The sequence below is a fragment of the Pyrus communis genome, chromosome 1 (genome assembly GCF_041283825.1).
Source record: "Pyrus communis isolate YQ-2024b chromosome 1, ASM4128382v1, whole genome shotgun sequence".
Taxonomy (NCBI): Eukaryota; Viridiplantae; Streptophyta; class Magnoliopsida; order Rosales; family Rosaceae; genus Pyrus; species Pyrus communis.
This window is the reverse complement of record NC_142565.1, coordinates 12,630,146-12,700,322: the sequence shown is the minus strand read 5'-3', so window position 1 is coordinate 12,700,322 and position 70,177 is coordinate 12,630,146. Positions and strand designations below refer to the sequence as shown.

The window sequence follows — 70,177 nt, the reverse complement described above, 5'->3', positions numbered from 1 at the left end:
GATGGAAGCATTACCCCAGGAAAGGGAATTCCTTGACGAGATAGATGAGCGAGCAGGAATTAAATTTCTTTGTTTTGACTTGCTGGTTCTATCACCCATTTTGTTATGGCAGAGTGTTGTTTTGCATGTTTTCTAATTTTGTGTGCATTATTGAATCTATTGCGTGCTGCAGTGTGTGTCATGTTGAAGTCAAAGGGAAGCCATTATCGCCTGCATTTGGTGTTGAAATTCATGAACCATCTGGTGAGATTGTGTTGAAGAACGACGTGCAGACCAAGTTGCACAACCAACCTCCCGAGAATGAGTCTGTTGTGATCTCCACTGTTAATTTGGAGAATATGGGAGACGACATGCTGCCAGTTGTGAATTTGAATGTAGAAGGTATCGAGGGGGAATATGAATGGGAGGAAGAGGAGGGATCTGATGAAGAGTATTTACTCTAATTGTATGTCAAAAGTAGCGGTTTTTTCATTGATTGTTTCTGAACCATAGCTTCTGTCCTCTCGTTGAATTGGACTTCGGCACGTCGGGGGCTAGTTTTCTCGAGTGTATTAGCCCCGGCAAAGTGAGAGTGAATGTCATAAACAGTTGCTGTAGAGTTATATTTGAGGAGCTGAAACAGTGATAATCTCTGCTAAGTGCAAGTTTTAGCTGCTTGTATATTTGAGGTGTTTGAATATTTAAGATCTCTCTCATCATGTTTTTGGTGTACATTTCCTTCTTTGAGAATTGAAAATAGGGTTTTTCTATTTGAACTCTATAACCCGTCTAGAACCTGAAAATAGGGGTGGGTTCAATTCCGTTCGTTTCGATTTTTTGCCGAAACTGGAAACCAAGCCGAAGTCACTCTTCTGTTAGGTTCGGTTTTACTCGAATAGAGCAATACTCGCGGTTAAACTAGGGATGTTTGTTGAACGCCATTCAATTTCACTCGAAAACGTTCAGATTTCAGAATTTTCTAATTAGAAATAGATTTTCCAATCAAACTTGCACCTTCGATGAAACAAATTCGGATCAACATCGAAACACAGAAAACATGATGAAAGGTTTTGAATACACGAAAAACTGAGCTTGTTTGGTATTCAATTCAAATACAGTTTTTATAACTCAAAAACAAGTTCTGAATTCCAAACTCAAATTCTTGCTTGGTTTGGATGTTTTTAAAAACTGAATTTAAGAACGACATAAAAACAACGCTTATATGATAAAAACACAAAAAATATGTTGTTAAAGTCTTCAAGCACAACCTCCAAACACCACTCTACAGACCGACCCTCACCCGATCTTCGCTGCCAGTGTCGATCGAGTCCCGCCTTCTGCGGGGCGTCAATTCGAGTCCACCGCCAGCGTCAATTTGTGTTCTCCGCGAGTGCCGATCTTAGTTATTGCTACGCAGAAAGGTTAGGGGAGTTGCTGGTGTTGGATGGTGCCAACAACCGTGAGGGATGAGGTGGGGAAGTTGAGAACCAAATAAAAATTTTTGATTCTGAAAAACTTGTTTTCAATTCCTTTTAAGTTGTTTTTAAGAATGGCTAAAGGTTTTTAGTTGAATACCAAACAGGCCATAAGCAACCCGTAAATACACCGATTGAGACGTGTTTAACCGGAAATAAAAGTAATGCTGCTGAAAACGTAAACCCTAACGTAAGTATGCTGCTGAGGTTCAGCTGATACAATTGTAAATGAAAAAACATATATTATTTAATTTATTACTATTGCACAGAGCATTATGGACGTTAACGAAGTAATGGTGAAAGTGTTCGAATTGCTCAAACGTTTGCACTAATAAATACTACAATTATTAAACGGACACTGAAGCACAATGAGCAAACAGGACTTCGATCTTTAGGGTGCCTTGGACTTCACTGGTGCTGGAAGCAACTGCATCGCAGAAGCAAAGGAGACTCAGTAAAAAAGCAATAGGAAAAACGCCTTTGGATTCGTTGCATATTCATAACAACAAATGTTCATTGAAGAAAGTATAAAAACCTGATAACATGAGATCAGAGAAGTAGTAAATCCCAAGGCTCCGGTTACACGAGGAGTAACTTTCTTAGGTGCCAACTGAAGCAACCCAACTGCTACCACTGTGTCCAATGCTGCTTTAACCAGGGCCAGCGATCTCTCATTTGACTTTTTGAGTTTAGCACGGTATTGTTCATTCTGCAGTCACAAAGCCACACGAAAAATGTAAAGAACATCGTATTCTGAACCATCGCAACTTATTTTATGGTCATTGCATTTACAAGGTACGCGGTCAACATACTTGATACTTCTCACTGTTCTTCAGATCCTTCTCTAACTTTTTAAGCTGTCCAGAAATCCTTCCTATCTCCCCAATCTGATTTACGAAGCAATTAGAATACATTGTTAATGCCATGTATATTTCGGAAAAAACAATACGTACTAGTAAGGGAAGCATAGTTAGGGAGCAACGAACCTCAACCAAAGTGGTACAAATTGAGGATCCCATCCAACAGAAAAGAGAGATCCGGCCAATCAGATCAGCACGTTCCTTGTTCTATAGCAAACACAATATCTAAACTTTAACCCCACAGATTGCCACAGAACTCAATAGAGAACAATTGTATAGAAAAAGTATGTGATCATACATACCTTATAGATACCTGTTCTACCGAGCCAGACAATTTGATCAAGAAACAGAAATGTTGACAGCAATGCATTTTTGGACTGTAAAGCATCAGTTTAGATTGTCATTAAGAAAAAAAAATTGATGAAGAATCTCGATTCTAGTCGGAAGTAGATTATATGCATACCTTTCCTAGCAGAACAAGCGGAAGAGGAGTTCCTGGAGCGGTTGGACTAATAAGTCCATGCAGATCATTGATAAACTGGAACCAAGCAGACAATTCATAAAACGTTCAAGAAAAGAAAGGCTTGAAATTCAAGTTCTATGACATATTTCGCTTAGAAAACTAGTGTGTACCACAAAAATTTGGTTCAAATTTGCCTTTGGCAAGAATCGAACCTAAGACCTCTCACTTACAAGTAAAGAGGAATACTAGTACTAAGTGGCAAGATTATGAGAGATTTTAATTCTTTAAAAAAAATATCTAGGGGTATTCAATCAGGATTTTAAGTGATTCTTTGAAACTCAACATGTATTCACTCAGGATTTTAAGACAGCTTATTAAAATCCTTAGAAATCCGGGTGTATTAAATTAGGATTTTAAAAAAGTTCATAACATTCATGTGTATTCAATAAGGAATTTATTTTAAAGAATTTTAAAAAGTCGAGGAATTCGAGAGAATTGGCGAGATTCCATAGTGTGAATTTTAAGCATTCACAAATCTCACCTTTCCCCCTGAGATTTTGAGGGAATTGGATCAATTACATGGAAGCTCTACAAATTATAAATCTATGGATTTTTAAGAAGTTTAATTGATTTGTAGAGATTCATGTAAAGTTTTGATTCAATTCCCTCGAAATCTCATGGGGAGATGTGAGATTTGTGGATGCTTAAAATACACTACGAAATCTCTCCAATTCCCTCTAATTCCTCAACCTTTTCAAATTCTTTAAAATCAAATTATAATTGAATACACTTGGAATGTTATAAACTTCTTTAAAATCTTAATTGAATACACCAAGATTTCTAAGGATTTTAATAAACTATCTTAAAATCCTGATTGAATACCCATTGAATTTCAGAGAATCATTTAAAATCCTAATTGAATACCTCTAGATTCATTAAAAGAATTAAAATCCCAATTGAGTACCCCCTCAATTAAACTCCATCAAAATCCATGGATTCATAAATCCATTAAAATCCCTCAAAATCTCAATTGAATACACCTCTAAAGGTCCTCCTAATAAGCATAGAGAGAGGATAAAAAAACTTAAGGAAGGTCTCATGGGAAGCATTATCCCTTTTTCCCTCCGGTTCTTCCAAAAAATTAAAAGGAGCAAATAGCCACAAAGAATGTTTTAAACAATAATAAAGGGCATATGTAACACAAATCCTAACCTTGAAAAGGCGAAAAACTTTTCTTGCCAAGCTAGTCGATTTGTCAACATTTTGGGCAGTTCCAGGTTCTCCATTACTCAAGAATTTTGAACCATACTGTATTGCCCTGCATATCTTGTCTCTGGCCTCAGCCTTGTTCAGATACAGAACTGCAAGAGCAAGTTCCGCTCTAGCTGCATCTAGTGTACTCATCTTTTATGCCAAGACCTAAGGAAAGAAATACGAGTAAATTGTAATATGAAACAAGTTTGGGAAGCAACTGATAGCATGGAAATCAACACAGCAAAATGGTATGTAAAGAATACACATATACAACACATGGATTTTCCCAAAATAATTATTCTAACCATCAGTCAAGAAATTAGTTTCTTTAATTTTCAATTAAGCTTTGACATAAAAAGAAATAAGCCAACTATTCGTTGATATACTTGTGATTTCTAACCCCGAGTTCAATCTGATTACAAAAGTAAGTATTCATCCCCACCATCTGAAAAACTCTAAATTTTGGACAAACTTTTTAAGGTGCACATAATAACTGTAAATAATCATATAGATTCATTACAAAGAGATCAAAAAACCGTATTGACTATACACAGTTTTCAGCTTTTCTGCTTGGCAGTCTATAACAAAAAGCTCTAAATCTTGCAATCTAGTCTATCCACCATGAATCTACAATACACTACGAATTCTCTCCAATTCTAGCCACGCGCGCACAGGCACAAACGCATACAAATACTTTAATTAGCATCTAACAACTATAATTTTGTATTGTTCAACTTCTTAATTACTCAGAAGCAAACAATTGCCGTAACAAAGAAAGCAAAACGATACACTAATCATATACAATATCTATCTTTTTACCTTGTCAATCCAAAATTTAGCAATAATATTCTGTAGTCTACCCAGCTGAACTCTCGCTCCAACACACGCAGAGACACACACATAATTTAACAGCAATCAATTTTCTTTTTCCTTCACTTTCCGCAGCTCGTGAGCAATCAATAACAACATCAAATCAACGAAATGAACAAAATTAAGAAATACCCAATAACCCAAATCAAAATTTGATCATACAAATCAAAACCCACCAGCCAAGTCATCAAAACTAAAAAAAATTCACATAAAAAATAAAAATAAATAAAGATTAAAGCTTGAGATTTAGATCAGAGTGTGTGTACCTAAAGCTACACTCTTTCTGGTTCCTAGAGTGCAGGATGACAATCAAAGTTCTATAATTTGTGTTAATCCATCTATAAATCCAGAAAGTAAGAGGAGAAAGAGAGAGTACCGAAGAGAGTGCCAAGGAAATGACCTCGAAAACAGCAAAAACTGGAAAGGGGTAACCTTTGGGCTGCTGGTTTAGAGACTGTTGGTTTTTTTTTTTTATGTGTTTGATAGGCCGTGATAATTGATAATGGCTTGTGTGGTCCTCTCATTTCCGATATGTACAAACAAAATACTCTGTTCATTTCTTTAATAAAATATTCATATATCTTAAAACACACGTCATCATGCATTGAATTTTGCTTTCGCACCCATTCTCCCCTCTGTATTTTGTTTAGTTTATCTATGTGAATTAGAAAATTATACATATTTTAGACATTGAAGTTTGTTGAATCACGATGTTTAAGTAATAATTCAATCATTAATTTCTATATTATTTAATTTTACAAATTTTATCTACAAATTTAATCTTCCTAACATTATTTATAAAAAATAAAATAAAAAAAACTAACGGGTATTATGAATTCTTCCACCACATAAATAATATTAATATATAAATCACATCACAAGGATGATTTTTGCAATCAAGAAAATAAACAGTCCAGAGATAATACCAAGTTATCAATTGGTTCAGCTGTCAACAATGAGATCAAACTTACAACCCCTAACTATCTTATATTCCAAGTCAATCATTTTGAAAATTCTATGGTGCTACCAAGTATCTTGTATTCTAATATTTTTAATTGTTACATTTTGTATATTTAACTAAAGATTTAACGGTTAAAAATTCAAATATACTAGAAAATATATGCATATTATTGAAAATATATTAAGTGTTTTATTCAAAGCATTTGCATACATCTAAAATGACACACCCCGACCGAAATCAGAGCATGTTGGCCGTCACATAAGGGTGACGTAACCATGTGCACAGTGCGGAAGCTAAGAATAATATTAAAAGTACGAACAAATAAAAACCAAACTACACACAAAGTAGTTAACATACATGTGCAAGCGTAAGTAGGAAAAACAATATTCAGAGCACAGAAAACCTAGTGCAGTCCAGAGGAACAAATACTAACTAAACACACCCAGAGGGGGTCCTACACTAGTGAAAATCTGTCAGATATGCCGTGAATTCCTCGTGAGCCACCAAAAGAGCAATCCAAACTAGAACCTGGAGGGGCGCAAAACAGAAAGTGTGCGTGGGTAAAAACAAAGCTTTTCAAAATCATTTAATTATCAAAAGTTCTAACCCCTTGCCGTAAAACCTCTATAGTTTCCTAGAAAATAGGATATACACATATATAGAAAACATGCTCAGAAATATGCCATGTCGAATGCCTCTACACAAAATGTAAGTAACTCAGGTAATGTCAATCAATGCAATGAAATATGTCAGCCGGAGTCACCTAACATGACCTGTACGGCTGAATTTAGAGCTCAAATCTCCAACTCACTAACTATTCTTGCACACGAGTCGGAACCACCTAAAGTGGTATGTACAACAGGACTGGGTGTAAATAAATACGCTCAAGTGCTACGATCACGTGAAGACTGGGCGAATAATCGCGGGTCACCTACGAGTCGGAACCACCTATAGTGGTCTGTACGACAAGACTGTGCACCTAACTTGGATTCAAGATGAGCATGTGGTGCGGGAGGTGAACATCACGTGAAGGACTGTGCCTTACTCTGGGCGGAAGCACTAACACCGGGGCTGCAGGTTATGAGCTCTCTAAGCATAACACATAACTACTACGTCACAACTATAAATTATAACTTACCTGACACTTACCTGTGTGTCCGCAGCACCAAACATACATATATGCAACTACTAATGCATAAATAAATAGGCAAATGCAACGTATGTCATTTAAAACATATAAACATTCCATATCATTTTCTGGGAAAATCACAAGTATATAGGTAAATACGGAAAACCAAAAGCCTACTCACTAGTATGTAGAAGGGTCATAACCCCCTTGCCTCAAGTGACTGCGCTCGTCCTCGGGATAGGTCTCACCTATATGCGAAACAACTATAAAAACGTTACTTTAAAGCACATAACCAAAACTAGGTAATAACTTCTCATACAATGCTCAAATGGGGTGTATGAATACACCAACGTGATCTACTCAACCTCACGAACATCCCGATATTTTTAAAATAATTTTCTCACCTCCCACGCGCCGGCCAAGGCACGGCCAGACGCGCCGACCACGTGCGGCCATGTGCCAGGCACGCTGATGGCGTCAGTTAACGCCGTCAGGAATATTCCGTTAAAACTAACAGATTCCATTAAAGTTAACCTAACGCCGTTAGGAATATTCCGTCCAAACTGACGGAATATTTCGTCTTCTTCTCCGGCAAACCTCCGGTGTCGTCGCCGTCGCCGGAAAACCGGAAAAACTTCAAACCTTCGGTTCCCACCCGTTTTCAACCAAATTTCATGAAATTGGTACCAAAATGAAGCTTACAACAAATAAAACAAAACCTTACCACTTTCAAGCTCTGAAATTCACGGAATCTCGCAGGAGAAACTTCACAAAATCCTGCCAAACCTGCAACTCACGATCTCGACGTCCAAAACCTTCCAATGAACCACCCCGAGCTTCCTAAGGACCTTACTAAGCTTCCTACAAGTTTCAAATTCCCTAAAAAACAACATTTCACGTGTGCATGAACAGTGACCAAAATCGAGGTTCCATGGTTCAACGTGAAATCGAAGGATTTCCTACCTGAAATGGGTATGGTTGAACTCATATGAACCTCACGAACACAAAGGTATAGTTTTCCACCTCGATCTGCAACGTTTTCGAAGGTTTTTGGTCTTGTCCGTACAATGAAGAAGGGAGAGAGAGAGAAAGACACGGGACAGGGCAGGAAATGAGGATGAAAGTGTGGGTGTGTGTGTGTGGTCCAGATGCAGCCAACCAATACCCCAAAACAACCACACAACGACACATAACCATTAGGGGCAAAACCGTCATTTCACCCCTACGGTAGAAATAATCCGGGACAGGCTATCACATAAAATATTAACTTACATTATTCTGTATTTATAGGTAAAGTACATGAAATTGGGATGGTCCCAAAATATTGATGTGCTTTCATATTCAAAGTTATTAACCACCTACCCATTCAGTTACTGAAAAAGATAAATGAATGCTACTACTTTCACACATGACGATTGAACCTGGTTCTATAGTTTCGGTCCTCCTTCTCATTTCGTTGCTTAATAATTGGAATCATTTAGTCATATAATAGTTATGATCCAGGAAATAGAAGAAGTTTGTTTCTCATTTAAACTCTAAATATGAATTGACAAAATTAATCGAACAATTAAATGTTTTTTTATTTGGTTGGTTTTTTGCAAACTTGATCTTTAAGGAGTGATTTAAAAAGTAAACGATTCCAATCATCAAGCAACACTGCAGAATGAGAATTAGAGTCGAGAAGGCAGAGTGAGATAATTGAAGTGAAAAGATTGCTAATGTTGAAAAAAAGTCTCTCATGTATTATTATTGAACAATGAACTTTTGACTTACTATCTATGTTGTAATTAGTTTTTTGTCTAGTATTCTATTTGTATTTGTCACTATTTAATTGAATTTGAAGTCTTACGCTCGACAGACGTGGTTGGCAATGATGACACATATTTATGATAAATTTTTTTATGCAATTTAATATTGACAAATTGGACCAAAAAAGAGAGGAGCAATATTGAGGAAGAAGAGTCGAACTCGAAATCTTGAATGCAGGAGCTCAATGCTCTTAAGGAGTTGCAAGCTCTTAGCATACATTTATGATAAGTTCAATGTCTAATTGTAATTTGAGATGATTTTATCTAACTTTGGACTTCAATGCTTAATTGTATTAAGCACAAATGAAAGTTATTCGTGCAGAGAGAGAGAGAGAGAGAGAGAGAATACGTATTAGATAAGGGTTTCTGATTGCTTGATTGGTTTTTCAATTTTCTTGGCAATTTTTTTTAATCAAAAAATTTATTTGCTGTGTTGTGTAAACTTTATCTAGTTTTCTTGTTCTGGTGGTGATGGATTGAGATGGAGCATTGGACGTTTGTGGCACTACATGTGAACATTGAATGTTTGGATGCAACCACACTTGGAATTAAACTCCATTACAGCCTTTTGAAGTATTTCCTCCTCTCCATCTTAGTTTCATTTCTTTGGTTCCTCATTTTTATTTTGAGATATTTGCTGATATTTTCTCTAAATTTGTAAAAAGCTATCAATTTTTCCCATGAATTTTAATTTTACCATTTACTTTTATAATTGACTAATTTCTCCCCAAAATTTTAACTTTAGTCGATTACGACCTTAACTTTTATAATTGGCCAATTTTGCTACTAAGATTTAGTTTTATAATTGCAAAAGGTAATTTTATCCCTACTATGGACACCATATTTTTTTTTTCTTCTTCTTCTCTTTCACTAGTTCACTTCGTACACTTTTTATTTGAGTTTTAGGGTTTAGAGGGAAAGTTAAAATTCAGGCGAGAAATTGACCAATTATAAAAGTTAAGAGGGGCAATCGGCTAAAATAAAATTCAGGAGAAATTGGCCAATTATAAAAATTCAGGAACTAGTCGACTAAAATTAAAGTTCAGGATGAAAACTTGTAGTAGCTTCTTACAAGTTCCTCTGTGTGTGTGTGTGTGTGGGGGGGGGGGGGGGGGGGGGTTGGTGGGGAATTGGCCAATACCTCTTTTACTTTTTGCAGTAGTTCTCCACCCCGTATTCTTAACCATAAATCTTTTATGAAAGAGAAAAATTTAGCAATTTCCCTAAGTTTGGTTCTTGTTTCACTTTGTTTTTTGTTTGTTCAGTTTCGTTCTGACTTCTAGGAGGCACCAAACGTGTAGGAATGAAGAGAACAATGACACCAAACTGTCAAATTTAAAATCCCAAAAGTTACGTAAGTTTGAACATAAACATAATAAAGACTAAGAACTTTCTCTTAATAATAGTATAGATTGTTGTATGCCTAATTTACTGAACTATATTTAGGGTTAGAGAGAGGGGGCCGGCGGCAAGATATGTGTTTGTGAAGTGTGTGTTATATCACCCCATTATGCCTTTATTTAATAATAGTTTAGATTGTTGTAGGCCTAATTTAATGAACTATATTTAGGGCTAGAGAGAGGGGCCGGTAGCAAGATATGTGTTTGTGAAGTGTGTGTTATATTACCTTATTATTGTGACATCCCACATCGCCCAGGGGAGTGATCCTTAAATGTATATTCTCATCCTTACCTAGCACGAGGCCTTTTGGGAGCTCACTGGCTTCGGGTTCCGTAGGAACTCCGAAGTTAAGCGTGAAGGGGGCTAGAGCAATCCCATGATGGGTGACCCACTGGGAAGTTGCTCGTGAGTTCCCAAAAATAAAACCGTGAGGGAATGGTAAGCCCAAAGCGGACAATATCGTGCTACGGTGGTGGAGCGGGCCCAGGAAGTGATCCGCCCTGGGCCGGGATGTGACAAATTTGGTATCAGAGCCTAACCCTGGCCGTGGTGTGCTGACGAGGACGTCGGGCCCCTAAAGGGGGTGGATTGTGACATCCCACATCGACCAGGGAAGTGATCCTTATATGTATATTCTCATCCTTACCTAGCACGAGGCCTTTTGGGAGCTCACTGGCTTTGGGTTTCGTAGGAACTCCGAAGTTAAGCGAGAAGGGGGCTAAAGCAATCCCATGATGGGTGACCCACTGGGAAGTTGCTCGTGAGTTCCCAAAAACAAAACCGTGAGGGAATGGTAAGCCCAAAGCGGACAATATCGTGCTACTCCTGGTGGAGCGGACCCAGGAAGTGATCTGCCTCCGGCCGGGATGTGACAATTTGGTATCAGAGCCTAACCCTGGCCGTGGTGTGCCGACGAGGACGTCGGGGCCCTAAGGGGGGTGGATTGTGACATCTCACATCGCCCAGGGGAGTGATCCTTAAATGTATATTCCCATCCTTACCTAGCACGAGGCCTTTTGGGAGCTCACTAGCTTCGGGTTCCGTAGGAACTCCGAAGTTAAGCGAGAAGGGGGCTAGAGCAATCCCATGATGGGTGACCCACTGGGAAGTTGCTCGTGAGTTCCCAAAAACAAAACCGTGAGGGAATGGTAAGCCCAAAGCGGACAATATCGTGCTACGGTGGTGGAGCGGGCCCAGGAAGTGATCCGCCCCGGGCCGGGATGTGATAATTATGCCTTTATTTATAGTAGTAGGAAAGGTTAAATTATTGCCCTAATAGGATTACAACTCTAATATAATAATATCTAACCCTAAGGAATATTCCAAGATATCCCTAGATACATCAACATTTACACAATCACATTCCTAATCTAATAGGACTGCTACATAGATAAGATAATCAAATGATTATTGTTTATTTCTCTTTTAATAACATTGTAGCTAGGCATATTAGATTTGAGATGCATTTCATAAACAATTTATTCTCTCCTCAACTCAATTCGAAACTGTAGAAAATAACATAAACAACTAAACAAGGGAACATCCTCTTGAGACTTTAGAAATCCTTAAATAAATAATTACATAAATAAATAAAATCAGGTTGCTCAAAATTATTTTCCAAAATATAATCAGATGCTGAAGTAGTTGTGATAGCATGATGCAAATAATGATGGGGTTGGCCCGTTGGGGGCACTTTAGTTATCAAATATAACAAACCATGTCTTCCATGATGTCATGTTTGTTTCTCTCATCTTTTATGTGCATGCAAGATGCAACCCCAACTAAAACCTCAGAGACAAATTTTGGAGTTTATGTTTTCCCACTAATAAGCTGATATTTGGCAGAATTCTTAACTACTAGAATTGGAAATTGAGTATAAAGTTCAACTACAAAATTAAGTTAAGGAACAACTTCTTTATAAACTAGCCGATTTTTTCTTTTCAAAAACATTTATCGGGTTGCAATGCAAATTTTCGTTCTCTAGAAAGATGTACAATTGTATTTCTGTAGTATTATAATGTGAGCATCTATTCTAAAACTAAATGGCAACATGAGGAAGATGTTTGTGATTTTTAAATTATTAGAAAATTCATACTCTCAACGCTTAGCATTTGATTTGAAGAATGTCCCTAAAACATGCTTCTTAGTAAAAGTGTGTGAAGACCTGTATTTAAAAACCTACATATTTATTTCAAAGTTATTTTCATATAAAATACAGAATTTTTTATTATTGAGATTCTTTTAGTTGCTTTGTATGCATATAAGTTTATAATGTATCTATGTATGTTGGCCCTTGCTCCTTACTCTTTGCAACAAAATTTATTGTTCGACAAAAAAAAAATTATAATAATCGAATATTAATCCAATTTTGAGTTAGATTGACCTCTCTCTTCCTTCTTCATTGGAATGTAAGAGTTGAAGAAATGTGTTGAATGGCACTCATCACTCACTTGGAAACCTTCTTATTACTATTTTACGATTATTTACATTAATATTACATCTGAATATTGTTTGATATATTATTTGGATGTGAGTGCCAATTCTGAATGTGAATTGGATTCCAATGATGTTTTCTGGATGATTACTTAATTATGTTTGTTATGTAAGGAATGAATTGGATACTTATCAGCTACTCATGTGTAGGAAATGGTTGTTGGTTTATGTGAGAAGGGGAGTTTGGAATTATGGTAGTGACTAGGGTTTTTTGTGTAGTTAAAGCGGCTCAACTCTTGGTCAGATCTCAGGTCAACTTAAAGTGTACATGATCTTTATTCGGTAATTTAGGACTGGTGATGAAGAATTAGGCAAGACAATTAACAAAAGAGAGGTTTCAGAAGGCAGTTAGTTCATATAGTTAGTAGTTGAGTATTCTAGATCACCATTATAGTAGTAAAATGAATGGTATGGGACATGCAGGTTTTGTTGTTTAATTATACAAATTAACGGGAGTGGAGAAGGTGTTTTGTATTGCATTCATGCATATTATTTCGTACGTATATTTAACTACTTCTTTGATAATTGAAATTTGTCAGTTATATGTATATGAAGGTTTTAGTCCTACTAAGCTTTTTAAGCTCACCCTAACTAAATTTTGCAAGCATACAAACTAGGCAACTGAAGAGGGTAGACGTGATGGGATCAAATTAGATAGGAGACTTCAGAATTTTCTTTTATCATTGTAAGAATAGGAATTTTATTATTCCTTGTAGCCTTGTAATAAATTCTTGGTAATTATATAAGAGGAATTTTTTTTTTTTTTTTTTTTCATCTCGTTTTAGTTTCTTTTTAATTTAGCTCACATCTTGAATTTGGATTATCTACCGATCCCAAGTCCGGGGCGTGACAAAATGCTAATTGAAAAGTTGATTTTGGAAAAGCAATATTAGCACTGGTCCAGTCAGTGAAGCACCCAAATACAAATGCAGGTCTAATGAGATTAAATAATTGGGCAATTTAACCAATTATCAGAAGTGTGTTGGCCTGCTGCTTCGGATTCAATTTGGATTAGTGGTGGTGGAAAACTGAAAGTAAACTGTCAGAAATATAGCAGCATTTGCTGAACCGTGAGGATAGTCGACCTTCCAAAACACAACATAAATATACAGATGGACTGATGTAAAATGTAAATGTTGAGGCTAATGTATGTCATAATTAATAAGAAATTTGTACAGCTTGCACCATTTAATTCGATCATTCGATAGGTGGCAAGTAACAACCGTGTCATTTGATCAGAGAAAGAGACGACTTACAACCAATGACATCTGAGAATCGCTCATGGAGCGACGAGGAGGGAAGCTTGTATTGTTATGGCATCCCAGAAATTGCACCAGATAGCAGAGAAGAAAAACTTAATAGAATTACAGAGATTTTATATTTTCATAAACCTTATAAATAATAGAACATACATAACATAGATTACACCGGGCTTGCGCATTCTTGTATATAGACCATGAAACAGCTGCTATTTCAGAAACTTCACAAAGCTTACAAAAAGTACACTTGCATTTCTTCCAAATTATTATTTGTTTCTCCTTCTCAGAACATTGTAGCTAGGTATGTTAGATTTGACATTTTTCTAAAAATTCCCGCCTATCGATGCCTAAGTCTATCCTCATTAATCCTTCGGCGTTTAAAAATTAAGAAATGACGCTTAGACTTACTTAAGCACCCGCCTAACCACTTGGTCTCGACTCACTTAAACAGAAAATAGATAACTTTCATTTTGCATTTTATTTTTCAATAAATTGTAAGAGACTTGTTTAATACTTGGATGAATACTCATTATATTTTGTTTCCCATGTTTTCAATATGTTTTAATATTTTATAATCTATATCTCATTCTATTTGGCAATTTATGTATCTCAGTACAATTATGTATGTGTGTATATATATATATATATATATATTTTTTTTTTTAAGTATAAGTAGACATTTATTTATATGTTATATAATGAAATTAATTAAAATTAACAAAACTACCTAAGCGCTAGACTCCTGTTCGCCACCCAACTAGCACCTAGTGCCTTTTTCAAACCTTAGATTTGCAATGCATTTCATAAACAATTTCTTCGCTCCTCAACTCAGTGTGAAAATGTTGTACAAAATCACATAAAACAAAGGGACATCCTCTTATAGTTTAGAAACCCTAAAATAGATAAAATCAGGTTGCTCAAAATTATTTTCCAAAACAAAATCAGATGCTGAAGTTGGGATGAGGATCCCATCCGGATCCAAATGGCGAGAATCTTAGAGATCCTCATATCCTAACCGTTCATCGTATAGTTGCAATGCAAATTTTCATTCTCCGGGAAAATATACCGGGAAAATATACAAGTGTAATTATGTAGTAATATAATATGAACTATTCTAAAACTAATTGGCAATAGGAGGAAGGTGTTCGTGATTATATAAATTATTAGACATTACTTTTTCTCCGATGCATGGTTCATACTCTCAACGCCTAGCACTTGATTTGAAGCATGTCCCTAAAACATGCTTCTCAGCAAAAGTGTTCATTGGAAAGTAGATTTTGGAAAAGCAATATATTAGCTCTGGACCAATCAATGAGGCACCCAAATTCAAATGCAATTCTAATGAGATTAAATTATTGGGCAATTTGACTAATTATCAGAAGCGTGTTGGTCTGCTTCTTTGGAATCAATTTGGATTGGTGGAGATGGAAAAATGAAAGAAAACTATCAGAAATATAGCAGGATTTGCTAAACTGTGAGGATAGTCGACCTTCCAAAACACAACATAAATATTAGTTATATACAGATGGACTGATGCGAAATGTAAATGTTGAGGTTAATGTATGCCATAATAAGAAACTTGTACAGCTTGCACCATTTATATTGATCAATCGATAGGTGGCGAGAGACAAAATTTTCCCTTTCACGGGTTGTAACAACCATGTCACTTGATCAGAGAAAGAGACATGATTTGCAACCGATGATATCTAAGAATCGCTCGTGAAGCGACGAGAGGGAAGCTTTGATATAAGGGCTAAAATTGTTATGGCATCCCAGAAATTGCACCAGACAGCAGAGGAGCAAACATAATAGAATTACAGAGATTTTATATTTTCATAAACCTTATAAATAACAGAACATACATAACATAGCTTACATCGTTTCATATAGACCATGAAACAGCTACTGCATCAGACATCAAAAGCTTCACAAAGCTTACCGAAAGTACACTTCGCATTTCTTCCTCTATTTTCTTGTGAAGAAACTTCTCAACTTCCCTCTTTCCAGCCGTTCGAGTAGCTTCTTCGCTCCAGGGATGTCCATCTCCGTAAGCTTCTTGAGGTACCCGATTGCTCCATATGAGACCATCAGCTTCTTGCATTTCTTACTCGAACACAGTAATCCAAGGCAACAAACTGCGTATTTTTTGGCTGTGTTTTGGGGACTAGGGTCAAGCAGTTGGACTAGACTCGGCACACTTTTGTCATCCCTTTTCACTTCTCTGCAATTGTGCGAAAAGGTCATCAGACTCGAAACTGCCTGTGCAGCAACCTCTCTTGCACTGTTTGATTTAGCATCGAGCATCTTGAGGAGGAGAGGAATGCACCCTACTTCACCAATCAATTTTTTCATCTCTGTTGAGCTGCAAACCCTGCAAATTGCCGATGCAGCAGCCTGCTGTGCCCCCAGTGAACCGGATTTAAGCACGTGAACTATGCGTGGAAGGAAACCAAGAGAAACCAAGACCTCCATAGAAACCGAACCAACCAAATTCCTCAATGCCCCAACTGCGGATTCTTGTGGCAACGGGCCAGCAAGATAAGCCATCAGGCTCCGAATTCCACCTTCTGATATTACAGACCTTCGGAGATTGTCATTGCTTGCAGTGAGATTCTGTAAGCATTCTGCTGCATATTCTTTTGAACCCAATAAAATTCCGCAATCAAGGAGATTGATCATAACTTTTACAATGCCTTCCTCAGCTAGAGTCTGTCGAACCTCAGGGACAGCTGATATGTTCTTCAAAGTGCTAGCAGAAGCAGCCTGAGAAACAGAATCACCAGTTTGGCAGATCTCAACCAGTGGACGAACCCCTCCATGCCCAACAATTGCACGTGCTGCCTCAGCAGACATTGACAACCTCTGAAGCGAAATTGTAGCCTTCTCTTTCCCTACTGCACTGCCAGACTCAACAAGCCTTATCAGAGGTGGCAAAACACCTTCAGAAACAAGCCAATTTTCGCAGCTTCCAGATTCTGCAAGTGAGCAAATTACAGTCACAGTCTTCTCTCGGATACGAGGAGATGTTGCAGTGAGCAGCTGAACTAAAGCAGCAATGTTACTACGACTCATAACTGACAGCACATTCTTTTCATCATCTTTCATAACCCCTACGAGACTGTCAAGAGCCCTGTGTTTTGCCTCCAAGTGACCAATCTGAAGCCGCGCAAGCAGCTCCCTTATGTTCCCATTGGCAGCAGCCTCCGGCTCACTTGAGGAACCGGCCATTGGTAAAGGCAAAGTAGCCTCACCAAGCACCCCGGTCTTGATCAATAGCCCGCAATCCCGCAAATTCAAATCCAGTTTCCCAGACAATGCATCCAGATTGCTCTGCATCCGAAGTTTTCCTTCGTGTTTCTCCCCCACACAAAACTCTGCCAATTCAATAACCTCCTTCAACGTCTCAGATACCGACTGCAATTGCTCCTTACAAAGAGCATTCTTGGAGAAGCACGGATGGCTAGACAAATCCGACAAACGCGAAGGGATCTGCTCCAACTTCGAAATGATCATCTTCCATCGACCCGGAAACCCCTTAACCTCTCTTGCCTTGTTCAGTGCCAATGGAACAAGCTCCCGAGCATGTAACAACCATTCTTCTGCTGATCGTGTACAGATCGAAACCTCATTGCCGCCTTCTTCCTCCATGATCTCAATCAAATTGGATACGAGAGCTCAAGCAACTGAACCTTGGAAGAAAACACAGGGTTGTTAGAATGCTAACAAATAAGAAGATGCAAAGTAAAGATATGTGCATATAAAACTAAAAGGCAGTGGAGCAGTTGCAATCATAAAAATATAAATTTTGCGATAATATTATTAGATGTAAATAAAAACAAATAGGGCGACATCAGTAGCTTCGAGAATCTTATATGATCACAGCAAGCTTGCTTTGCTGAAAACAATATTCGACCAACCATATGGGAAATTACCTAAAAGATGCCCAAGGACATACTGTTGGCAAGCCATCATTAAATGACCCAAACCAAGATTAAATCCTAAAAAAAATTAATTTTTAATGACCATTAAAAACTTCTAATATTATAAAAGTTTGCTTTTAAATGCTAATAAGCAGAAAGCAGTGCCGTCCAATTAAGAGGGCCTAAAGTTGGTAAGTGAAATCAAATCAGTCTTCTCTTCTAGTAGATGTTATGAGGGAAATATATGTGACTAAAGACGGGTATATTGGTGAGTGAAACTTAAAGCTACAACTTTACTTTTCAACCACGATCAAGATCAATCAAGAGAAAACTTGATCTTGATCCTTTGTTCGAATCTATCTTTCTACCGATTAAATTAGATTAAAGTAGAATATCGCTTTGTAAAAAATTATAACGAGCCTTGATCGATATTCAAGGGTCACGATTTTATGGAAGGAGAATGGGAAAGTAGGGATTCTTGGCTTGGTTACCATTTTTACTCATAAATGAAGCTAGGTGGGGGTAGAGAGAGAGAGAGAGAGAGAGAGAGAGAGAGAGAGGCTTTACTTTGAAGAGAAGGTTCAAGTCTCTATCTATCCCACGTTGTACAAATAGAGTGTGTCTAAAACTTCAGCTAGATGGACGGACCAAACCCCACAAACTACTGTCAAGAAAATTCAAAGAAAAAATCATCAAACAAATACCTCAATTTGAATTGACTTTGATTATAATCCAAAGGCTTCCACCATTGACAGCCACAACTGATGAGACAAATGCCCTCTTCTCCCTCCCTCTCTCTCTCTCTTTCTCGCTATCAGTCCCTTTTGTTACTGCAACACAAAAGGAAAGCAATGATTCCCAGAATTACATGTAATTAGTAAATATGATAAATTCCAGAAAGTGTAAAAGGGATGAAACTTTTCTTCTTTTACATCTGAAGTGGAGAATTTAAAGAACTAACCTTTAAGACTCAGAAAACAGAAGCTTGTCCTCTCTTTTTTCCTCAGAAAGCAACCCACTATAGCTTGCACTTCAAACCTCCCAGTTTCTCTGTGATCAACTTCAGCAGAGCCCAGATCAATTTACCTTCAAACCCCCCCTCTCTCTCTAAAACCCTCCTCCTCTCTCTCTCTCTCTCTAAATTACAAAACCCAACTCAGAAATGCTGCCAAAATCCTCAAAGCAACTGGATTTAATCTCTCTCTTTCTCTCTCTCTGCATCTCAGTCACTCGCATTCAAGTGGCAGTTTCAGAAACAACCCAGAAACAATTTCTGGTTGCAATTAGAGAAACAGGAGGAAACGCTCGAAACCCAATTTTTAAAAACCAGCAGCAGAAGCAGCTAGCTCGATTTCAAACTCGACCCACTTCAAATTTTTGAACTTTTTTTTTGTTTTTTCAACACAACCAGACAACAGGTGAATATTTATACAAACAAAATCAAATCCACATTCAAATCTCCTCTCTCTCTCTCTCTCTCTCTCTCTAAAAGGAAGCAAATAAAATGACAAAATGTCACTCTCTCTCTCTCTCTAATATGGAAGAAAATAAAATTGAAAAAGAAAGTATCTTTTACTGCGCATTCTCTGTCGAGAGAGAAAATGCGTGCTTAAGTTTGGGCAGCTGGCCTTAAATGTCGAGCAAGATTGAAGACTCGACGGCTACGATTGCGAGTGAGGCAGAAAATCCGACCGTTGGGCATTGGTAAATTTTGAATGTTCTCTTTTTATTATTCGAATTGTTTTACGTTTCCGATGTGAATCTTTTCCACGTGTGAGCTGGGGTTTTGTGACATTTCAAAGTGACTTTTTTGTCAGGAAACGGATCCAACGATTATAATTATTATAATTTTTACATAAATTTTCTAATCGTAATTATTGAATCAAAATCTAACCGCTCATGTGATTTGTTCAGCAAGCTCAGGAGGGGATCCATTCCCTTTTTGCCATTCAAAGAGGTCACACGTGTGAGGATGATAGTTGTTTTGGAAATGACATAGTGGGTGGAATTACACATATAGCCCTTGGCTTTGTTACAGATTTGGAACCCATTTGAATGAATTTGAATATGAAATGATTCTTGCAGATTTGTATGACACATTTGCTTATTCTATGTCCCTTAAATTTTTTATTTAATTTTATTTGAAAATTGGAAATGAATATGAAGAAAAAAACATAAAAGGTATTTTCACTTTTGAGTATATCTTCAATGGATGTGGTGGGCGACATAAAAAATAATAATACTTGATTATTCATAAAATGAGTAATAATTTGTATTTAAAATTGTTTATTGTTAATCATAGAACTTCGTGTTTATAATAAAAAATCATTCTTATTATAAATCATTCTATAAAGATTGTTTCAGCAAAAAAATCAATTAAAACTAAGGTAATTTAGTTATGTATAAAAATAGATTAACATAATTGATAAAAATATTACGAACCATCTATGTATTTGTTACAATAGATTGACCAAATGACCTTAGTTATAATTCATGTTTTGCAAATGTAATCTTTACAAAGTGAATCATAATATGAACGGTTCTGATCATAAGCAAAAACTCTGTGATTCGAACACAAAGAATTTTAAGTATGAGTTCTTACTCATTTTTTAGTAGCTAAGTATTGTTGCTTAAAAAGAAAGACTAATAAAAAGGCTATACACTATGTGCAGACACTTATAATGAGCAGAAATAACACAAGTAAGAACATTCCATGGGTTGCAAATGCAGAGAAATATAATAAAACAATAAGGTATAAGACCTTATTATTTCTAGAGGTAAGATATGGCATCACATACGTTCAATTATAGCATATTTAAGAAAACTAAATAATATAATTTGAGATCAAAGACCTACTTACAATAATATTGCAGGGTCATGGCCGCCTTGCTTAAGCTCATTCTTGACGTAAGTTTCTCCTAAATGAGAAACGACCATACTAATCTTTACACTAATAAAAATTAATGTAAGTAACCTAAGTTTTTTCCTTTGTTTGCTCTTTTCAGGAATTAAAGTAGTGACCCATGCGTCGTAATGTGCCTACACTTGTTGACGAGCGCTGGAGAAGAAATATTCCATTAACGGAGCTAGAATATCTATTGTCAGACGGAATTGTTTGTCACAATTAAGCGTGACGGTGGAGTTAAAGTTAAAGGAGTATACCTTCGGTTTGACAGTAGATGCTAATGCCACTAGGAATATTATGTCAAAATTGATGGAATATTCCGTCTTCTTCTTTCTGTCAACAATCGCTGGAGCTGCCGTGCTCCGCCACTTGCCCGAGAGTAAGTTTCACAAGTATTATCCATATACTAATCATGTCATCCACTTAATATAATACATGAATTAAAAATATCATATGTCGGTGCAATCGTTACATTCCTAATTTCCTGTGCACAAATTGACTTTCCAAAAACGTTCAAATTTTGAATATGAATTCTAAAAGTTGTGAAGTTTTTGGGTTTGACCGATATGTAAATTGTCATGTGGAATTTATTAAAGAGATGAATTAAAAGACAAAATTATTTCAACCGAGTAGACAAATACTACATGAATTAGAAGGCAACAAGGGGGCAATGTCAAAATTAAGGACAAGTGACACGACATAAGAAATTGAATCTCTTATCAGAAATTGGAGCAAAGATTTTAAATTGATAATGACATGTAACGCGTAAAGTGCAATCGTAAATCTTATCAAAAATCAGATCAAATATATATATATATATATATATATATATATATATATATATATATATATATATTTAGTTATGGACACATTTGAATATCCTGCTCAAGACTAATCTTACCCGTTTGATAATTATTAAATAATTTCATTATGCATTTAAATGAAGAAAAAACAAATTGTGAATCAAAATTGTGCTTAGGCAATTATTATTCAGCGTGAAATAGCAACTGCCCTAGTCCGCTATCCATTGTCATGGCAAAACAGGTGGACTTACTGTGAGACTAACAGTAAAAAATTGACATCTATTGTTGGACATTTTCATTAAGAATGAACATGCTCGGGCAACAGAAAACAACTTGGTTTTTTACGCAGAACGAGTTATTTCTTCTTTCATGCTCACTGTGGACTAAAAAACAATCAAGAAAATTATGGAAGCGACTTGTGGACTTTTGGGTTAAAAAGACAAAATTACCTTTGAGACACATTGGGATTCCCACGTGCATGCAACAGACAATAACGGCTCAATCAAGGTCAAAAGTGATCAAAATTGTATTTATTCAAAACTCTCTCATCACTTCTCATTAAATCCTCAGCCACAAGGTAACTCCCAATTATTCTTTTCAAATTGGGATTAATTACCAAATTAATTGCAAGATATTATTTGACATAATATCTTGCAATTATATTCAAAATACCACCATAAGTGGCCGGTCCCTATTTCTCCAAATAGGGCCAGCCACACCCCCTATATATAGCCTCATCTTCACACCAAAATGCAAGTTCATTCTCTTCCTAAAATTCTCTAAACACTTTGTCTCTCAAATTCTAATTTTGGCATCGAAGATTCTTTGGCCAAAGCCCCTCTCCATTCATCGTGGACGCGTGAGGCTCTTGGCCTTGATCTTAGGTGCTATTATTTTGCAGGTGCATTTTTTTTCAAATGAGAAGAAGAAGGAAATTTGCATCCATAAATTGATGCTTTCATTGAGAGTCTTGATTCACACACTCGAAGAAGACTCTCGCATTCGAAGATTCTCATTTCTTGTTCATTTGTAGATTTTTCATACGTTCTTATTTCTAAAATCTTTTTATAAAATTCTCTAAATAAACGTAAAATAAAAGTACAATGACTAGAAATTCGGAAACCACGACGAACGGAACTTCCTATGTTCAAGGATTTGGACCAAGTGATGGAGATCGTGACGTAGCCTTACCACGACGATCCATGAAGGTCAACGCGATGGCTAGTAGAGCGACACTATCCCCATGAGGCACCACCGTGGTTGCCACTATGGTAGCAACCACGACGATAGTGACCCTACGCGAGCCCACTACCCACGATGAGCAGGCCACCTCGCAGTAGTAGGCCCAGGCCCGTGCCACAAGGCAGCCCATATTCAACAAGCCCACGGTGCTGCAATGGCAGCTGAGGCCCAAGTAGCTGAGGTCCAAGCAACTAGGCAGCCACAAGCCCAAGCCCACGCCACTGTGCAACAGCAAGCCCATGCATCAAAGGCAACCCAAGACGCTGCCCCAAGCCCTGTTTTCCTCCACTCAGCGCACAACCTAAGTTGTTCAAGCCCAACGCTCGCAGGCTTAAAGTCAGCGCAAACCCAACACGTTTCCGAGCCGAGCCCATGCCTAGCGCTCACGGAGGTGGAGCAACCCATGCACGTGGCCTAGCCTATACCAGCGACCCAATTTGAGATCCGGCCCACTCCCATGGTCTTCCAAGCGATGCAAACCGGTCAAAGATTGGTTCAACCGTCCCGACTTCAAATTTCTAGACCGATGATTGAACCGGGGGTATTTTCACCCCATTTCTCTGCATATTTGACATATCCCAACTCAAATCTCGCGCCCGGAGTCCATTACACTTCCACTATTCAAGGAAACGCATAATGTCCAAGCTCTTCCAACCCAAATGGCGAACAACACTTGTCTCGACAAGTCGTAGAGTTGACAAGCGCCCTAGCGCAGCAGACAACCTTGGTAAATCAGCTCTTATAGCATATTGAGATGCAACATGCCCCAGACGAGGTGTCCCGAAGTAGGACAAGGGCAAACGAAGAACCTCAACATACCGGTAAGCAGTCACTCGACCAGTCATGAATCGAGCGTTCTGGCAGTGTACACTCCCAACTGGGCGCCCGAGATAACGTATATTTTCGTCTTAGCGCACAGAGGAGCGTGCACTCTCAGTTAAGCTCATGGATGAGCAGACACTCACAGTTGGGGTCACATTCCGATAATCAACATAAGCAACTTTCCAGGCGAATTGTTCATTCGCGGCTATGCCCGCAAGGAGCTTCCTCCACCTCACATTAGAGTAGGCAACACGACGAACGGAGGGAAGCAGTCACTCAATCCGGTTTAAGTTCAACCAACAGCCTACAAGAAATTTGCTCACCTACTATGAACATACCACAAACACCGTAGCCACTATATAAACGAGTCGAACAAATGGAAGAGTAGCCTAGACTACTAGGTCAAGACTGGGGACAGCTGAGAGTTCTGCTACCCTAACAAAGGCAAATTCAGGAAAAAGTAGAAAGGCTCTTAACCGAACAATTGCATGATTTCCAACGCAACAAGGTCACTAATGAGGCGCTACGACGGAACATAACCAACATAAGCAGGTCACCCTTCACGGATTAAATCAAGCAGGCAGAGCCTCCACGCAAGTTCAACATAGCAGATTTCACATCTTTCAAAATAGATGAAGACTTTAAAAGACACCTAAAACACTACATAAGTGAAATGATCCTTTATTGGAACAACGATGCTCTCATGTGCTAGATATTCGCCACCATTCTACAAGACGAGGTTCAAGATTGGTTCCACACCTTGCTGCCATAATCCATCCGGAGTTTCGACGAACTTGGTTTTCACCAAAGAATATTCATCCTATCGCTCGATCAAGAAAAAGTCCGACCATTTGTTCAACGTCAAGAAGAACCCAAAGGAGTCGCTTCACGACTATGTGATGAGGTTCAAAGCAGAGAAGGCAAAGATAGTCGGATGCAACGACTTGATAACTAGTGCAACCTTCCAAAAAGGACTCCTAGCAAACCACTCATAGTTCGAAGAATTGATCATGAAAGAAGATCTAACTCTGGCAGACTCTTTCGCTCTGGCAGAGAAGCATGCACTTTGGGATGAGGCTCACCGATGCACATTCAGGGTAAATCCAAGCGATCTTAAATATAAAGTCCCACATTACTCTAAAGGAGATTCAAGGTCTTACCAGATGAGCAGCCGCACTTAACCTTTTACCCTTGCGGTCCACCGATCAACATGAGCCTTTTTTCATCTTATTCGAAAAAGAGCAAGAAAACATTTAAGGACTTGAAAAAGTACCTGACATTACCTCCCCACTATCCAAACCGAAAGAAGGGAATGACCTATTCATATGTTTGATGGTATCTGAAGCAGCAATAAGCTCTACCCTCATACAAGAAGAGCTAGGGGTCCGACTACCCGTATTCTACAGTTCAAAAGCTCTCCTCGATGAGGAAACCAGCTACTAAAAATTCAAAAACTAACTTTGGCGACAGTTGTTGCAACCCAGAAGCTCAAGTTATACCTTTAGACGCAAGCAATCATCCTCATGATGCACTATTCTGCCCAATCCAGACACGCGACGATAAAGGTGCAGACACTAGCGAATACAAAGTTTTCTGACGAACGCAACAACTCAGCCCAAAAGGCGCACCAAGGGTAGAAGAACACTAGAATGACACACTTGGAAGCAAGTTTTGTCATCGTCGCCCCACAAGATTCTACATAGAAGCAACATGTACCGGCAGTTGGGCACCATCTCCTGCTGCGCGTCACACAGCCCCATCCGACTCTTGCTCCATAATTCAACTCTAAAGTGGCCCAATACCGACAGTTGAGCATCTCCTACTACGTGTCACGTGGCCCCAGCTTTATAGCTCCCTACTGTGCCTTCATACCTAGCCTAGGCGGCTCAACAAACAGACCCAACGACACATCAAAGGCAACTAAGCATGCCCTAGCCACACCTGTTTAATCTGATGGAGAGTTCTAGCATTTGCATGTCGACGACGCATCCAACTATAAAGGCTCGGGAGCAAGCGTGGTCCTTGCCACCCCAGACAGTTCGATACTCGAGCAAGCAATCACTCTAAGCTTCAAAGTATCCCAGCTAATCACTAGCCAAACTACTGGGGAGCACATGGCAAAACAACCGAAGATGGCGCAATACTTAGAGAAGGTACGAAAGCAACTTGAGGCGTTTCAGACTTACACCTTTACTCAAGTTTCACGGGCAGACAATGCCCACGCGGACGTGCTAGCCGGCCTAGGCTTCGCCCTCGACCACCAACTAAAACACTCTATTCCGGTGAAGTATCTAGACAATCCAAGCAAAGAGGTAGAGTCAGTAGCCGAGGTGTCACATGTTAGTAAAACTCCAAACTGGCAAGATTTCATTATAGACTACCTGGTCAATGACACACTCCCCATGGAAAGATTGCAGTGTAGAAAGCTTCAAACAAAGGCAGCCTGTTACTACATATGGAACTACACTTTCGTCTGAAGATCCTGCACTACACCACATCATCGTTGCCTAGCGCCTCCCGACAACCAAAAGGTTCTAAGTTCAATCCACAAAGGTGTTTGTGAAAATCACTTTAGAGGCCGATCTTTAGCACATAAGGCTTTTAACGCAGGCTACTACTAGCCTACTATGCATCAAGACGCTAAGTAGTTAGTACAAAAGTGTAACCATTGCCAACACTACAAGCCTATACCAGCACTGCCTGCTAGCGAACTACACCCACAGACGAGTCATTGGCCATTTATACAATGAACAATCGACTTGGTAAAGCCAATGTCGCCCGCTACTAGGGGTAGAGGCATTATGATCGCAGCAACTGACTAATTCACCAAGTGGGTGAAAGCAAAATCCATGACAACCACAACTCAGATGGACATAGAGTGCTTCATATGGAGCAACATCATTTGACGATTTGGCATCCCTTAATACATCATCACATATAACAGCCCGTAATTCGTAGGTAAAGATTTAGCGAAGTTCTTCCAGAAATATGGCATCAAGCAGCACATGTCCACGCTGAGGTATCCCCAAGGTATTGGGCAGGTCGAAGCATCCAACAAGATGATTCTCGACTGTCTTAAGAAATCCCTATTCGACAAAAAGAGAAAATGGCCAGGCGAATTTCCGGGATGTCTATGGGCGTATCGCACAACCAAACGACGAGCAACTGGTGAGACTCATTTCTCTTTGGCATTTGGTTCAGAAACAATCGTTCCTCCTAATGTCATTGTGTCAAGTATCAACACTCTACTGCCAAGCATTAAGCAGAACAGAAAGGAGATGGCTACAAACTTAGATTGGGCAGATGAGAAATGCAAAAAGGTCATCACCCGCATCGCATCCTACCAGCAGCAGCTCCTCTCCAGCTACAACAAAAGAGCCAAGATTTGGCAGTTCCAACCTGGAGATCTAGTCCTAAGAAAAGCATTCATCACTACCTACAGAGAATGATTTGAAAATATAAATCCCATCTGAGAAGGTCCGTACAAGATCAGCAGAGTAGATGGCAAGGGTAACTACACCCTCACCACCGTGAACGACAAAGAGATTGAAAAATAGTAGAACGCCTACAATCTGAGGAAGTACCATGTGTGACCTCCCGCTGCATTAAAGCCCAAAGACTTAAACAGCTCGATAGGCACCACCTTGTAAGCCGAGGATTATCCAGTTATTATGCAGTTCATACCTTACAACTAAGTTTTCGTTCGTTTCACTCGTTTTTCAATGAGGAATTCAGAAGTAATCTACAACTTGGCTCGGCTGCATGCTTACAACAACAGATCAATCATGCACTTCAAAAGAAGATCGCGCCCTTCTTAAGGACTTATCGCAGGAATTGCGCCCCCATAGGACCAACCATGCTCTCCAGTGCGAGATGGTAATCTAATTCCCCAACACCCATATAGGTTTGCTTTCCAATGCGGGAGGATAAACTTACACTTAGAATATCCAGACGTGGATGAGTCAGGCTGCCCTAGTGTAACTAGGTGCACGATGGTTTGTGCCGAGGATTCCTAGAAGTAGCCATAATGGTCTTTTTCAAGTTTTAGCTAACTAAAGGATTTTGGGTCTCTTGGCCTAATTCGTAGGGAACCAGGCCTCAGAGACGGAGGAGGCACATTACGCAGTACACCCTATAGACAGCTGCCCTGGAACCCTAACACTGCTACCAAGTGCACTAAGGTAGCCTAAGGTTTCTAAAAGACTGCTTATGGCTTGCCCTAAAAGCAGTAAACCTCACCAAACTTATACAACATCACATTTTTTGTGAAAAGTTAAACAGTTAGCGTGCATATACGAAGCTCTATCCACTGCCGACATGTTACGCAGTCGATAAGCTTCACTTCTGCCAAGCGCGGAATTATCATTTAGATCTACACTAATTCCTAAAGTGTTGTGATACTTGCTACGCGACCCACGGAATTGGTTACATAAAAACAAGGAGTTCTATCTTCCCACTTGATTCATCCATGTCCTTCCCTTTTCAGTCCTATCTTTTCCATCACAGCCGTCCATTTCCTTCCTTTCTTTTATATTCTTCTCATCTCAGCCACACACGTGGCAGAATCTCAATGCTCCAGAAAATCTGGAGCCTTCTAAAGGGGTTAAATTTACAAAAATGTCCCAAACTTTAAACACTAATAACATCCTCGTTATAACTCCGGTTCACGAACAGTTTGCGCCTATGCGCTCGTAGGGCCGTGCTCTATCCAAAATTAACAAGAAATAATTTAATATGTATAAGTATAAAATACGTCCTCATACAATTACGTTCAACCCACTAAGGCCATTTCCATCTTTTGCACTTATCGATAAATTTTACAACGTAAATTATAATAATTCCCGATAACAAAATTTTAAAATTTCTCATTAAATTTTCATAACCATAAATCAATTTATTTTTTATTATTTCCATATATTCAAATTTTCAAGGTATTACATCGAGCTTCCCCCCCCCCCCCCGGCGCCACAACGCCCTTCTTCGTCCCGAGCCACCCCGGATCGGCTTTGGAAGATTATTTGGAAGTTACAAACCCCAGCCAAAATCCAGAATTTCATGTGGAAAACCCTCCACCATGCTCTGGCCACGATGGATGAATCATTTAAACACTGATCTGCCCCTAACCTGATATGCCAAAACCAGGAAGAGTTAATTGAATACCTACTCTTATTATGCCTATGGGTGGAGCCCATTTGGTTTGGAGGGATACTTAATTTCAAGATTGATTAGAATGGGGTTTCCAGTTGGATGAAGTGGTTCGACTCAATCTTTAATCTGTAGATAGGAGCCAGTGGTGACCAAGCGTCTTTGCTCTCGTATGTAGCCTTCAAGTGTTGGTATATATGGAAGGCTCGGTGCAATCTTTTGTTTAATCAGCAATTAATCAACCCCACACAGGTTTTATGTGCAATTACAAACTCAGCGGGTACATGAGAATCATTCACAACCTGCTCATATCCTTTCAGTGGCTAGACGATCAACCAAGTGGTTCTCCCGACCATGTCGTATACAAAAATCAATGTTGAAGCTAGTTCGTCGGAGCCGACGCGCTCTGGGTTCGCTGTAATTATGTTGTGGGATGCTAAGGATCTTTTGTGGTAGCAATTAGGTACGTTATTCGTGCTCCTTGTGTGGGTGCAGCTGAAGCATTGGCCTTCCTTAAAGGCTATGAGTTTGGTTTATCATTGGGGCTTCGAATGGTTGTCGTGGAGTCTGATTCCCATGAGTCCATTTCCTCTATGTCGGACTAGCTTGGCAAAGGCAGATGGGAAGCTTACACTTCCTTACTGAAAGCTAAAAGGCTAGGGGAAACTTTCCAAGACTGTCGCTAGTCTTGGATACCAAGATCAGCCAACATGACGATCACAGAGATGTGCGATGTTTCTTGGGTCAACAGATCCCCATCTTCATTAGTTCATGTGCTTCAAAATGATGATTTACCTTGTCCTCCTTAAGGTAGTAGAGGCAGTGGAAGGGGCGACACGCTAACTTGGTTACTGTGTCTTCCTTGTAACTCCCCGTACTGCCCGTTGTTTCTTTTTGCTTACTGTTTACTTGCCTCATTGTAGGCTCTCCTTGTACCATTTGACATCTTTGCCTGGGTTTTAATGTACTAGTTTCCCAAAAAAATAAAAAAAAATTGAACTCATGTTATATAAATGTAGGGGTACAACTTGGTCAGGCTGGAAAGTCAACCCAATCCTAACCTAACTTTTACAATTCGGGTTTGGGTTCGTGGTTTCATTCGGGTTCATTTGGGTTAGGGTTTACTTGGGTTGGGTTCGGGTTGCCCAATGTTTTCAAGTTTAATTTTGTAACAACTTAGTTTCCAAGAATTCCTAAAAAAATTAAGCCAAGTAGCATCAAAGCTAGCTAACTTTAATTTCATAAATCCATCTACTATAAAACTTTAGGATTTAGAGACTACAAATATGGGCTGACTAATCAAAGCCTTTTATTCCCTAAAAGCTTAAGTAATTATAAAGGGTAATTTATTAAAAATATATATATATATATATATATTAGAAAGCACGTTGGTTTTTGGACTTTGCTCACTTAGGTGTAGTATGAACATTAATTGATATGGGTTACAATATGGTTAAATTGGGTTTGGTTAGGCGGATTGGGTAGGGTTGGAGATGGACGGGCAAATGATCAACCCAACTCAGCCTAATCAATGAACGGGTTGAAATTGGGTTGGATTCGAGCAGGTTATAACTAAAAAAACCCCACTTGTTTGGGTTTAAAGTCGGGTTGGAAATGGGCGGGTTTGGATTGGCCCAACCCAAGTTGCACCCCTATATAAATGCTTCGCTGCATGGTCTTAGTGAGATCCACCAAAAAGTAGAGGGCTACTAAGATCGCTTTGCCAAATGCTTCGTGTTTGCTTCACACCGTGTCATCTGCTTCACCAAACCCTTCGTGTCTACTTTGCACCGTCGTCTGCAACCACAATTTCTTGAAATCCCATGCAACCACATTTTCTTGCTCGAAACGCTTCTTGGGTGGATCAAGTTTTAGGTCCTCGTTGAACGTGAGCCACAACATCCGTGCATCTAGAAAGAGAGAGGGAGGGAGTAGAGAGAAATAGAGATTGGAACCGAGAGGGAGTTGGACAGGAAAAGATGGAGAAAAATAGGGAAAGGGGAGGAAGAGGGAAAGGGAGAGGAGACAGATGTTTATGGGGAAAAAAAAAAGAATTAATAACAAAATTAATAAATATGAATTAAATAATATAATTAAAGTTTGTTAATTATCTTGTTTCTTATTTGGACATTGTATTGAACGCTTCACTAAATGAGTTCAGCTTAGTCTATTTTAAGTCTATTCAATTTAATTTCTAAAGTTAGTCTAATCTAAAATAATATAATGTAAAAATAAGTTAGTCTAATCTAAAATAATATAATGTAACAATCGCCCCCTAAGCCTACAAGTGACCTACACAAATTTAATGTTACTGTATGTATACTGGTAAAAGAAAGAGAGAAATATGAATCTTGCTGGATTGACTTTTGCACTTGTTGGGCTACTGATTTTACGAAAACTCAGATCCTTTTCCTGAGAATTCTAAGGATTCTGTGATCGTGACTTTTCATCGTACATCATGAGATCAATTTTCGTTAAGTACTATTTATATTTAATTTTCAATTTTAAAATAATTTCTAACCGAATTTGACTAACGAATGAGTAAATTATTTTCAAAAATCCATAAACTAATGATTTTAAGTCATTACGTCGAAGGTGCTAACTGCCCAAGGCTGCGGACACAAAGTAGCCAACCTTTGGGAGCGTCCCTACTCTCGTCGAGTGAACCAAGACGCCCTGGCCATGGGCTTTTGGCGATGCATGGCCTGGACGTGACGCTGTTTCCTATGTCGGCTGTTTGTTTGTTTGTTTTTAAATTCTTGTATTTGTGTCCTTCTCACGTTCTCTTGTCCTTTTCGCGCTCCACTTTTCCTCACCCATTCTGTCACTCACTCACTCTATCATTATCAACCATCAAGCTACGAATACCACTACTACACTTACTCATGACGGGAGCAATTTATATAGAACAAATTTACTGTTGTGAATCTCGATTTATGAAATATTGTTGTGGAAAAAATTATTAGATGAGAACACCACGTGACAGTGAACTCGTTTTATGTAAATCTTTCTTCCTCATGCATAGGTATAACATCGCAATGACGTTTCGTGCTAATAAATTAAAAATGGGTAAATTTTTATCCAAGTGACTGTCATTGACGCCGGATATAAGTTGTACTCATGTGTGTAATCCTTTAAACATATAGTTTCCTAGTATAATATATACCAAAATATTTGACATTGTTGAAGCATTAACACTTTGTTGATACGATGCATGCCATACTGAGAGCATAGTAGAACTTTTCGCAAACAACATTTTCTAATTGGATTCCTTTAAATTTCTACTCTCAACATTCTTTTTCTTTGCTATTTGCACCATCTCAACATCTGAAGAACCGTAGCATTTCAACACCCGTTTTTTAATCATCGTTCTCTAAATTGGAGGAGTCGTGGAGGCCACAAGAGGAGGTCCCAACTCGCTATTGTTTCTGTGATACTTCTCTTTCTAATATCAGAAGAAGTTCCAACTTCGGATCCCCTCTTCCCGTTGACCGAATTAAAAAAGAAAAGAAAAAGGAGGCTTGATTGAAAAACCTATTGCAATACTGTAATTCAAAATTCAATAGGTAAACTCTCAAAGTCAAATAACGCAAAATTTGAGTAAAATGCAGAACATACAAAACCCAAGAGCGGTGGTTTCCGGCATCGACCTTGGTAGCTTCAAAAATGTCGATAACTTGCCTGCCATTTGATACCCCAAACCCTAAAGAAGTATAAATTATACTCATGCAAAACCCAAGAAAATCCAGTGCCAAGTGCCAAAAGAGACGGTTCTGTCTCAGTGTCTCCCCCAGACCTAAAATAAGAGCCTTCTTTCCAAGGAAAAACACAGATAATATATCCTTTTTTAAAAAAGAGGTGCAACGTCCAACATTCACTCCAAAGCCACGCTCACGAAATTGCGACTACCGTCAAACTCACAGAAAAATAACAATTTAGGAATCGAATACAGATGTACCCGATAAACCATGATTGGCTACTAAATAAACTTCGAATTCACCACTTTGAAAACATGTTCAAGTTCAAACTGATCATGTATCTGAATACTAATAAAGAGGGAATAACCAAACTTCGGAATGTCAACTATAAATTAAAGATAACACCAGCTAACCACTACAAGGAGGTTGCATATCTGGCTGGTTCTCAGGAACGAGATCTTTCCCGTGGTGGGGGTGAACGGCTGCAATATCAACAACAAAAATATACTCAGAATGGTGCTAGTATGTGTATACGTTCACATATAAATACAATCTTGACAAATCATGCAAAGGAAATAATCCATGTTAAAAGAGATGGATTGTGACGGTGTCCTCTAGGGATTTAAACACATGGTTAAACATGATTTCATTAATGCATTAGAGCACCCCCACAAGTCTTAAAGGATAATAAGATTAAAGATCATACAATTGAGAACTAAAAGTTGAGATCTTAACAAACCTGTGGTATTCATCATTGACGGGGCTTATAGCTCCCTCATCACTGGGACTTCTTAGTTCAGGTCTAGAACTTGGACGGGATCTATCATTGACTGGGCTTGCAGATCTCTCATAATCGGGACTTCTTCTAGGACCGCGTCTAGAACTTGGACGGGATCTATCATCGACTGGGCTTGCAGCTCTCTCATAATCAGGACTTCTTCTTGATTCAGTTCTAGAACTTACTCGGGCACCATGGCCATAATCAGGGCTTCCCCTATCTCTGCGGTATGGACTTGGAGATCGCCCACGATTATTGCTTCTTCTCTCAGGAGACATATCATGGCCCCTCCTGTCAGGACTGTGCCCATTTCTTTTATCATCATCATCATCACGAGCAGCATATTCCACAGAAATAACCCTGTCCATGAACTTGCTGAATTTCAAAAATAAGTTCACTAAAGTTAGTATAAAGCAAGTTGTAATTGTAGAGGCGTGATAGCCTCATCTAGGCGACAGCCTCACGGTACCTAAAATTATTATAATACTTGATATATATATATATATATATATATGTATATGTATATGTATGTATGTATGTATGTATGTATGTATGTATGTATGTATACACGCACACACATACATACATATAATATTGTACCATTTTTTTGAAGAAATAATATAACATACTTTTGTAAAACAATCAAGCAAGCATGCCAAGCAATCAAATATTTGACTATTATTATGATTTCTAATTCACATCATAAAGTCATAACAAACTAATAGAAACTACGTTAGAAACATAATTAGCATGAATTTTATAAAACCCCGCCCAAAACGTCGTCTTATTGGATTTGGGCTGTCTTTTTTTTTTTATATATAAAAATTCAAATGCCCAGGTCGCCTATGCATTTAGGCTAGTCTATAGCCCACACCCACTGGGCAGAGGCGTTTTCTTCATAGCCCCGCCCCAAAAACCACCCAGGTGAGTCCTAAAACTAGGTTTTTAGAACACTGGTAGAGATGGATTCAGACAAAGTAGTCTTTTGCAAAATAAAGCCATTGAATATTTCACTGTTCGTTTAAGACCTTTTTTCATGACAAACCAAATCAGTGCATTTAATTTTCATTACAAGCATTAGAGGCTTTTTGAAGTAAAAAATTTTACAGAATTTTTCTGTTGCAATGATGGCTTGAAATTGAGGGGCCATTCTCCCTTTGAATTCACTTCCAAACAATTTGTCCAAAGGAAAAAATATCTGAACTTCTAAATCAAGCAAACAGCACTATAGAAGTTGTCAAGGAAAACATAACCTTGTATTTGTTGCCTCCAGAGCTTTGGTAGCATCCTCCTGTGATTCATATTGAATGAAAGCAAAATTCCTTCTAATCCTTATGTTCGTTATTTTCCCGTAGGGATCAAAGTGCCTCTCCAGATCCTTTGTCCTGGTATGGACTGGATCAAAGTTGATAACAAACAAGGTTTTTGCGGGCTTCATGTTAGCAGAAGGTCTTCTTGAATCAGGTCTCCTAATCCCTCTTTCATGCTTCAACACAGAATAGTGTAACTAAATGAGTGAAAAAAGTCAAAGAAAATAATCAAGTAAAGCTTATCACTTATAGTTTATCCATTTTATCACATGTAGTATGAATTTATATAATTGAAAGAAGTGTAAAGAAACATGAAGCAGTTACAACATACATACCATTTGCATGCATGAACTTAGAAAATGAAAGGGAGTAGAAGATATGGCTTTGATTGACACAATCACAATATTAAAAAATATGTAAAGGAACAGGTTAAGTAAGAAGTCACATGTTAGACAGAAAAGTCAAATTCTAGTATTATACTTGTATGTGATAGGGATTGTGGTATGTGCAATGCCAACATTCTCAGAAGTATGCTATGCAACTGACCATAAAATCCTAAATCATTTTTCTGAAACCCAACCACATGTTCAACTTTACCTTGGTCCACTCAATACGAAGTCGCCGTCCCTTCCTACCAAATTCTGTCCTGTCAAGTCTTCGAATTGCATACTCAGCATCTCGTTCGTCGTCCATATAGACGAAAGCAAATCCTATTTAAACCAATATATATATATATGGAAGCAATCTATTAAAACCACCGTGTGAAGTAACCACAGACTGTACAACAAAGTCACCAAAACATACTTTTTAATGCAAGTTTGTTAGGCATACATCTAAAATATAAGGAAATTTTAACGTCTCATACACTAAACAAATTATACGCATACAAAATCTTCTGGTAGGAAGTAACACAAAACCTGCCAGTGGGTGCGATATCATCATGGAATCTATGTTGGAACATGTCGGAAATTGAACATGGAGCAAAAGTCATGATGAATGAAAAAGCAATGGTGTCTGAGGGAAAGTATGATGGCAGGACTAAGGCAGATCAGATTAATTCTTCTGGAAAAATACAATAAGTGATGCTTGGGCACATGCTACAAAAGAAATGTAGATAAGCGGACCCATCCAAGAAGAGCATAGACATTCCAAGTAATCCTGCGCCAAAGAAATTCTTGAGTACAGGGGTTTGCACTGCAATAAAAAAGTAACCTGTTTCTCTGAAAGGGAAAATAGCGAGTACACCCATCCAAATAATATTCTAACGAATAACATATTGCCCTTTTGAGTAACAGCTGAAATCTTTCCTTTGCAAACATGTCCTTTTTAGAATTTACTCCAACCAAACAGCCCAGAGAAAGAGCTCAAGCTTCTCAGTTCTCAGCGTGAAGGAGATGTCATGTGCATGAATGCACTGCAATCTCATCCTAGTTTTTCCATAAAGGCATATCTCTCATACATTTTCAATTTACAGAGAAAGGGAATTTCTGCATATCAAGATTTTGAAAAGAAATGGAAAAAGGGCCAAGGAAGAAAACCAGACTTCATGTTTTATGCATGTATTTGCTGCTATACAAAAAGGGTCAATGAGCCAATCTTAAAATAATCATTTTTCATTTTTGCAGTCATACACACATTTTCCTTTCTAGACATACCAGGAGGCGAATAAAGCCAGAATAGTCTTTCAGACACACAGCAGAAAATCATGAAAGTAGCAGCTGTCACATTTGCACGGTGGTATAAGTCCCCCATTAAATAACTCTGCTGCTGTAGGACTTGCTGATAAACCCCGAAAACACATTTATTTTTTCTCTACCCAAAATCCTTATCATCTCATAGGGATAAATTGAAGGTGCTCAAACCCCAATCTGCACTAACTATAAAGACCATATCCCAGCAGGATGATTCAGTAATGACCCACTTCAGATTTCATCACAATAAACATAACGAAACTTTTGAACATAACCTTGGAACCAAAAGTAGAAATCAGATAATATAGCTCTAAAATCCACAATAGCTTAAAATAACTACAAGGCTTTAAGTTTGGCCACTAAATTCATATGCAAAAAAAAAAAAAAAAAAGTAAACGAAACAACACAGCACAACAACTATGCTACCAACAGTCAACAAAACTAGTAATCTCGATAAAGAACTAAAACAAACCATTACGAAAACACAGCGAAAGTTTAATTATTTAACCAGAGAACTTATTTACCAGACTTAATATCCACCCTCTCAACTTTCCCATATCGCTTGAAAAGCCGCTCAACATCTGACTGCCGCGCGTCAAAATCCAAGTTGCCGCAAAATATTGGCCTCATTTCTTCAAGCTTCAAACTTTCCAACCCTTCCAGATACAACAATTAGACAATTAAGTAAGTAGTTTTGTCACCGGCATTTCTACAAACACTTGGTGAGCTTTCGAACTCCAAACAGCACCAAATGTACCACATGGAAAAACAGAAATAAAATTCCATAGATAAAAAGTGTAAAATTGTGACTTTAGCAACTAATTAAATGATACGAAGCTTAATTACACAGAAAATTGAGTAAAGTTAGTCAGGGAGAGGATAATTTGTAAAACCCTAGCGTGACCGAGCAGAACAAACCTAGATCTGCTGAAGACATTGAAAGGAAAGCATCTGAGCTTGGTTTTCGTACCTTGAAGTCGATGACGATGGAGAGAGCTCAGAGAAACCCTAGGAATAATTGGGAATGGGCTCAGTGGAATCGATTTGTAGCTCCAAGACAATTTTCGGACAGATTTTATCTAAAAGAGGAGAAGTCAGTCGAGCGGCGACGTATCGCAAAAGGTGATTTTCAAAAGAAAGATAAAAAAATAATAAAGAAAACTGTTACACCCACCTCGCATTCCTGTACATTTTCACCCTCGTAAAAGGTCAAAAAAATTTAACTTTCCCACCCACCACCAAGACCAGCTCTAATGGTGGGCTAAAAGTCAAATTACCCCTTAAAATTTCTCCCCAAACCCATTCTAACCTAAGGGAAAATTTTGGGCTAAATGCTAAATGCTAAACCTGTCACATCTCGGCCCGGGCGAGACCACTTCCCGAGCCCGCTCCACCACCGTGGCACGATATTGTCCGCTTTGGGCCCCGACCACGCCCTCACGGTTTTATTTTTGGGAACTCACACGAGAACTTCCCGATGGGTCACCCATCATGGGATTGTTATAGCCCCCTTCTCGCTTAACTTCGGAGTTCCTATGGAACCCAAAGCCAGTGAGCTCTCAAAAGACCTCGTGCTAGGTAGGGATGGGAATATACATTGAAGGATCACTCCCCTGGGCGATGTGGGATGTCACAAAACCAATGTCAAATTCCCCTCAAAATTTAGCCTAGAAATCGAAGTGGACTTTACCCAATATTTATCGGAATTTAAATTTTTTTAGATTAAAATATTCATAAAATTAATTTACGATAGTCTACATATCTATTTTTTTTTTTAATTTAATTTAACAAAAAAAAATAGTCTAAGTTCATTCTTTAATAATCCCGGACTAAAATTTTAGGCTAGAATGGTTGAAGCAAAAAAGCTGTTTCTGGGCTAAAAGCTAAATTTTCCGGGCTAAAAAATTTAGCTTTTAGCCCAACCATTAGAGATGGTCTAAGTTCATTCTTTAATAATCCCGGACTAAAATTTTAAGATAGAATGGTTGAAGCAAAAAAGCTGTTTCTGGGCTAAAAGCTAAATTTTCCGGGCTAAAAAATTTAGCTTTTAGCCCAACCATTAGAGATGGTCTAAGACTCTCTCCAACCTTGGGCTAAATGCCAAAATACCTCATTTATTCCCTGCCCCGCAAAACACCATCCAACTCAAGCAAAAACATTGGGCTAAAAGCCAAATGCTAAAAATGCCCCCTAGATTCCCCCCACACACGTCTGGACTCGCCCAAAAAAGGCCCAATCTTGGCCCGCTCACTTGCCGACGCGCCCGACAACAGGGGGCCCACTATCAAGGCCGTTGTCGGCCACATACCCGAGCCCAACGGCTCTTTTTCGAATCCAATGGCAAGAATTTAAGGACCATTGGTTGATCCAACGGTCTAGATTCAAATTTTATTTTTTTTTAAATGTTATTTTAAAATACATTAAATCCAACGACTGAGATCGAATATAATCAAATGTAATGGTAAAAAAAAAAAAAAAAAAATCTAACGGCCCGTATTTAAATTCAATGGTTAAAATAATTAAAAAAAAAAAACTATTTCACTCAAAATTCACCAAAAAAAATAACTCTATAAATACCTATGTATTTGTTCAAACATCTATAAAATAAAAAAATAAAAAAAATAAAAAAAAAACTCAATTTTCTTCTACAATTCTTTCAATTTATCGTTCTACCATTTATTTCCATTTCCAATTTATCTTTCTAACATCCGAAATGCAAAAGTGAGCTTCTGATGAGGTGATAGACTTTGTCAGCAACGACATCTATCCTCCTTGCAAAGTAGTGGTCATGATTGACAATTACGTTCAAGATGCTATCAAAAAGCTCTCTCCTCATCCGAAACCGCCTCTGAAAATCATGAGCAAGAAATCTCGGATGCTCTATGAAATAATCTTTCATCATTCGGTCATGACACTTTTCTCTATCACGCTGCACAAATGAATGTCCCGTGACAGAACCACAATTGCTAGATTCGGCGTGGTGCTCATATTACATAAGCGAGTTTGCAAGTTCAGCTTCGACGTTGATCATTTCAGCATCCTCAATGTCAAGCCTTGCTTGGTATTGTGTCATATGCATTGCCCTGCTACGCCTTCTTCTATCACCCATTAATGAGATATTGAGAATTTTTAGGAAACAAAAACACTTTGAAAGTTGAAAGATTGGTGAATATAGAGGATGATTGAAGGTTGAAAGATTGTGTGATCAACTGATATTGGACTTATGTTTATATAGAAGATGAAAGTTGAACACCTGTGTGTTATATAGAGGATGAAAGTTGAACGGTTGGTGAAAGTTGAAAGTTTGGTGAAAGTTGAACGATTGGTGAAATTTAAAAGCTTGGTGAAAGTTGAACGATTGGTGAAAATTGAATGTTTGATTTGTGGAAAGATTTAGTGATTTTTCAATATTTATCGGAATTTAAATATTTTTAGATTAAAATGTTCATAAAATTAATTTACGATAGTCTACATAATTTAAAAAAAAAAAGTTAATTTAAGAAAAAAAATTATCCTAAGTTCATTCTTTAATAATACCAGGCTAAAATTTTAAGCCAGAAGAGTTGGAGCAAAAAAGCTGTTTTTGGGCTAAAAGCAAAATTTTCCGAGCTAAAAAATTTGGCTTTTAGCCCAAGGGTTGGAGATGGTCTAATATTCTTAAAAAATCCCAGCATCAACTTAACTATCTTTTTATTTTTTTGAAGGATGAGGATAGGGGAAAAAGAGGGCAACTAGGGTTAGGGTTTTGTCTGTGGGATTTTGAATCTTACAATTCGATCCCAATTACGTTAATTAGTTGGATAACTTGGTTTTTGATACTGAGGAATCGCGTTTTGGGGGCAATTAGAGTAATTTTCAATTGAGCTTATACAAGTAAGTGTCATGATTGGAAATGGAGTCAAAGGGACTGGCGTGCTTCAATTTGGAAATTGAGATATTTGGAAAAGCTAGGGTGCTCTAGTTGTAATTGACCCAATAGGGTCTTCTTCGAATCCTCTTTGTGAAGATTTCAGAGATTCGTAAATCGTGTTCGTTTATCATATATCGTGCAATCAATTTTTGTCAGGTATTGTTTGTATTCAATTTTGTTCGTTTATCATATACCGTGCAATCAATTTTCGTCAGGTACTGTTTGTATTCAATTTTAAATAAAATAATTTTTGACAATACGATTTACAATGAACGAACATAATTTACAGATTTCCAAAATCCTTATAAAAAAATCAGAAGAGAATCCAGATTCTTATTTGACCTAATTGTAGTAACTCTTTATTTTGATCGATTCGGTTTCCCATATACGTGGGTCATTAAGTGGGTTAATTATTGAAAGAAGCCGGAATCCGGATGGATTTCCAAGGAAGGATTGCGGCGGGCAAATAATTGACAATGAGAGGCGGATAAACATCAATTTAAGTATACTGACTTTGAGAAGATTACTTATCGTGTTTAATTTGTTGAGATATGAAAGTAATCATTGTGTCGGTATTTTATTAGAGAGTTTTTTCAATGTTATCGGTACACGGGATTGTACATCATGTATCACTATACAAATTATAAGATATGTGTATTAAAAAGTTAATAACTTAAAAAATAAAATTTCTCACCACTTCTATTAAAACACGTGATATACCACTTGTGTTCTCGTCACAATGAAAAATTTCTCATATTCTTATGGTTGGAAATTTGTTATTTTTCTTACTATTTGCCGTTTCTCAAGATATGTCCAGCAACTATTTTGATAATCATTTGGTTGAGTGTACTAGACTATAGGGTGTTTGCTGGTTTCTTTGGACTCTCTAATGTCTGGCTTTTGTTTAGGGAAAAAAAAAACAAGGAAGAAGAATTAGCCAAATATATCAACAAATGAGAAAATTATTCCATGTTGTGTAGCATTAGATGATATGACTCTTAATGATTTAGATTTATTTGAATTATTATTCGTGTTGAGGTCTTGTAGATTTAGATCATTCAATGCTCGTACCATATAATACTACGTAGCACTGAAAAAAATGGTAGCTTGAAGGATTAGTAGTTGAAGGCATAAGAACTTAATGATAATGATAGAAAGATCAAATTTTTAAATCAAATGTGTAAAGTAAATGATGTGTTATCAATAGAAAATAAACACGGTAATCAATACTTAGACCATCTTCAGCCCTTGGGGATAAGGCTTAAAAATTTAAGTTAGAAAATTTTAAGTCATAACCCAGAAACTGATTTTCTCTTCCAACCCTTTATGGCTTAAAGTTTTAGCTCAAGATTACTAAATAATGATTTTAACCTAATTTTTTCTTTTCGGTAACTTTTTTGAAAATAAAATTTATGTAGAATATCCTAATTTATTTTTATGACCATTTTAATATAAAAATATTTAAATTTTGATAAGTAATTAAAATTCATACAAATACATATGTGTTTATAAAGTTTTAAGTTAAATTTGATTTAAATAATTTTCTTAAATTATTTTAGACGTTAGATTTAATTTTGAACCGTCAAATCTTTTCTTACCATTAGATTTGGTCTCATTTGATCATATCCGTTAGATTATAAGTAAAAAAAAAAAAAATTTTGAAATATGACAATTTGGTGGATCCAAAATAATTTAAGCCAGGTATAAATCCTAGAGGAAATCTAGCCCAAAGATATATTTTATCCCTAGAGCTTATTTTAGCCCAATGATTATAGATGGTTTGGAGGGGTTTTAAAGCTTATATTTTAAGCCTTATCCTATGGGTTGGAGATAGTTTTATGTAATAATCAAATCATCAACATCCACATTATTTGTTTTACAATTTAATTTCTCTAACATTACCCAAAACTTTATTCATTTAATTAAGGGAGTTTTAATGAAACACTCCCTGTATTGTTCACTTTTAACGAAAAACCACATTTGTCACATCCCGGCCCGGGACGGACCACTTCCCCGACCCGCTCCACCACCGTAGCACGATATTGTCCGCTTTGGGCTTACTCGCTTAACTTCGGAGTTCCTACGGAACCTGAAGCCAGTGAGCTCCCAAAAGACCTCGTGCTAGATAGAGATGAAAATATACATTTAATGATCACTCCCCTGGACGATGTGAGATGTCACAATATCAATCCCATGATGGGTGACCCACTGGGAAGTTGCTCGTGAGTTCCCAAAAACAAAACCGTGAGGGAATGGTAAGCCCAAAACGGACAATATAGTGCTACAATGGTGAAGTGGGCCCGGGAAGTGGTCCATCCCAGGCCGAGATGTGACAACATTTTTACTTTTTCTGGCTACCATTCACTATACATTTATTTTGTCATTTTTTTATTAAAACTAAATTTTTTTTATAAACTTTTCGTTAATTTTTCTTTTAATTAACGGAGTTTTAATGAAAAGCTCACGGTACTGTTCATTTTAACGAAAAACTACATTTTTACACTAAAAAGTCAATCCTGATAGTATTCATTTTATCTTTTATTTTATCCTTATTATTAAAACTTAAAATTTTCGAATTCCTTCTATTAATTTTCCTTTTAATTAATTGGTCCGTCTTCAGCAGCTAAATGTTCAAAGAAACTGCGCACAGTTGTCACATCACCATTTTTATTTTTTTGTGCCGATTAAGTCATCCTTACGCAGGCGTGAGTAAAATAGCCAAGCTCTTATCGTTGACACGGAGAATGATGTCCTTTCTTTGTACAAACTAAAAAAGCTAAGTATAGATAATCTTTGAGTTACGGGTTCCATTCAAATGACATATGAATGCTATACATAAATTCCTTAACTCTGCTACTAACTTACAAAACCCTACTATTTAGAAAATTATTCGTACTCCAAAATTATAGTTAAATATTGAAACTTCCAACTTCTCCAAGATCATGGACCTTTAAAAAAAATAATCAGAGCAAAGCGAAACTTTCAAATTTCCAAAGTGAGGCGAAGTCAAATTTGGTAGGTATGACTGGTGGAATTTTTATATGACAACTGATTAAGATCTTATAACCTTCCATAACCAAAAGCATTAAACTATGTCAACTGAGTTTTAGTCTTTGTTTTTATTATTATTTTTCCCCTTATGTACCAAAGAATACACACACACACACATATATATATGCACACACACATACGATTACTTATATTTTAATTGGATGCCAATCATGCCTTCCACGAGTCGATTCAAAAGACAAATTACACTGAATAAATAGCATTATGTTAAAAGATTCATTCCTACCTTGGCTCCTTCCAATTAAACCTAAGAGGAAGACATAAAGCAAAAATTGATGTTGCTTTATATTGACATTTGTACGTCTTTCACAACCAACAAATCAATAAAAGTATAGATGGTATATATGTTTAGCTGCAAAGAATCGTGCCCTTTATCCAAATGGATCCTCATCGTTGGACAAAAATATGGACTAGTTGTAATGCACATTCCATGTCGAATTTCAACTATCCGAATTGTTTATTTTGTAAGCCTCGATTCATAAATCATTCTTGCAAAAATTTAATTTAATTTGAAATCATTTGCTTATTTAATTATCACGACGAAATTTCATTGTTTATTGTAGAACAAAGTGTTTGTCAATTTATTTGAATTCAATTAGATATTTCAAATATTGCTAATATTTTGTAAGGATGATCTATAAGGTCCAACTTAAAAAAATAGACGGTTCAAATCGTTGAAGTTTTATGTGATGTGAATCCCACAACTAATCCCTGTTTTTATAAAAATTTGAGATCCTTTTCTTTAAAGGCCTCCAAAAGAATAAATATATGTTAGTGAAACTGTTAGATATTTGTATTGTCATCCGTTTGACGTGCATGAGCTACTATCATTAGCATCACGTAACGAAAACAAAGATGCATAAAGCAAGGTGCTCATATGAGAATGAGAATCTAGTGCATTGGACACGTAGCTTGACATCTTCCCAACTGTTGAATTACAACTGTGACATTTTTTTTTTATTCTTTCTCATAAATCTATTTGCTAGTGGGGGAAAGAGTGGCACAATTTGGATCACATGAGTTGTACTTTTTTCATGAAATTCATTATTTTTTTGGGCTAAATGTAGCCTAATTTTTTGCTGCCCAATGAAGAAAATTGTTAGCTTAAGTAGTGGATCTAGCCTCATTTTCTAGCTCATTGGGTATCCAATTTTTCACTAGGGCTTCAAATGTAGTAGTCTTATGGAGGATAAACCACCCCCCCCCCCCCCCCCCCCCCCAAAAACAAAACACACACCATTGGGGAAGTTCTAAGTGTATAAAGAGAGGCCAAAATTTCTACACCCAAAACTCTTTGTGGCCTCTCTCCTACCTCATTGCTCGACATCTGTTTCCAAATTTAACCCCATCTAACTCTATTAACTCTTAATAATATTAAATACAAGATAATGTTATGGTGACCAAATTTTAAACCAAATTTCTAAACCCTTAAATAAAATTAGAAGCAAAAATTAAAGAAGGAAGAATCCCAGTAAAATTAGAAGCAAAAATTAAAGAAGGAAGAATCCCAGTAACCATGCCTCCGACGACCACTCACCCACCGTCAACAACCACCCCAAACCAACCTATTGCATCTCATTCCCTCCATCACCACAACCAGGCCTCCCCCCTCTCACTATGTCTCACTCTCCATCTCTATCTTTCCCCCTCTTTGTGTCGATCTTGCAACAATCAATACGCCTCCTCACATCATCACTAGATCCGGTCTAATTCAAGCGCCACAATACTGATTTAATTCAACAAACCAATCATCAAATACTTGGGGTGCAACCTATATAAGGCCATCTCCAATGAAGATGGCTAAAGGTCCAAAAGCGAAAAAATGATTTGATTTGCTAAAAAAAACTCATCTCCAACCCTTTTATGGACATCACGGCAACCAAATGTATCCCCTCTTAGCCCTTTTTAGGGTCCAGCTGCAAAAATTGATTTAAATTCAATGGTTAGAATTGAAAATCCAAAGGTAATTTAATTAAATTAACCAATAAATTTAAAGTATAAACTTAAAACTAATAAATTATTGAGCGGACTATATTTAGTCCTTTCGATTGAAGTTGGTGTATGAGTATGACCTGACAATGACAAAGTTAAATGAGATTAAGTTTGAAGATGTGTCAAGCAATGAGAGATGACACACAATTACATAAAGTTTTGAATGCAGAAAATTTGTATTAGTGTGACTTTTTTTTAAGTGCATCTATATTTATGTTTAATATTGTAATTGAATAAATTTAAAAAAAAACCTAATTTATGGAAGTAAAAAAGAAAAAAAAAGAATTTACGCAAATTATTGGCATGACCATCTTTAAACGAGATGCAAATATGACAAATATGATTAAAAGATATTCAGGTGTTCTTTAATGAATATGTCATACATGATGTAGCATGTGAATCATTTGACTCTTTACTTTTTAGCTACTTTTTCTTTTTTACAGCAAACAAAGAATGAGTCAAGTATATTTAAGTTAATTTTTTAATACACGAGTCCCATTACTAACTAATAGAATAAAAACTAAAACTAATTTTGAATACTTTTTAATAGTTAATGTAACTCTGGGTTCAATAAAATAATAAAATAAATATTTGACACATCCATTAAAAAAATAAGAGAATTTAGCATTTGTATTCAATTTGCCATAAAAGTAAATTTAATATTTTATATTTGACATCTCATTAGAAGGGACCTGGCTTCTCTGCCCTCTCAGTTCCCATACACTCTCATCCCGTCATATTTTGTACAGTCACAGTTAAGCCACGTCAACATTTTATTATCTCTATAAAAAAATCAACATAAAACATTGATGTGACTTAACCGTGATCGTACAAAATATGACGGGATGAGAGTGCATGGAACCAGGACGGCAGAAAAGCCAGGTCCATATTTTGGACCCAAGTCCAAGCCTTACCAAGTTGTGGTTGAGAAAGTACAGATAGATGCAAATGCTAGAGGCAATACGGATTCTCTTCTCCTCTGAGGGTCCTATGTACCTTAAACAAACATATGGGAATCTTATCAAATAAAAAAAATCCAAGTTTTAACCGTCGGGTTATGTACAATCCCTCCCCCACCCCCCCCGGGGGTTAATACTTGTTGGGTCCCATTGAAATGGACCCATATGGGTTTTTATGCAACCCCCTGTTGATACTTGTAGAAGGATGCAGCACCCCACTTTGTTTTTGCTTTGAGTCCACCCAAAGCGATTCAGATTCCAAATGAGTAACCCCTTTTTGCTTCAGACTGTTGTTCCTGAATCTTTCTATTGAAAACCAGCCATTTCTGGATAAATCCTGATCTGGGTTTTCCGTGAAACTTCATTTTCCATTAGTTTTCACCCTTCTTTTGATATTTTTAAGTTCTGGGTTTTCATTGTTTTAGAATTTTAGTGGGGGGTTTCAGCTTTTTAGTGATTGGGGATTGTGTGAGAAGTTGGGAATTTCGCAGATGATGGGTGCGGGTATGAACTTGATTACTACTGTGATAGGTTTTGGTATGAGTGCAACATTTATCGTGTTTGTTTGCACAAGAATCATCTGTGGGAGGCTGAGAGGTAGCGAATCGCGGCCTATGTTCGAGATTGAATCAAGGGTTGATCTTGAGCAGGTATGTGATGGATTTTCTGTGCTGAACTATATTTGTTTCCTCAGGTGAGAATGATCTGATTTGGGTAATTTTCCCAGTTTTGAGCATTTTTTTTTCTGTAGGAGTTTCTGTTTTGACCTGGTTATCTATATATGTATGATTGATCACTTCCCAATTTTGCATCTCAATAGCATACTTGGGTGAGATTTTATGTATGTATTTATTCTTATATGCGTTATTCTATTCTAAATTACTCTAATTTACGACCTTTAGGGTGTTTATTATGTTCTAGTTTTGATATGAACTTTTGCTGCAGTTGAGAGTCAACTCTGAGAAATGGAAGAAATGATAATAAAAACAATAGATGTTGAAATGTACTAGTTTCCTGTTGTATGCCGAAAATTTGGGATTCTGTCTTATTTCTTTTCTTATCAGCTTTCTTATTTGGTCAATAGCTTTTTTGATATTTGATTGTTCTGTGCTCCATAATATGAAGAATTCCTACCTAAAAGCCCACCATTTGGTTTTTAGTTTTCCATTTTAACTATTGATTTTTAGATTTTAGTTTTCGTTTTGTATTTTCCCATTCCATTCCTTTCCTTCCACATCTTTCCTACCACTCTTCCTCCTCCATTGTTTAGTCCTCATTTCTCTCCCGCATTTCCCTTTTATATGTCTAACAATAACTAAAAACTAAAAACCAAATGGTTATCAAATGGACCTAAATTTTCGTGCTTTTCATTTTTGATTACCCGAAGACTAAAATATTTTCGTTCATGCCCTTTTGTATTTTTGCCCACTGCTATTGCGATTGATGTCATTCCACTAAAATTTTAGAGTTTTTTCATCTTGTCAATGGTAACTTAAGTTTTGAGCAATGGGTGCTAAGTTTGCATTGTTTGCTGGCAGCCAGAGCATCAGGCTAGTGGCCTTGAACAAGTTGTGGTTTCTGCAATCCCTACGATGAAGTACGATCAAAAGGCTTTCAGTTCCTTAGAAGATGCGCAGTAAGCTTTGCAGTTTCATTTCTCCTAGCGCCTAAGAACTCTCATATCGTTTCCTTCTTAAAATCTGATTTTAATATTGATTGACAAATATCTTGAATTTAGAGGATGCTAGTTTGCCACACCATTTTGTGAGATTTTCTTGAGAACTCATGCATTTTGGACACTGGTGAGAATGTCTAATCCGTATGCTTTTGCAGGTGCTCAATATGTTTGGGGGAGTACCAGGAGAAAGAAGTACTGCGAATCATGCCCAAATGTGGCCACAGTTTTCATCTCTATTGCATTGATACATGGCTGAGGAAACAATCTACCTGCCCAGTTTGCCGTTTACCATTAAGAGAATCCCTCGGAACAAAACATGTGAGGTCAGCAACATTTAGCGTGGCTCGATCTTTTGACAATTCTGAGATTTCAACTGAACATTCTCATCAGTGGCTATTACCTGGCACAACTGAGCGTTCAGCAGGAAACGTTAGCAACCAAGGGCATTTAGAATCTGCTCCAGGAAACCCCTCTGAACCGACCCCATCTAGAGGAGAACCAGAAACAAGGCATTGATACAATCAAAGAGATTGGTCCATGGAACCAGAAAAGCGATTGCTTCTAGCGAGCAATGCTTCTTCATATGTGGAGATGCAGTAGGGTGACTGCCCCTTCTTTTTCCTTCCCTGTCGGCAGGGAGTTGTTTCACATGGTAGGCCGGGTAGGTTTGATTGAAGAATTCTCTTACGTTGCCTAGAATGTTGCTATCCATTGTAGATCGTTCGAACTAAAACTGTGCGACAGAACTCTGAATTTTTAGGTAGAGTAGAAAGTTTGAAAATGGAGCTTACTCATATAATCTGAATGCTGTATATAAGCGCTATTCACCTCTGTTCATGCTTTGTACGAGTCAATTCATTCTACTCGCTATCGGTGCATCTTATCTACATCCTATTAAGTAAATGCATGTACCGTGGTAAAGTCCATCATTTGCGTCCTAAGTCTTGTTTCTGCTAAAGGGAAAATTGGTTTCTAGGGTTTTCAACTATAGATGATTATTTTTGTTTTTTAATTTTGTGTGAGTACATTGATATTTTTACACTAAAAGAAGGGGGAGTGAGTTCGGCTAAGCCACACAATAGACAATCTAATTTGGTATCGAATTCGCCATCCATGAGATTCAAATTTAAGACCTCTCACTTCTAAGTGAAGAGGCATACCATTAGACTGTAGTACTGAGTGGCTTCAACTATAGATGGTTAACTTAAAAGAAATTTCTCATATGATATATAGACACAATTGTAAAGCCCAGTTGATTGATAAGGGAGGGTCGGGATTTCCGGGTTCGGACATCTTCAAAGGACACTGCTTCGTTTACATGACTACGTGACGTTGTTCCATGACACATACGTTATAATTCAAATTGTTTATTACTAATCATCATTAAAGATCATTTTTAGATTATTTCATTCCAAGACTGTATTCATATGGATCAAACAAGTTAGATGATGTTATTACCTGTTAGTGTAATCGTCGATTTGTTCGACATATGAATATAGCTAAAAGGTCTTGAAATAAATTAATTTCTAGAAATGATAAAGATAATGAATGGTTGGTTAAAGCATTTGGAGATATTTTAACATATAATTCGGATCATGTCATGTGACGAGAGATATTCATTTTTCTTAAAAAGAAGGATAATTGATGCCGAGTCGCGGAGACATATTAAAAAGAATCCCAGTTGTACCAAGAATCCCCTCAAATTGGCATGGCATCAAAACAAAAACCCAAACTGAAAACACAATCTCTGATCCTTAGAATCTCCAAGTGTCGTCACACCGGTAAGAGCAAGCCCATCGTTGGGTTTGGCTCGGGGGACAGGCTTGAAAACAAGGGCCCGAGGCCCGGTGGGAGGGCTCCAGCGTGGGCTAGCCCGATCGAAAGTGGAGGCCCGAGCTCCGGGCCCGTGGGGGATTGCCAGCCCGAGAGCCCCAGGGGGGGAGTGACGTCATGCTAACGCCAGCCTGGCGTCAGCGCAATATTTAATTTTTTTTGTGTCAGGCGCGTGCACCCCACTTGCGCGTGGGGGCGCGTCGCCGACACAAAAATCAGAAAAAAAAAGAAAAAAAAAAAGATTTGTTAGTTACCGTTGGGAAGCCATGTGGCTTCCCACGGTCCGTTAGATCTCAACGGTTCCTTAATGTGGACCGTTCGATCTCAACGGTAAAAAAAAAAAAAAAGTCAGATTTAATATCCACCGTTCGATCTGAGATCAACGGTGGATATTAATATTCTTTATAAATAAATAAAAAATGAAAAAATAGTTTTAAAATTTAGAAAAGTTACCGTTGTGACACGTGGCACAATCTGGAGTGTTAGAATTCAAATTTTTTTATATCCAACGGCAGAGATTAAGTAATTGAATAAAAATTTTAAAAAAATTCAAAAAAATTCAAAAAAATTCAAAAAAAAATCTGAAAAATCTGGAAAAAAAAATTGTAAAAAAAATTGTTTTTACTTTTCTATAAATACCTTCTCATTATCATTTACCTTACACAACAATTTCATATTTTCTCAACTACTTTCAATCACATTCCTTTCTTTGTCTCAAAGTTTGAATCCATTTTTTTCAACAAAATGACCACTGGTGCAGGTACGAATTGGTCGCTTATTGAAGATGTTACGTTGTGTACTAGCTGGGTTGAAGTTACTCATAGTTCGCTTACGGGCAATGAGATGCAGTTGCGAGAGATGTGGAGTCTTATTCATACCAATTTTCTTGAGAAAATTGGTGGGAAAAGAATCAAAGAATCGATATCCAGTCGTTGGAAATTACTTAGCCAATCGTTTAGTACGTGGAGAAACGCCTTGGCACAAGCTAGTAGTAATATTCGAAGTGGGGAAAATTACTCGGATCAGGTAACAATATATTATTTATTTGATACCCAAATTTATATTATAATTATTTGTTTGTATTATTTATTTGTTACCTACATAATTTATTATTTATTGTTTGTATTATTTATTTGTTACGTACAAAATTTATTATTTATTGTTTGTATTATTTATTTGTTACCGTCATAATTTATTATTTATTGTTTGTATTATTTATTTGTTATTTATTATTTATTATTTGTATTATTTATTTGTTACCTACATAATTTATTATTTATTGTTTGTATTATTTATTTGTTACCTACATAATTTATTATTTATTGTTTGTATTATTTATTTGTTACCGACTTATATTATAATTATGTTGTTTGTATTATTTATTTGTTACTTATTTTCATTATAATTATTTATTTGTATTATTTATTTGTTACTTATTTTTATTGTGTAGGAACTTCAAGCACAAGCTTGGTACGCTGCCAAAACCAAAAGCAAAAATAAATCATTCAACCGGTGGGAATGTTGGAATATTGTCAAAGATTGTCCTAATTTAGAGTTGTGCCAGTCGGTCCAGAAGTGCACATGAACAGCACCCCTCTACACTCTACACTCGATCATGTTGATGAAGATGATGCAGAAGAAGTGCCCGAAACGCCCCTCCTTGAACAAGCATTAGGTTCGATCCGTTATCCAATTAGGCCTCAAGGTAAGAAGACTTCAAAGAGGAAAGGGGATGCTTCGAAGAATGATTATGCAAAGTTCATGGAAGAACTTACTCGCCAAGGTGAATTGATTTTGGCGAGGGAAATGGCGAAAGATGAGGCTGATAAGGCTAGAGAGGCAGCAAAAGCAGCAGCTGTTGAGAGAGAATTTTATGCTAATGAGAGAGAAAGAGAGCTACTTAGGCAAGAAAGGGGACATGTTAGAGAAGAAAGACGGGCTCAACAAGATCGTGAGATTATGAACATGTCTTTAGAAGGGAAGTCTCCAAATTCTAAATTTTTTTGGAAGTCAGAGAAAGCGGACGTGGTGCGAAGGAGGCGTGCAAGAGAAACGATAGCAAGCCAAGGTGGTTCTAGCACTGCAAGAGAAGATCATCCTAGCACCACAAATTGGTTAAGTGATGATGAATAGAGTACTTTTTGTAATCAGAGCCCATAATTTTCCAATCACTTTGGGTTGTAATTTATTATTTATTGTTTGTATTATTTATGTTGTTTCCAATTTCTTGAATATTTATTCAAATTAATTTGGTAAGTTATTTATACTAAGAATTACATATACATAAACATAAACATAAAAAAATTACATATACATAAACATAAACATAAACATACTAAGAATTACATATACTAAGAATTACATAAACATAAACATAAAAAAATTACATAAACATACCAAATAATAAAACACACCAAATAAAATAACATAAACATACCAAATTAAAAAAAACACAGTAAATGAACTTAATTATCTTCAGCTTGTTTCAATACCCACTGGTGCTCTATTAAGTCAATTTGTCGGGCATTGTGCATGTCTTGCATTTGAAATGCAGTATATCGTTGAATGAGTCTTTCATTGTAACGTCCATCCCTTTGTAATGGCTCATGTTGCACGGGCTCATCGGTGGCGTCATGAGCACAATATATACGTGTTCTTGAATTGTTCATCGGGTCTGGCTCATATTCATCAACAGCTTCATAATCGTACTCATCTTCCATAATCATGTTGTGAAGAATGATGCACGTCATCATGATGGCTCGAAGCGACTCTACATCAAACAATCTGACAGCACCCCTGACGATCGTCCAGCGAGCTTGGAGGATACCTAAACAACGCTCCACATCCTTCCTGCACCCCTCTTGACAGCTTGCAAAGTGTTTTTCCTTTGCACTCCGCGGACGTGACACTGTTTTGACAAATGTTGACCATCGCGGGTAAATGCCGTCAGCTAGGTAGTATGGGTCGTCGTACATACGTCCGTTGACCTCATACGTAACTTTTGGTGCGTTTCTTTGCAGGACATCGTTGAACACTGGGGATTGGCCAAGGACGTTGATGTCATTTTGAGCTCCCGGGACCCCGAAAAAGGCGTGCCAAATCCATGTATCAAAAGATGCAACCGCCTCTAGAATGATACTTTTTGCTCATTTTCTGTCCCCGTATGCACATTGCCATGCACTTGGACAGTTTTTCCACGTCCAGTGCATACAATCAATGCTTCCAATCATCCCAGGAAAGCCACGCATCTCTGTCTTCTTCAACAGCCGCTCCAAGTCCATGTGTGTAGGTTTGCGGAGGTACTTAGCGGTGTAGATAAATTCGATTGCTCCGCAAAACCTCATCAGGGACTCAAGAATGGTTGATTTCCCCATCCTCGTTATCTCATCCACTTGGTCTGCAGATACTCCATGTGCAAGTATCCGCAAGGCAGCAGTAATTTTTTATTCAGGCAGTAGACCCATAGCACCAAAAGCATCTTTCTTTTGCACAAAATAAGAATCATGGTTGCAAACAACAATCATGATTTTGTTGAACAAATGTCGTACCATTCTAAAACGACGTCTAAAGTACGTATCAGGGAATGCACTATTAGAAACAAAATAATCATCCAAGAGTTCCATACCTCGTCGTTGCCTGCTTCTATCAAGGTTTCCGGAACGGCTGGGCCTGCAGATATGAGCCGCAGCTTGGATGACTCGACGGGAATGTGAGGCTCTGCCCATTCTTACTTCGTCATCTCTCCTTTGACGCTCCTCATCCTCATCCCTCTCATTTCTTACCCCCTGGTGATTGAACATTGCTTCTGATTCGTTAAACAATTCTTCATCTTCCTGATTGAATTCCCACATCATCCTTGAGGAAGAAGAAGAAGACATTGTAAGAAAGAAACATAAATTATGAATAATGATACAGATTTTTGTGAATAAGGAAGCGAAAACTATGAATAATGATAGAGATCTTAAGAAAATTGGTGTGAGATTTGTGAGGATGGATGGTGGATTATATAGAGGATTCAGAAATGATTAGGTTGTACATAATGCCACGTGGCATGCCGTCATTCGTTACAAATCTGATGGAAATCTATCCTCAAAGATTGTAAACAGATTATGACACGTGGCATGCCGTCATTCGTTAAAAATCTGATGGAAATCTATCCTCAAAGGTTGTGAACAAATTATGACACGTGGCGCGACGTGATTGGTTAATAATCTTATCAGAAATCCATCACCAATAATTGTATTTTCAGATAATGACACGTGGCGTAACGACAACGATTAAAAATCTTATCTGAAATTACAAATAAAATTATTTTGTATTATTTAATAATACTTCGGATAATGACACGTGGCGCAACGAGAACGATTAAAAATCTTATTCGATATTACAATTAAAATTATTTTGTATTATTTTATAAATAAAAAAATACTAATATTTTATTGCCTATTGCCTATTGCTAGAGCTATTGAAGTGTAACGGTGGAGATGCAAATTCTATTGCCAGGCTGTTCATTAAAGGTAGTTACTGTTTATTAGATGGATTGAATAGTGCATTGTCAAGGAGGAGGCTCTAACGCTAGAGTTGCTCGAAGTAAACAATTTATTGGAGAAGCAGAAACAGAAGCCGCTTTCGTCACTCTCCAGTTAATTTCATCACTTTCTAGTTAACACAACAGGTTGATTGATTTCTACAGATACTGATCACTGCAAAGATTGAGACTTCTCCAATGGAATCCATGGCAGAAGCAGACCCGGAACCACCACCGCCACCACTATCCGACCTTATCCTCTCCCTAGAACAAGCAACCCTCATGGCCAAACAGCTACCTTGCACCGCCGACCCCACCCACCTTCTCCACATCTACTCCTCCCTCCACCAAGCCCACCACCACCTCTCCAATTTTCTCTCCACACCCAAATTCCCCCAGCCCCAGCGGCAGAACTCCCTCTCCTCCGCCACTGGCAACGAGACCATGCAAGTCGGCGACTGCGACGATGACTGTGATGGCTTTGGAGAGGGAAATTCTGGGCCCACAATTGACATTGTTGAGGATTAGATGAGGGATTGCTTCATCAAGAACAAGCGGCCCAAAAGGCGGCTTTCTCCTTCTGCGGCCACCCTGGCGGAGGAGAGGCGGCTTAACGGTGATGGGTTTGTGGGCAGTGTGAAGGGTTTTGACCCTCAGGGCTCAAAGGAGAGGGCTTTGGAGCTTGTGTACCAGTTTCATGGGTGAGTTGGGAGGAAACAGAGCAAAAACAGAGGAGTTGTGTTGCATTTTGCACTGCGATGAATGCGATGAATCCGACGATTCGCAAGGACATGAATACAGTGAGTTTTTTGTTGTATTGTTTTTTCTAATTTATGGTTTTGTTTATGTCATGGAATGGAATGGAAATGTATGACATCGTGGGTTTGATGATTATGGATTTTCATCGATTTATAGAAACATTATTAGTAGTAATATGTTGAATGAGAAAATTGTTCTTCTTGTTCATATATGTGCAAAAAATTTAATTGGGGGCAACCTTCTTGCGGGTCTTATAACAAACACGACGACAAGAGTGATAATATTTTTTGTCAACTTCATAATATTACAGCATTTTGCATTGCAAACCATAATTATCAGTCAAAAACTGCTTGAAACAAGTTTGCGAACGATTTCTTCTTTTACTAGGAACAGTATTTGGAAATTTTCCAGCTTGCTGTATATATTGTTGTGTTCACGATTGAGTGAAATATGCTGTAAGCCTGCAGCTCATGTGCTAGAGAAGGCTTGCTATCTATGTTGTTATACTTTAAACTCAAACTATGCAAACGAGATCATCACTGGATAACTCTTCTTGTCTTGACTGCCAACCAATCGCAACAATAAATTAGCAGAACATACTTGAGTCTTGACCAACATTTCCCCAAGCATTTTCAATCATCATCGGAGTGCATTTGTTCTGAACCGCAACATCTTGGATATCCGATTAAGTGTAGAATGAATTGTGTCAATACCTTAATCCCTAATTGATCATGCTATATGTCATCTACACATGGGAAAGAATCCAAATGATAACTCATGTATTGTTGGAGAATGACTACTCAAACCCTAGTCCTTACTACTGTGTGCTAGATACCTGATAAGGTTGAGACTGCAATGGTTCTTCCCCTTGTTTCGTGTCAGGAACAGTTTTATTTTACCTTTTTGCCATCAAATTGTTTTCTATCTTTTTTGCCATTAAATCTTGCGTTTGGAAATCGAACAATCATCGAAGAGAAGCCTTCAGTGAGGAAATTGGGGGTTAAGTGTGGAGATTGCTTCAGCTTAAACTTAACAAAAGAAGCATCAACCTCCACCAGAAGAAAAAAAATTCAGTTCAATCTCTAGTACTAGTGGTTCATCAATAATTATTAAAGTTTTGACTGAATTGTTCTTCGATGTTGTCAGCCCATTTAAACAAAAGAATTGTTAGACTTTCTTCCCTTGTTTTAACTGAATTGAATTCCTCTCTTTTCTGTTATAAGAAACAAAAAACATACACAATGGTAATTCTCCTTGTTTCCACCTCTCTTCATAAAAATTTCAAGGCTTCTTTCATATCCTTAGGGGGGCATCAGTACAACCGATAAGCGTATATCCTCCTTCCTCGAACAAGGTAACCATCCCTGCCTTACTGTATCTATCACCGTCTTCCTTTGACTAATATGTGTACAAACACTATTGTTACAGTTACGTTATTAGTCAAAGAATAGTCTAGCATATAGGCTTTTCTTCAGGTCGTCTCTGCTAAAGCACTAGAAACTATTTTCTAATCTGATGCTGCAGTGTCAAGTAAGATTCAGGTAGGGAAGTAGTTATCCAGTAATAAGGTCATTGTAAAGTTTTCGTATGCTAAGCCAGGTTACCATTTATAAACTCGTGTCATTTAGTTTTTGTATTTTGCACTGAAGAAAGAAAGTTTAGTGCCCAGAGCATATGTAGCCAGACCGGACGTAAAGGGTCAAGGTCTCTCGGTGCCAGGCACCATGTAGTTATTTGCTAACTTCAACTATAACGGATTTTTGTATTCTTTGGCCTTTCAAAAAATTTCATCATGTAGAACAAGTGTTTGGTTGAAAGACTAATTATATTTCTCATTTTTCATGTAGTTTCACCTTTCAGTCAAGGTATGCAATTCAAGCCTTTCAAATTAGAAATTAACACGTGGAATAGCTGTGCCCGAGTTGATGAACTACAGGCTAAAGGGTTTTCTACCCCTACCGATTGAGGAAGGTGAGTAAAACTTTGTTTCTCAGTGTTATATTGTTCTTGTTGTTTGCATCGGCAAAACCAATCAGATTCTTTCTGACTATAAATTTTTATGGGTTACTATTGTTTAGTCTTGCATCATCAATGAAGTATGTTTTCTTGTTAAATTATGAATTGGGTGTTCGTCATAGTAATTCTTCATCATATCAGAAACTTCAAAAACACAAAAACATAATCTTGAATTCTGTATATGAACTTCAGTTGGAACGATCCTCTTACTCGTCAAATGAGTCTTACAACAAAACACAAAACACAAAACACAAAACATAAACATTTTGGAGCACGTTTGCTAAACATTTTGTTTTTTAGCTGAAATAGAGAAGATATTGGAGAAATGACAGGGAGAAAAACATGTGATCCCCTTTGGCCCATCCAAGCATTTCCATATGTTCCCTTCACTGAAAAGATACAATTACTGCAGCTAAATTCAAAATGAAAAGTCTTCTCAAAAAAAAAAAAAAAAAAAAAAAAAAAAAAAAAAAAAAAGTCAAAATGAAAAGTCATTTAACCTTTCTATTTAACTTGTAAAAAATGATTCTGAATATATTCCCATGCTATCACCATTCAGAATAGCTTTACGTACGCAAGAACACATGCATATACTATGAATAATGGTTAGTATCGAAAACTTCTTTTGACTTTAAAATTACTTTGAAAGGCAAACAAAGCGGGTTTTTCTGTCTCAAATTTCCATATAAATAGCGTTTTTTAATTTACTTTGAAGAGATAAATTAAGGGAGTTTTAACCAAACACTCCCGATACTGTTCACTTTAACAAAAAACCAAAGTAAATCCTAGTAACATTCACTTACAACACCTTTTTGTCCTTTTCGTTAAAACTCAAAGTTTTTAAGCCCTTTTCATTAGTTTTCCTATAAATTAAGCCATGGAAACGGTTTTTAGTGGGAGACTTGTGGTGCTAATGTTACGTACTATCACTATGCATGTTCTATTCTATCAATACTAATGATTGTGGAAGCTGATGATCTTCTCTTCATTTCTCTTCACATCATTCCCCAATTCTCTTTTCACTTGCTTCTAATTCTAGTGAAGACTTTAAAGTTACAAGTATTATCCCCACATCGTTCATGATATTTAGTCAAATTCCCGACAACACGAAAGAAAAATTTGGGTTAGGCAGAATTAGGATACTCCTGTCCGAGAATTGGTTCATTTTCATGAATAGATATTCTTGTTTCTGGGAAAGGAAGCGAGATTTCAAATGCCTCACAAAATGTAAATGCCACATATGTCTTCCATGTGGTAAATGATGCATACAATAACCTTATACAGAGTTATGTTGCTGCAGATTTTAGGCAGATTGGTAACCCTCTCGGTGATCATGACATAGGGCTATTTAGCATTATTTATGGCTTATTGGGTCATGATGTTCTTGCATACTTGCAATCTAATCTTTTTGAAAATACCATAGCAGATCCTGAGTTCTGGACCTGGTTAGCCATGGCGCATGCACTCGGGACAGCATATCTTGGAACTGAGAAAAGAATTATGGAGAAATCAAACAAGTAGGTTTTGGGGTGTTAGTAGTTTCAAGTGATACATCAATATTTAATGTACTTTTAGGGCAAGTAGATGGTGGCGGCCAATGTTGGGAGTTCTAGGGCCGTTATCTGTTGTAAAAATGGTATGCTTAGACCATCTCCAACCTTGACCTATAACCTATTTTTCCCCTTATATTCCCGGCCCCCGCCCCCCCCCCCGCGGGGGCGTGGCGGGGGGGCAATCCAACCAAACCCAAGCTTAAAATTGGACCTAAAACCTAAAACAAAGCCAGATTTAGCCCAGGATTAGTGGGGCTGGCCCACCATATATGTATATTTTATTTAGTGTGATATTTATAAATTCAGTGAAACCAACCGTTAAAATCTAATTTGATGAAATTCAAAGGTAAAAACAAAAATTTAACGGTCCAAATTTAAATCTAATGGCTAAAGTAATTAAAAAAAAAACTTTTATATGTTTCATATTTTTTCATAGTGTTTAACGAGTTTCATGGTGTCTGTTAATGATTTTTCAGTATTTGTCAGAATCTAAATATTTTTAGGTTAAAATGTTCATAAAATTAAATTAGGATAGTCTACATAATTTTTTCTTTTAAAAAAGTTACTTTAAGGAAAAAATTAGCCAAAGTTCATTCTTTAATAATCTGGGCTAAAATTTTAGGCCAAAAGGGTTGAAGTAGAAAAACTGTTTCTGGGCTAAAAATTTTAGGTTTTAGGCCAAGGGTTGGAGATGGTTGTAAGAAAGTGTCATAAACAAGAAGGGGTGTGATATCCACACACCCCATTTTACTTCTCACACACCTTTTGAATTTTCAGTCGTCGGATCGGATGAATTGAAGAAGATCAACGGACAAAAATTATCAAGGAGTGTGTGAGAAGTAAAATGAGGTTGTGGATAGCACACCCCAACAAGAAAGGTGGTTCTTTCGGGGCATCATGATTAACAAGGGTGTTTGGTGTTACACACATGAAGAAATATATCAGTTGTAATTCTCACGGGGTTGTGGAGACGATAGATGATGAAATAGAGTTCCTTGTGTTGGCATACGGAAGTGATGTCCAACCAAAAAGTTGTGGATTCCGTCATACAAATAAAGATTGTGCATAAAGCAGCAGAGTACCTTACACAAGAGGCACAGAATATGACGATCTATGATCGCCATGCTGGTATTTCTTCTATGATTGTAAGATTTTGGTGATTATTTACAAATCTGTCATTGGGTATTTGCGGGCTTGCCATTCTGAACTAAGCACACGCTTCTATCATCTGGGTGCGTTTTGCTTCCATCTTCTCTGTCACACTCAGCCTCTCTATAACCCTTTCTCTTTCACTCTTTTTCAGACTCTGCATCTCTCTCGACCCTCACCGTCTTCACCTTCTCCGTAAAACCCAGAGGCCGAGAGGCCTGAGTCCATATCACAACTTGCCACTCCGGCAGCCTCAATTCCATCAAACAACTACTAGCTCCTGGACCTCCCTCTTTCTCTTCTCTGTAAACACCGAGGCGCACCAGCGCCCCCATTTTCCGGCGAAACATCACCACAGAACCACCACCATTCACTCTGTTCTACTCAGGACACACAGGCGAAGGCCTTTCACTGCGCAGTCAGTTCTAAAATGTCTGGTCTTGCCGTGATGGGTTATTGGGTTCTTGCGTCGGGTCGTTCAAACGGGGCATTCAGGTATTGTATTTATTTGATTAATTAATTAACTATTTATTGATTATATGTTTTGATTTCTTTTGGGTTTTTTTATTTTTTATTTTTGTATATTTCTGTTTTTCTTTAATTAGTCTGAAATTTGGATTTTTAAGTTTTGCATTCATGCAACTTTAGGCCTCTGGGTTTGTTGTTTTAGAGCTAAAGAAGACAATTTAAATATAATTTGAATCATTGACGTGATCACCGCTTCCGACCTGGGTAAGCCACCCTTACACTCCTCCTTTCTGTTTTCAATTTAGGACTCGAATTCAAGCGTTCATGTCTTTTAGGTTATACATACTTCTTTCGTCCAATCCTCATCACTCTCTCCTCTCTGTCTCTCTCTAAACAATTTCCAATTGGTTTTTACAGAGAGAAAGTGGCAGCAGCAGCAGTGGGGAAGGAAGGACTATTCCTGTTTCTGTGATCATTTCTGCCCTTCAAAGCTCTTGGCTTTGGCTTTGGCTCCGTTAACTGTTGAGGTAATTATTAATCCATACTTTGATTGTAATTTTGGTTTTTTTTTTTTTTTTTTTTTTTTTTGTTTTTGTTTTTTTGCATAAGTTGTGTATAATATTGCTTCAATCATTTATTGCGTTCCTTTTATATTATTGAGTATTGAGTTTTTCTGGAAATTGTATAAATTTGATCTTTTATTGAGTATTGCGTTCCTTTTATATCTGTACTCAAATTGCATAAATTATTGAGCTTTTGTTTGGTACTTTTACGGCTAACTGTGCTAATTAGTTCATACCCAAAAAGGAGCAGAGAATAATTGTTCTAATCAGTAATTCCCCACTCTAAGAACTTGAGACCTTGGATGATATGCATTTCTGAGATTTTCTGGTATACTAACGGACCCTGAGATTTTTGTGTCTCCAGAGTTCTCCAGCCAACCACAGACCCCTGGTTGCCATACTTTCGTTGCACGCAGATCTTCTGGTATACTCACTAAGCATAAATTTAATGGTTTACAGAAACTTTTAATTTATCCGTCCTAAATATCTTCCTTTATTCTTGATGCCATGCTACTTGCTCGACCTTTTCTTGCATCAGTTGTGTCACCTAAAATTAAAATGACATGAAATAGTTTCCCTACATGCTTAATGTTGTGAATGCCGGTGATGTTAGAAATTTAGTGATTGTTGCTCTCTTTAATATATCTATACTCATGTGTTTTACAGATGCGCAATTCAAAAGAACTGGTTGCTGTTTGGGTGAGAGGTGTATAATTTCATTTAAAAAAGAACTGTTTTGGTTGCTGGTGGTGGTTTATCTATATTTGATTGGTAATTTCAACAATCGACGATTCAATAATATTTTAACTTCCATTTCTATTGTTAGAAGACAACATCTCCATCTCGATTCTTCTGCATGATCAAAATGTATGTTTGGCTAAGACAACCATGCTTTACGGGTAGAGAGGAAGCTGCGATTAGAAACAATGTTGAGCGAGATTTAAGTCTTCATTTGACCAAAAAAAAAAAAAAAAAAAAAAAAAAAAAAAAAAAAAAAAAAAAAGAAGAAAAAACTTTGATTAAGATATCTAGATTTGTTATTTTATTCTATTGACAGTTCATTGTTTGATTGGTTTTGTTGATTTCCTCCACTTTTTAACAAATATTCGTTAATCTACCTATTTTATTTGGGTGATAAGTTCACTCTTTTAATCTTAGCTGAAGGAAGATATAGGGCGTGGTTTTGTTAATGGCGGTGGATGATTTGGATGAAAGTAATCTTGGGGATTTTTTTGCTTGCAGTTGTTTAGGCCCGGACTGAAGAAGTTTTGTGGAATGAGATTCTTATCAGATTCTTATACCAAATTGTTTCTCCGTTTATGGCCGGTAATAAACAGTCCAACCAGTAGCTGATAAAATGTCATTGTATATATGCTTTTGACGATTTCTGTTACGATAATGAGGGAATCTAGAGGATCAAGGCCACTTGATCTAAGGTTTGTACTACTCTATCCCTTTCTTTCTCTCTGTGAATTTCTTGAAATTGATGACTCACGTTCTGATTCTTGCTATGTTTGGGAGCAGAGAAAGCACTAGATTAGCTTTGATCACTTGATTTTTTTCTTTTTTAGTTCAGCACAGTCAAACTGCATAATCCTACCGTTGGGCTATTTCTAGGGAGGGTTTATGTTTACTTTTGTTAGTCTGTTAACAGTTTGGTATGTCTATCATATTGATGGAACTAATTTGTGAGTTAATTATGGTTTAGATTGTTGAATTTTGTATTAGGAATTCCCTTTGGAAACTGTCACAAGCGATGTGTCTGTTGTGGCTACAGGAATCAAAAGTGAGTGAAAGGTAAAGCTTCTCTCTCCAAACATTCATCGTCAGCAATTCCAGCCAGAGCCAGGTATATCTCTCCTCTTGCTTTCTCTCTACGATGTTCTATCCCAATTTCTCTCAGAAAGTAAGGGTTTTGGTTTGCATTCTTGGATTAGATTTGTATATATTCCATTGCATCTCAGTTTTCTCTGATATAATAGCATAATCTGGCTCTTGGTATTCTAACTTTGCTTTCTTTGCATCAAAATTGTATATGGCTCTTGGTTTTCTTGATCTAATTTTTTATTTTATTTCTATAATTAGATAAATTAAGGTTAAAATTTTCTATTAGTATATGATTATTCGATTCTGATATATCACTTTCCTCCATTTGATGTGATTTTGGATTATTAGGGACTCATGCTTGCCTTCCGAGTTTTCGTTGAAAAAAGGCTTTTAGCTGAGTAATTTACTAATTTGGTTTTGATTATCAGCTAAAGAGAATAGGGGGTTTAATTTGTAATTATTTTGATGTGGTGAAAAATTTTAGATTTTACACATTTTTCCAGTTCAGGATGATAAAAATTTAGGGCTTTGATTTGTTGATGTGATTTCCACGTACTTTGACTTCAAATAGAAATGCAAGGATATATTAAATGTGTTTTTTAGTCTTCATCTATTTGTTTAACCCTTAATGATATGTGAATTGTTGATTGATAATTTGATAATATGTACGCTATTATTGAATCAGAAAAATTAATTTGTTGGGCTTGGTTGTTTTGGCACGTAAGATTACGAGGAAGAGGAAAAAGAAAATTTATAGCCTGCCAAGGATGTTTTGGAATGTCTTGAGTTGACGTGTCTTTTTCCAGGTTTTAGCGAAGTTTGAGGTTTGATGTGTCTTCTCCATTCCTGCATATTATTTATCAATGAAAGGCTTTCTCTCACTGTGAGCTTCTAATTGTAATCCTTACCTTCAAATTTGAACCTTCCACGATTGAACTTCCACTGTAAAGGCAATCTTTGTACGTGACAATTGCATTGGTGGGCCTTTTTTGCAGCTTCCAGAAATCATTGCTGCTTTAATCTCTTACACCCAATTGTTCATCATAGAAAACTCCTAAATACAGTGAGATCACTGAGATGCCTTGTAATGTTGTTTTAATGAGTGCACAAGTGCATGATTTACTTTATACGTGACCTTTAAATTGACTTGTATGCTTGAGTCCTTGCTCCCTACAATGATCTTCCCCTGAACTGCTGCCATGCACTTCACCTTTTTACTCTTGCAATTGGCTTTGGCCTTTCTTGATGCATCAGACACCTGGAAAATTGATGTTCCATAAAGATAAGCAATTGTTCCTTTTATTAGTAATTATATGAAGTAGGCATATTATGCAATACAATGTCTACATTCAATTAGTAAATATTGAGTTTATTTTTGTCAAACAGTGGCATTTTGATTCAGGTTTAAGCTTCTTAGTGGCATCATAAGGGTTTCTTTGGGGGGTGGTGATAGGTAATTTGATGGCTTATACATATAAATATTCAACCTATATTGTTAATTGTATGTAAGAATTGATTCAAGACAATATGAAGCTATCAATGGATTACATTGTTGACCTCCTTCAATTCTATTCCTTTATACATGGTTGAACTGATACCTCCTATTTGTTGGTGAGATAGTCTACCAAAAGATTATGGAGTTCAATGTAGGAGAGTACAATTTTTTCATGTGGAGGTATTCCTTATTTTGGTTTAAGGTACTGAAGTCTGAGTCAGGAGACGTTTTCTAATTAAGAAAACATCAACAATGTACAAGAGAAAATCAGGTTCTCTTTTGCAATTTACACCACCAAAATATATATAACTTCTTCATCTTTGTACGGATGTCTCTGTAAAAATATATTATTTCCTGCTTTTAATTTTAGTTTTTTGTTTCTCTTTTTGCAGTTTTTCACCAAACAAACAGATTATAAGCAATTTTTTTCCAATTATTTCTTGCTTTTAATGATCATGAGGTTGTAGATTGAAGGAATAAAAGAGTCAAAACAATATGAAGAAAAAATAGTGGAGACATCTGCAACCGGTTGAACAAAGGTAATTCTTATAGCCACCGAATACTCAGGGGTTCAATCATACAATTTGTTTTATGTTCTTTTAGTGTTTTCAGGCATTCACGTGTTTGCTTATTATAGATGATGTATTTCTGTATGTACTAATATTTGTCTTAAAAAAATAATTAGTTTTTCCTCCTTGGTGTTTGCTGATGCGCTTCTCGAGACAGCGTTGGAACATGGAGATGATGGGGATGGAGGGGATGAGGAGGAAATGGCAAAGGAGGAGGACCAAAACGTGTTCTCTGTTAGGATAATTGGTGCCCTGAATGCCAGAAAGTCTGCACTCACCACTCATTAATTATATGGTTTGTTCCTTTGGTTTTTATGGTTTAAATGTATTTAATTTGATGGTGTTTTTGATAAATTGTTGAATATATTTTTAGTTTAGTTATTGATTGTATTGAGTGTGGTTTATGCTTTTGGTATTAAGTAGTTTTTTCGTATCGCTAAACCCCTTTTGCAGTAGAGAAACGTGAGTTCTTCTAAGGTGTCTAAGTGAGTGTCAATCACAGAGTATTGTGTTCGAATATCTGTCCAAACAAAAAATTTCTTTAGAATGAAATAAATGAAACAGCTTTTGAGACTCCCTCATTTGAGATGTGTATTGGTTCTGAAAGTATAAGACCAAAAGTTACATTTTCATTCCCATTTACAGAAATACAACTTGCAGAATTAGTTAAAAGTATCAAATGACTAGCATGTGAATTTGTGTATGGTTAAAAATAATCTTATCCTTAAGGAATTGTCATATTGCTTTGATTAAGTTATACATGGCCATGATAAGGTATTGCTCATCCCCACAAACATTTTGTACATGTGTGGCATTAATATATTTTATTTTCTGATTGAATTTGTTTTGATTCAATGGGGTTGGTGAGCTAAACAGCAAGCGGCTTTCTTTTAGTTTTTGGATAGCTCTTCTGGGTTTTTCTTCATTTTTTTTTCTGATTGAATTTCATTTGATGCAATGGGAATTTCACTTTGTTCGTGGTTTGTGAATTGAAATACATTATACATGTATCGTGAAATTCATTATTTTGAGTATGTTCTTACCTGACATTTGGAAACTTTTGAGTATGTTCTTACCTGACGTTTGTAAGCTTTTAATTAGTTATGAAAGTTAATATATTTAGTCCGTATTTATAAACGTATGACGTACAATCAGTTTCTTGTCAGTTGGGTTGAAATGATGTTGATTGTGCTGTTATAAAGCTCCTTTTTATAGTTAGGTTGAAAATCATGTTAATAGATTCTTATTTGGTTGGTCCGATCCGTAACAGTCTAACAGATGGATTGTTTTCTTTAAATTAAAATTTGATCCTTTTTTTTTTTTTTTTTTTTTTTTTTTGTGTGAAATTATAATGGAATTGCTAATTTGTTGAGTATATCTTAGATTCTTGATTGCACCTGCCCGCAACTATTACATTGTCTCTGGACTGGATGGATTTTTATAATTTCTAGGATCCACAGTTGCAATGCTTTTGAAGCATAAAGTAAGGAGGAAGCTACTATTATGGAGCTTCTTTGGCATGGTAAGTTGAAGTTGTGTATCGTTTTTTTTTCGTTCATGGAATTCATTATCCTGCTAGCTTGGCAATTAGCAGTGTGCACAATTGGTAAAATGTTTGAACAAATGTGTGGAAGTTTGAATTGTACTAATGAAGGTGAATTTTAACAACTTTAACTTAGATTTCTTAATAATTTGATCCGTCTTTCTTTCATTTGTGTTCGACCACTTTACCTTTTTTGTATATAAGTAAACTGTTAATCAAAAGCCACAGAAACTACCTAACTGGAATGTGTCAATCTTTTGTTTCTTTAGTTTTTCATGTAGATAGAAAAAAAGACTTTGATCTTTTGTATGTGAATTATATTATGTATGTGAAAGTTTTCCTACCATTTTCCATTTCAAACGTATTAATCTTCTATGACACAATCGTTCATATCTTTCGAACATAATCTTTTATACAAGTTCTAATGTCGCAATGTGTGTTATCTGCATTGGTGCATTTGTGGGTCTGATTCCGTTCGTACCGCCTTTTTAGTGCACCATTGATGCATTCAAGTCATCAAGTTTTATAATGTATATGCATGCATCAGTCATTCCGTTTGGTGAATTCCAAAAAATAACAGCATCTCTGTACACTCTATTGTTCTTTGTACATAGGCACAAATGAGAGCGTCTCTGTACACTTTTGCTCTTTTGCATGCAGGGCAAATGGAGATGGCAATTGTTGTGGTTCACACACTCCGTCCTTTTTATTTAGAGCAAGTGGAGATGGCTGTTTGAATAAAATGAAGAATTTGGCCAGGTAATTCGGTTTTCCACTAACCGGCATTTGGTTTTTTAAATGTTTATGCAGGGAGGGATGAGTTATGTACTCTGATTTCCTTACATTCTCGTTACATGTTACCCAATTTAAAATTGTGACTCACATGGAGGTGGATTTTGACAGGATTTGTGTTTTTAAATTGTAGTGTTATGTTGGCATTATTGCTTATTTATGAATGCAAGTCTATTTTACATCTATTTAATGTCTTTAATTTTGATCTCCACATTATTTAATGTTCACAATTGCCTCGTTACTCTGAATACCGAGGCAGCCCCAATCAATTCTGGAATCATTTTTACAAGTTCCAAAATACAGTATGTATAACTTAATCTCAAATTTATTCATCTCACAAACATTCGCATCATATCCATAGTTTTTTATTGCTCGAACTCTTCCACACTTCATTTTCCACTATTTTGCATCTGTATAGTAGACTTATCATTTTCCCAATCGCTGGATGTATGTAAATGGAAAAAGAAATATCAGACACAATTTCGTAAAAAGAAGTTTTCTGTGTTGCTTAGTTAGGTGTGTTGTTCAATTGAGTTACAAGGGACCAATCTTGATTCTTCACTATATGCTTGAAATTTTCAAAAAAGACAACTTAAGAGCTCAAGTCTGAATATCTTTGTTATTTAGTAGTGAATTTGTAGCACAGTGGAAATATGTGGAATGATATTTCTGCCTTTCAATTCTAATTGGCGATCTGCTGCCAATTTGAACCTTTTCAGGGTGTTCGCCACCGGAGGTTACGCAGGTGTGCAAACGGTCACAGTGGAACTTGGATTACACAAAGCACAGCGAGCAGGGTGATAGGTATATTTTCTCACCTTTACCATTTTAGGATTTAGATTAGTGATAAATTAATTTGAATCATGTGGCGTGATATTTCCACTGTGTTACAGACTATGTTATGATAAATTAATTCGAATCATGTGGCATGATATTAACATAACTAGCTACCTTTGTTGTGGTTTTGTCGATCATACCCAAGGGAGACTTTTCAACTTTTTGGTTTGAACATCTGTGCTTGACTAGCTGCTCGAACAAGAACGGAACATTTTTTTTTTGGTTTTTTGTGAACTGCTAAAACAGGTGCCTAGCCTGCAGGACATATATTTTGCCATCTTAATTGCAGTGGCAAAATGTGTGTGAGCTGCATGTTGCTTCAGTTTCTTCTCCTTCATATGGAAACATGGGTTCTGCATATTTTTGGCTTTGAACATTTGTGCTTGGAAAATTAGCTACTTGAACAAGTACTGAACACTTTCTATGTTTTTTATTAACTGCTGAAATAGGTGCCTGCCCTACTGGACACATATTTTGCTATCTTAACTACAAGGGCAAAATATGTGTGAACTGCATGTTGCTTCTGTTTCTTATGTTTCTTATGGAAATAGAACATATTTTGGCAACCATGTCTTTGTGATCAAGAACATTCAATTTCTTCCTACTAATTGTGCAATGTCTTTACATGTCAACTCAGTTGAATGTATATAAAAGCCAAGTTGCTTATCTTATTGACCTCATTCACTCATGTTTCCCTTAGTTCATTCATGATTGTGTTGAATTTATTCAGGTTAAATGTGTCTTATTTATGCAATTATGCCTGAAACAGTTGGTTCCCTGCTGCAACGTGCGGGCTTATTTTCTAGTTATATTTATTTTAAGGATTTATAAGTACTTGAACTCCATAACCTCTTTTACATAACTAAGCCAATCCAAAAATTCTTCAACTTGGAGGCTCCCTTACCTAGCTACGATGCAGATCGCAAATTTATCCTTCAAAGTTTTGGGTTTGTTAGGAATGCTTTTGCAGGAAACACTTTTGCTAATAAGTACTTTTGTTTGCATGTTTGTTTGTATGTATGTTTGTTTATTTAAGACAGATATATTTATACTAATGGGTAGAGGATTTGGGTTAACCCTCACATTGAGCAATGTCATCATAGTTTGGTATTGAAACTCGCCAGCCACGAACTATTTGCTCACAAGCATTGACGGGGCCAATGAAGGCCAACAGGGTCGCATGACCCATCTTCCAAGTTTTTGTTATATGATTGTATTTTTTTACATGAAAATCCTTGAGGATTTGACCCTGCTTATAAGTGAAAGAAAAATACTACTAGATTGCAGTATTAGGTGGCATAATATTTTCTTAACGTTGAACATACGAGGTACCAAATGAGCCCCTCAATTTCCCTTCATGCTCTTCAATTAAGCTCAAGGAGCTTCACGAACTGTAAACTGGCCGAGAAGAATAACAAACTTTCAATCTGAGTGCATCAGTTGATTGGTTGTGAGTGGAAATGAAATATATCACAATGACATATCATGATATGTGGCCACATTATTATTTAATAAAAAAGGTAAGAATCGATTTCAACATGTTTAGTGTTAAGCATGATCATTGTTTAGAGGCTAATCGAACTAATAATGTTTTACATGTGGAAAAATTGCGTGTTAAAAGTAGCAAACCCATCACTGATGTTTATAGCATGCTAATTTTTGAATTTTTTTTATATTTCTTTTATGAAAAGGGGGCCAGCACGACAGTCCACTATTTTGATAGCTGGGAAGACTTATAGAGGTATATAAGCCTACCCCTAACCACCAGTGATTCACCAACGCCAATAATTTTGAAGCAGTTTAATAAGCCTGTTTATATTGAGTTGATACCTTATTTGCATGAGGAGAAATTTTGTGGTCCGAAAACCAGACAACATTTCCCACAGCTAGGGTTGGTTCGGTTCGAGATACCAAACCGATACTTGAATACCAAAAATCAAACTGAAAACTTTTGGGATGAAATTTTGAAAATCGAAACTGAACCAAAATTTTAGTGTCTTGAAATTCAGTGATACAAAAATTATTTCGATTTTTCGGTTTGGGATTAGGAATGGGCCTTCATGTCCAATTTTTGGGCTGAAATTTGGTTAGCCCAATTTTGGGGCCTTTTGAATGTGTAACTTATCTTAGTTTGGTTAGCCTAATTCGATTCATACCAATTTGGTTAGCCTGATTCATACCAATTCATACCAATTTTGTCAGTCCAATTCATACTACATTTCTTTGCACAATTTATAATTTTATAATAACAAACTACAAGCAAATCATGTTCATTAGTATCAATGTATCATTACTAATTACCATCTCTATACTAACAAACTACTTAAATTAAACATGCAACCAAAATGAAATAAGTTAAGTTACAAACACA

At 37.0% G+C, this 70,177-nt stretch overlaps 6 protein-coding genes, 1 long non-coding RNA gene and 1 pseudogene across 22 annotated transcripts in view; 4 read left to right on the top strand and 4 right to left on the bottom strand.

Annotated features, from left to right (window-relative positions):
• LOC137720845 (F-box protein At4g00755) overlaps nt 1-698 on the top strand; it is a 4,238-nt gene extending 3,540 nt beyond the window's left edge. The window contains exon 6 of the mRNA XM_068459952.2: nt 173-698. Within this exon, the coding sequence (XP_068316053.2) occupies nt 173-443 (271 nt within the window). The 3' untranslated portion in view covers nt 444-698. The remainder of the gene's footprint in view (nt 1-172) is intronic.
• Nucleotides 699-1,676: 978 nt separating this feature from the next.
• LOC137720152 (peroxisomal membrane protein 11D) lies at nt 1,677-5,417 on the bottom strand. Of its 3 annotated transcripts, none has more exons than XM_068459164.2 (8): nt 5,278-5,417; nt 3,990-4,196; nt 2,778-2,852; nt 2,617-2,691; nt 2,441-2,521; nt 2,267-2,341; nt 1,990-2,163; nt 1,677-1,881 (listed from the first exon to the last, which is right to left on the bottom strand). In XM_068459164.2, exons 2-8 carry the CDS (start codon nt 4,179-4,181, stop codon nt 1,846-1,848), a joined length of 708 nt encoding a protein of 235 aa, XP_068315265.1. In that variant the 5' UTR covers nt 4,182-4,196; nt 5,278-5,417; the 3' UTR covers nt 1,677-1,845. The 3 variants fall into 3 exon arrangements, with proteins under 3 accessions (XP_068315265.1, XP_068315264.1, XP_068315266.1); XM_068459163.2 differs by having other exon boundaries at nt 5,168-5,414; XM_068459165.2 differs by lacking the exon at nt 5,278-5,417 and adding an exon at nt 4,851-4,972.
• A 769-nt stretch (nt 5,418-6,186) lies between these two features.
• Nucleotides 6,187-8,192, bottom strand: LOC148699196 (uncharacterized). The gene is made up of 2 exons (XR_015954606.1): nt 7,955-8,192; nt 6,187-7,870 (listed from the first exon to the last, which is right to left on the bottom strand). It is a non-coding gene; the product is annotated as an uncharacterized LOC148699196 (long non-coding RNA).
• Nucleotides 8,193-15,758: 7,566 nt separating this feature from the next.
• Nucleotides 15,759-19,455, bottom strand: LOC137720596 (uncharacterized). 4 transcript variants are annotated; one of them, XM_068459686.2, is made up of 3 exons: nt 18,834-19,455; nt 18,577-18,702; nt 15,759-17,641 (listed from the first exon to the last, which is right to left on the bottom strand). In XM_068459686.2, exon 3 carries the CDS (start codon nt 17,598-17,600, stop codon nt 15,918-15,920), a length of 1,683 nt encoding a protein of 560 aa, XP_068315787.2. In that variant the 5' UTR covers nt 17,601-17,641; nt 18,577-18,702; nt 18,834-19,455; the 3' UTR covers nt 15,759-15,917. The 4 variants fall into 4 exon arrangements, with proteins under 4 accessions (XP_068315787.2, XP_068315788.2, XP_088554309.1 ...); XM_068459687.2 differs by having other exon boundaries at nt 15,759-17,635; nt 18,834-19,453; XM_088698183.1 differs by lacking the exon at nt 18,577-18,702 and having other exon boundaries at nt 15,759-17,635; nt 18,834-19,371.
• Nucleotides 19,456-32,723: 13,268 nt separating this feature from the next.
• LOC137720600 (serine/arginine-rich splicing factor RS41) lies at nt 32,724-37,443 on the bottom strand. Of its 2 annotated transcripts, XM_088698170.1 has the most exons (7): nt 37,237-37,380; nt 36,791-36,922; nt 35,493-35,733; nt 35,173-35,285; nt 34,519-34,751; nt 33,227-33,640; nt 32,724-32,969 (listed from the first exon to the last, which is right to left on the bottom strand). In XM_088698170.1, the coding sequence occupies exons 3-7, from the start codon at nt 35,515-35,517 to the stop codon at nt 32,933-32,935; spliced, it is 822 nt and encodes a 273-aa protein (XP_088554296.1). In that variant the 5' UTR covers nt 35,518-35,733; nt 36,791-36,922; nt 37,237-37,380; the 3' UTR covers nt 32,724-32,932. The 2 variants fall into 2 exon arrangements, with proteins under 2 accessions (XP_088554296.1, XP_068315791.2); XM_068459690.2 differs by lacking the exon at nt 35,493-35,733 and having other exon boundaries at nt 37,237-37,443.
• An 8,875-nt stretch (nt 37,444-46,318) lies between these two features.
• LOC137719623 (RING-H2 finger protein ATL7) lies at nt 46,319-68,486 on the top strand. 9 transcript variants are annotated; one of them, XM_088698151.1, is made up of 22 exons: nt 46,319-46,846; nt 47,735-47,832; nt 48,030-49,655; nt 54,401-55,035; nt 56,842-56,965; nt 58,437-58,527; nt 59,341-59,691; nt 59,867-60,207; nt 60,339-60,444; nt 60,598-60,707; nt 61,108-61,167; nt 61,410-61,514; nt 61,986-62,179; nt 62,521-62,592; nt 63,377-63,453; nt 63,566-64,336; nt 64,458-64,604; nt 64,792-64,929; nt 66,018-66,156; nt 66,838-66,936; nt 67,689-67,773; nt 68,256-68,486. In XM_088698151.1, the coding sequence occupies exons 1-3, from the start codon at nt 46,688-46,690 to the stop codon at nt 48,388-48,390; spliced, it is 618 nt and encodes a 205-aa protein (XP_088554277.1). In that variant the 5' UTR covers nt 46,319-46,687; the 3' UTR covers nt 48,391-49,655; nt 54,401-55,035; nt 56,842-56,965; nt 58,437-58,527; nt 59,341-59,691; nt 59,867-60,207; nt 60,339-60,444; nt 60,598-60,707; nt 61,108-61,167; nt 61,410-61,514; nt 61,986-62,179; nt 62,521-62,592; nt 63,377-63,453; nt 63,566-64,336; nt 64,458-64,604; nt 64,792-64,929; nt 66,018-66,156; nt 66,838-66,936; nt 67,689-67,773; nt 68,256-68,486. The 9 variants fall into 9 exon arrangements, with proteins under 9 accessions (XP_088554277.1, XP_088554278.1, XP_088554280.1 ...); XM_088698152.1 differs by adding an exon at nt 56,300-56,348 and having other exon boundaries at nt 59,341-60,207; nt 60,361-60,444; XM_088698154.1 differs by adding an exon at nt 56,281-56,348 and having other exon boundaries at nt 59,341-60,207; nt 60,361-60,444.
• Nucleotides 54,434-68,486, top strand: LOC148699194 (uncharacterized; annotated as a pseudogene). Its single transcript, XR_015965014.1, has 18 exons — nt 54,434-55,035; nt 56,842-56,965; nt 58,437-58,527; nt 59,341-60,207; nt 60,361-60,444; nt 60,598-60,707; nt 61,108-61,167; nt 61,410-61,514; nt 61,986-62,179; nt 62,521-62,592; nt 63,377-63,453; nt 63,566-64,336; nt 64,458-64,604; nt 64,792-64,929; nt 66,018-66,156; nt 66,838-66,936; nt 67,689-67,773; nt 68,256-68,486. The product of XR_015965014.1 is annotated as an uncharacterized LOC148699194 (transcript).
• Nucleotides 56,920-58,531, top strand: LOC148699195 (putative protein phosphatase 2C 58). The gene is made up of 2 exons (XM_088691843.1): nt 56,920-56,965; nt 58,188-58,531. Exons 1-2 carry the CDS (start codon nt 56,920-56,922, stop codon nt 58,529-58,531), a joined length of 390 nt encoding a protein of 129 aa, XP_088547969.1.
• Nucleotides 68,487-70,177: the final 1,691 nt, after the last annotated feature.

Bases quoted from the DNA above. Each gene is read 5' to 3' on its own strand.
- LOC137720152 (XM_068459164.2), bottom strand. From the start codon at position 4,181: ATGAGTACACTAGATGCAGCTAGAGCGGAACTTGCTCTTGCAGTTCTG. The intron at 2,342-2,440 runs GTTCGTTGCTCC...TTCGTAAATCAG, and splicing joins TTTGTACCACTTTGGTTGAG to ATTGGGGAGATAGGAAGGAT. The intron at 2,164-2,266 runs GTATGTTGACCG...TTGTGACTGCAG, and splicing joins AGAACAGTGAGAAGTATCAA to AATGAACAATACCGTGCTAA.
- LOC137720596 (XM_068459686.2), bottom strand. From the start codon at position 17,600: ATGGAGGAAGAAGGCGGCAATGAGGTTTCGATCTGTACACGATCAGCA.
- LOC137720600 (XM_068459690.2), bottom strand. From the start codon at position 36,896: ATGAGGCCAATATTTTGCGGCAACTTGGATTTTGACGCGCGGCAGTCA. The intron at 34,752-35,172 runs GTAAAGTTGAAC...TCTGTGTTGAAG, and splicing joins TTCGTATTGAGTGGACCAAG to CATGAAAGAGGGATTAGGAG. The intron at 33,641-34,518 runs GTTATGTTTTCC...TTTGAAATTCAG, and splicing joins CTGGAGGCAACAAATACAAG to CAAGTTCATGGACAGGGTTA.
- LOC137719623 (XM_088698160.1), top strand. From the start codon at position 46,688: ATGATGGGTGCGGGTATGAACTTGATTACTACTGTGATAGGTTTTGGT. The intron at 46,847-47,734 runs GTATGTGATGGA...GTTTGCTGGCAG, and splicing joins CAAGGGTTGATCTTGAGCAG to CCAGAGCATCAGGCTAGTGG. The intron at 47,833-48,029 runs GTAAGCTTTGCA...ATGCTTTTGCAG, and splicing joins AGTTCCTTAGAAGATGCGCA to GTGCTCAATATGTTTGGGGG.
- LOC148699195 (XM_088691843.1), top strand. From the start codon at position 56,920: ATGAACTACAGGCTAAAGGGTTTTCTACCCCTACCGATTGAGGAAG. The intron at 56,966-58,187 runs GTGAGTAAAACT...TTTCATGAATAG, and splicing joins ACCCCTACCGATTGAGGAAG to ATATTCTTGTTTCTGGGAAA.